Source organism: Acanthochromis polyacanthus, chromosome 8, assembly GCF_021347895.1.
Source record: "Acanthochromis polyacanthus isolate Apoly-LR-REF ecotype Palm Island chromosome 8, KAUST_Apoly_ChrSc, whole genome shotgun sequence".
Taxonomy (NCBI): Eukaryota; Metazoa; Chordata; class Actinopteri; family Pomacentridae; genus Acanthochromis; species Acanthochromis polyacanthus.
The window spans coordinates 36445072-36514971 of record NC_067120.1 but is presented as its reverse complement, the minus strand read 5'-3'; the positions used below and the strand labels follow the sequence as shown (position 1 = coordinate 36514971).

The 69900-nt window shown below is 37.1% G+C and overlaps 2 protein-coding genes across 2 annotated transcripts; one reads left to right on the top strand and one right to left on the bottom strand.

Moving 5' to 3' along the window:
* The first annotated feature begins 30927 nt into the window (after nucleotides 1-30927).
* Nucleotides 30928-40005, top strand: LOC110966202 (homeobox protein DBX1-B-like). The gene is made up of 4 exons (XM_022215497.2): nucleotides 30928-31396; nucleotides 32058-32141; nucleotides 37955-38157; nucleotides 39530-40005. Exons 1-4 carry the CDS (start codon nucleotides 31030-31032, stop codon nucleotides 39839-39841), a joined length of 966 nt encoding a protein of 321 aa, XP_022071189.1. The 5' UTR covers nucleotides 30928-31029; the 3' UTR covers nucleotides 39842-40005.
* A 6385-nt stretch (nucleotides 40006-46390) lies between these two features.
* On the bottom strand, nucleotides 46391-69125 carry LOC110966203 (aminopeptidase Ey-like). Its single transcript, XM_051951436.1, has 21 exons — nucleotides 68810-69125; nucleotides 67321-67624; nucleotides 64653-64795; nucleotides 64340-64476; nucleotides 62482-62608; nucleotides 60283-60437; nucleotides 59091-59204; nucleotides 58861-59004; nucleotides 56994-57059; nucleotides 56202-56267; nucleotides 55556-55728; nucleotides 53829-53905; nucleotides 52970-53103; nucleotides 52828-52883; nucleotides 51052-51199; nucleotides 50855-50946; nucleotides 50339-50446; nucleotides 48513-48680; nucleotides 48282-48422; nucleotides 47424-47505; nucleotides 46391-46561 (listed from the first exon to the last, which is right to left on the bottom strand). The coding sequence occupies exons 1-21, from the start codon at nucleotides 69123-69125 to the stop codon at nucleotides 46406-46408; spliced, it is 2907 nt and encodes a 968-aa protein (XP_051807396.1). The 3' UTR covers nucleotides 46391-46405.
* Nucleotides 69126-69900: the final 775 nt, after the last annotated feature.

The following is a 69900-nucleotide window of genomic DNA, read 5'->3' as shown; positions in this document are numbered from 1 at the left end:
TCATATGTTATTCTGGTAAGTCAGACATGGTTGTTCTAAGAAATCTGATGGAGTAAAACATGCAACTTGAGTGTCCTTTAAAGGTTTTCTGCAACTTTTTAATCACATTTTTTCTGCTTAAATGAACTTTTATGTTTTGCATGTGTCCAGCAGCAGAAACACTTAAAGAGCTCTTTGACGGTCTGATTTGTTCCTTCCTCTGCAGCTCTGTGGCCTCGTCTGCGTCTCAAAGCTCCCATGGCCTTTTAACCAGGAGTTAATTAGTCCTTTCATTATCCCTGAATGAGCTAATTGACTAACGAGGAACGGTAACGGGTTTATCTATAAACGGCCTCTCCTCATCGACTCCTCTCTGCGGCTCGGAGAAAAGCCAGAAGAGGCCTGTTTTGAATTCCTCCTTTAATTAAAACCTCCTCACTCTGAGCGCTCCTTCATGTGGCCACCGGAGAGGCGGCAGGAAGGGCCCGGCCGGTGCCTCCTCCAGGGCTCCCTTGTGTCCTGACTGCTCTCACAATAAGAGCCATTAAATACAATGAGGGAGAAAGACGGCGCTCTAATTCAAATCCCCTCCTCCTCGGCCTCTTTACATCATTACGGTGTTAGTCGTGATCCGGCAGAAAGAGATGGATGAATGTTGGGCCTTCAAAGAGCCGCGGCACTCCAGAGGAATAATCAGCTCGGCTCAGTTCGGCTTAGCGGGAATTCACAGAAAAAAAACCTTCATCAAACCTCAGCAGAGAATCACATCGGTACGAGGGGTTTATTGCAGGTTTAGTGGAAATCCTCTCACTTTATTCTGCTGTAAATGGACACAGCAGCGGCATAGAAGCTGTGCAATGCGAGATATCTTATGTGATGTTATTGTCAACGATGCCCTAAATAAAGCATGTCCATAAGTCTGGACATAGGAGATCTCAGTAACTATATTTTTTTTGTCTCCCCAGATTGAATATGGCTTTGTCGAAAGAAGAATGACTTGAACTGGTGCTTCTCAGTGGACATGATGGATGGACGCATAAAAAGACAAGGTTAGGGTTAAAGATGGCAGATGAATTTAATGCACATCATCCAAGACGGATTCCACTTGATTTTTTGGGGTCTAGTAGGAAATTTGACATGACCAGCTCTTTAGTTTGGGCTGATACCTTTGGTCGTCCACAACGGGGTTTGTCCATGACACTGCCCATTTCTTTAAACTTTTTAACCACCTTCACCACTGTGGAAAAGCCAAGTGGAATCCTCCTTGGATGACGTGCATTAAATTCATCTGCTATCTTTTGATAAATCCGTCCTTCACATCCACTGAGGAATGCCAGTTCAACTCTTTCTCCTTTCGACAGTCATATTTAACCTGTGGGGGCAAAGCAATTATAGTTAACGAGATTTTCTATGTGTCCAGACTTTAGGGACACCCTGTAGTAATTTTTTTTGAAGAATTTATTGTGTTTTAATGCATATTTTTCTTGTAATGAGTAAACTCGTAGAACAAAAGTATTATTTTACACTTCAATTTAAAAAAAACTAACATAAAAAGCAAGAAAAAACAAACCAAACTGTCTTTAATGCCCACATTTGGTAATTTGTAGCTGTACATCTTTTCACCATAAAACTAGATTATTTTTACTGTATTTAAAACAGTAAAAAATATTTTACAGATACTTGCTGTTATCTGAGAGAAAAATTTGTATGTTAATATATATATGCAAAATAGTTATTTTACATGTTTTACTTATTTTGTTAAGTTCCAGATAATATCTAGTTAAATAAGAGGGGGAAAGATAATAATTCACATTTATCGTATACAAAAAGAAAAGAAACAGGTCACAGTTGTAAATAATGTTATAAAAAATGCTCAAACCAATTAATCAATTGTGAAAAACAGTTGAAGATTAATTCTTGATCAGTTCTTGTCAATTTATCCATAAATCTTTCCAGTTTAACTTTACAGTGGACTTTCTGAGGTAAAAATGTAATTGAGACAAAAATAAGTTATCAAACTGAAGCCCTCACCTTCCTGCTGAAACCTGTCTACGTCCTGCTCACAGCTCTGAACTGATCAACCTGTTTACATGCAGTAAATGTATGTTTGAAAACTGCAACCTTTCCTTAAAGTTACCTTTGTGACATCAAACTGCACCTGAGTATCTCTTCTAGTTGCTTCTAGTTCTGTGTCTGACAGAATTAGCAGCTAACTCTGAGCTAAAAGGGCCTAGAAGCCAACTTTAAGCTTACTGATGCTTAAGATGTTAAGTGTGCACCAACTGAATGTAGAGGTGAATTGTAAGCTAACCAGCATGTGTAGAAGCGAACTATAAGCTAAACAAACTGGAAGCTAACTCTAAGATCCTGGAAGCTGACTTTAAAATTACTGGACATTGACATTAAGTGTGAGCTGAATAAACTGAATGTCAGCTACCAGATGTAGAGGCTTCTTGTAAGCTGACAGAACCTAGAAGCTAATTTAGGGTAACTGGAACTAGAAACTTCCACCGAGGTAACTCAAACTAGAAGCTAATTCTGATGTAAATGAACTCGGTGGACCTAGAAGGTAATTGTGAATGAACTGAACCTAGAAGCTAACTGTGACTCACCAAAACTTAGAAGCTAACTGTGAGCCAACAGAACTCAGAAGCTAATTGTGAGCTAATAGAACCTAGAAGCTAACTATGAGCCAACAGAACCTGGAAGCCAACAGAATCTAGAACCTAACTGTAAGCCAAAAGAACTTAGAAGCTAATTGTGAGCTAATAGAACCTAGAAGCTAACTGTGAGTCAACAGAACCTAGAAGCTAACTGTAAGCCAAAAGAACTTAGAAGCATTTGTGAGCCGACAGAATCTCGAAGCTAACTGTGAGCGAAGAGAACCTATAGGGGCTAACGGTGACTCATCAGAACTTAGAAGCTAACTGTGAGCCAACAGAACTTAGAAGCTAATTGTGAGCTTATAGAACCTCGAAGCTAATTGTGAGCGAATAGAACATAGAAGCTAACTATGAGCCAACAGAACCTAGAAGCCAACAGAATCTAGAAGCTAACTGTGACTCATCAGAACTTAGAAGCTAACTGTAAGCCAACAGAACTTAAAAGCTAATTGTGAGCTAATAGACCCTAGAAGCTAACTATGAGTCAACAGAACCTAGAAGCCAACAGAATCTAGAAGTTAACTGTAAGCCAACAGAACTTAAAAGCTAATTGTGAGCTAATAGATCCTAGAAGCTAACTGTGAGTCAACAGGACCTAGAAGCCAACAGAATCTAGAAGCTAACTGTAAGCCAGAAGAACTTAGAAGCGTTTGTGAGCTGACACAGCCCGATCTCACGAGGATTCGTGAAACTGTCACGTAAGTTTTAGTTTCGGTTTCGTGCGCACCAACACGATTTCGTCATGTTTTTCGTGCCGCTCACCACGAAATGCGCACCAATGTATTTTAAACGGCGGACTTTTCGTGCCACTCAGAACGTATTTCAAAAGAATGTGTATATTATATTTTTAATGTAAAACCGTGGTGAATCCAACGCTATATTTTGCATGACATCGTCCCTAAACATAACCCTAACCATAACCCTAACCATAACCTAACCATAAGCCGGTGGTACACTTACCAATTTGCATAGGAATTTCAAGAATGTCCGGCGGCCGGCGGCCGCAAACGCGATCACACAAGCAGTATACGCTGATGGACAGCTTAGATCGTCATGAATCCGCCGGTATAAACCACTTTCAGATGTGATTACCACAGCGAAAAACATGTCGTGGTGAGCGGCACGAAAAACATGATGAAATCGTGTTGGTGCGCACGAAACCGAAACTAAAACTTACGTGACAGTTTCACGAATCCCCGTGAGACCGGGTTGGCTGACAGAAGCTTAAAGCTAACTTGAGCGAACAGAACCTTTAGGGGCTAACTAACTGTGACTCAACCTAACCTAGAATCTAACTGTGTGACTCAACAGAATCTAGAAGCTAACTGTAAGCCAACAGAACATAGAAGCTAACAGAACCTAGAAGCTAACTGTCTTTTAGTGACTTTTGGTGCAGAAATACGGTTCAAATGTTTAATCTGATCCATTTTGCTTATGTTAAAGGTGGAGAAGAATCTCATCAGAGACATCAGAACAGAAGAAACAAAAGGTGAGTGTGAATCTGATAAAGAAGGTAATTTATTCAGCTTAAAGCAATCATGCAGTTTAAATTAATTTGCATATTGAATTCTCACTGACAAACTGTGTTGAATTTGCAGGTGGAATAATTAAATTTTTCGGCAGTAATGCCAGCCTGTAGGATGTTTAAAATACTAAAAAAGAAATAAAATCATTAAGTATATTTAAATGTATTGTACATTCAATGAAGCTGACACTGAGTTCAAGTTAATAAATGTAAGATACACACTAACAGATGAAATTATTGATGATATCATGGCGTGATCAAACGTGATCAGACTAAACCTAAACATGATTAGACTTAAGCCGTTTTAAAAAGCTCTGTGTGTGAGCTGTGAGTCTCTGAGGGCAAATGGAGATGAGGAATTATGTCAAAATGCTGTTGGTCACGTAGGATTGGCCTCCATCCCTTTCATGAGAACAGCAACAATTATCACAACACAAAAAGGCATGAATGGATGAATGGGTGGATGGATGGAGGGCTGGAGGCAGGGAGGGTGGAGGTGCTAGTTAAGTAAATGATGTGAATGATCATTGGAGGAGGGAACAGCTCCATGGGACATATGGCTGAGTGGAGCAGGACGGAGGAGTTTCATGATCTTCACTCTGTTACAGGGATTAGAGGTGCAGAGAGGCAGCACAAGAGCATAACAAACCTGTAGTCAGACTGACATAAACACTTATATTAGACTGAAACTGTTCAAAATGTGCAAAAACAAAGTGTGCTGGTTGTTTTCTAACGTCTCTGTTAAAAAGCAACTAATATTCTCAAAGAGACGCAAAAATACAAAGTAAAATAAGCTAATTGAATGTAGTAACTACTTGTAAACTATCTAGATGTAAAAGCTGACATTATCCTAACAGAATTTCAGAAGCTAACTGCAATGGAACTGGACCTAGAAACGTCCACCATGTTAACTAGATCTAGAGGCTACTTGTAAGCTGACTACTGTGAGCTAACAGAACCTGGAAACTACGTTTGAGCTAACATAACCTAGCCGCTAACTGTAAGCTATCAGAACCTAGAAGCTATCTGTGAGCCTACAAAACCTCTGCTAAGTGAGAGCAAACAGAATCTTGAAGCTAACTGTGAGCCAACACCTAGAAGTAAACTGTGAGCTAACAGAACCTGGAAAATAACTATGAGCTACTAGAAGCTAGATGTTAACTGTAAGCTTACAGAACCTAGAAGTTAAGTATGAGCTAATAGAACTTAGAAGCTAATGGTGAGCTAACAGACTCAAAGAGCAAACTGTGAGTCAACAGAACTTAGTAGCTAACTGTGAACTACTAGAACCTAGACGTTAACTGTGACCTAAAACCCTGTAGAAGCTAACAGTGAGGAAAGAGAACCTAGAACCTAGCTGTATGCCAACAGAACCAAGAAGCTAACTGTATGTCAACAGAACCTATAAGCTAGCTGTCAGCTACTAGAACCTAGACATCAACTATGAGCTAACAGAACCCAGAAGTTAACTGTGAGGCAACACAACCTCGAAACTGACTGTGAGCCAACAGAACCTAGAAGTTAAGTGTGAGCTAATAAATCCTAGAAGCTAATGGTGAGCTAACAGACTCAAGAAGTGAACTACCAGAACCTAGATGTTAACTGTGAGCTAAGAGAACATAAAAACTATCTGTGAGCAAACAGAACCTAGAAACTAAATGTGAGCCACTAGAACCTAGATGTTAACTGTAAGCTAACAGAACCTAGACGCTAACTGTAAGCTAGCAGAACCTAGTTCTTTTACTCGACTTTTTCTGCCGAAACAAACTTGTAATTTAAACATGGTTAGTGGTATTTCCAAAAGTCTTTATTTTTGGGGTCCTAAAACTCTGGAGTAGCATGGATGCTAAGAGGAAGCATTGCGAAAGTTCTATGTTTTAAAATAAAAATGTATTATTTATTCTAAATAATTAAATTGACGACTGTGCAACAGAGGTAGTTTAGTTCATGATGTTTTACAGGTTAAAATCCACCTCTTTCACCTCTGCAGCTGTCTGGATCTTAGAAACTAAACTTCTGGTAGGACAAGTTGAATGCTTAATCCAGAATGTTTTTGCTTATTATTTCATGTATTTCATGTTGAACGTCTGCTGTTCTACCTGCTCCTACCTTCAGAGGACCACAGTGGAAATCAGTGTTTATTTGTATCCCTCACACTTTAATTTTACAGCAGGACCGAGGACGACCTCGGTCTCGTGTTTCTTTTAAAGTTGTCCAATAAATCCTCTGTTCTGGTGGGGCAGTAAAAACAGACGGTCAGGTGGAAGCACAGAAATAACGTTAAAGTTTGACGGCCACTGGAGCATAGCAGCACCTGGACCTGGAGGGAGGCAGGGATTTACACATTAGCTGGCCTCCTTTCTCAGGACAGACCCCCATGAAATCACCCTTTAACTGAGGGATCACTCACTCAGAGTGTGTGTTCATGCTGGTAATGCCCATGGTAAATTGATACCATTACTGTCTGGTTGTGAAAAGGCAGAACTAAAGACCATCCTGTGTCCCACCACTCGCCGCTGACTTTCTAACACGACAGCTGTGGGCGTGGAGGAAGTACTCGCATCCTTTACTGCAGTAACAGTACGAATACCACACCGGACAAATACTGCACAGTCAATAAATACACCTCCCTATGACTGGAATAAATCTATGTATAAAGACATATGTTGTGAAATGGTTCCATAGTTTTAAAAATGATTTGAAATTAACTTGATGTATTGATGGTTTGTTATATATAATGAATGCAGGATTTTATGGTTGGGGCAGGTTGAGGTTGAGCTCATTTAACTTCTTTGCACAGAACTGCTGATTATTTTCACAACAGATCAATCTGCTGGTCATTTTACTGATTAGTTGTCACGGTTACTCAGAGTCCAAAGTGACACAGTCGTTATTCAAACATGAAAATTATTAACAATCAATTAAAACAATTCAAATGAAAAGTAGGAAATCATCCCTGTAGAGAAGGTGGAATGGAGAATCACAGAAATGTCATTTTATATTTTGTCCATAGACCAATAAAAACACCAAGCCCTGCTTTCAATATTCTGTCAATAGACTAATCAATATATTAGCCTTGGTTTCAATGTTCTGTCATTTATTTACTCAGATAATGACAAATATCTGTAAAATTATATTTTTGCTGATTTAAATGTGTGATGTTTTGGACAAACATTGTAAAAGAGTGAATAACTATTGATAAAAATGATTCTTTTTCTATAGTAATGTGGACATTATGTACAGTTTTGACCTGCATTTTCTACGGTCAGCGGATAAATAAATATTTTTTCTGTGATTTTATTAACTATTATCTGCAATTTAACAAACCAGGGGAAATATATAAAATAGCAGTCAGTGAAATTGTTGACCATTTCTAAATTCTTTAGTTATATATTTTTTATTTTAATTAAATGTAATAATTTAAAATGTCTTTAGAATACTGGAAAATATTTGTAAAAATATATATTTTATTTCTTCCTTGTTTAGATAGTTAAACAGTAAAAACATTTTGCGTCTTTATGGTCTAATATTATAAAAATAAGTTACCATTTATTAAAAATAAAAAAAATCAGATTTTTAATGTGGATGTTAATTACAATTTTGACCTGTTTTTTATGGTTAAAATTTTTACGTTATCTTTATTTTTAGAAAATATGGGAAAAGTAAAATAAAAACTAAAAGAAGAAGAAGCTAAAATCTGTTTTATTCCTGTCTGTATTCTGAGGGTTTCTACAGAATAGAATAGAATAGAATAGAATAGAATAGAATAGAATAGAATAGAATAGAATAGAATAGAGTTTATTGCCATTTGCACATCACAGCACAGGTACATTTGAATTCTTGTACGAGACTCCGATTTAAAAAAAAGTAATTTAGCAACACTTAAAAAGGAGCAAGAACCCTGAAGTAAATCACACTAAAGCACATTATCAGTGCAAATATTAGCATGAATAGATTTGTAAAAAACAATCAATTAATAAAATACAATAATTAGTAACTCACACCCTGATTTATGGAACACTTTATTCTTAAAAGCAGGGACAAAATGTTGTTGACATTATTTCACTTTAATTTGTCGACAAAATAAAACAAGAATATTCAAACTAGTTTCATCAAGTGTTCGGATTTCTGTCCTGGAAATTTATGCTAGCTGTAGGGTAAATGTAATGACATAATACTTCATTTTTAGATTGAAACATAATATAAGTAATAATAAGTATGATGTAAAGAATCAGCTGGGGACGTTTATTCTGTTCAGTTCAGACTAAAAATGACAGAACAGGAACATTTTTATCCTCTTCTACTTTATTTTCTCTTTAGATTTTGTCTTAACAAATAAACTCTGCTGTGTTTCCTGCCTCCCCCGTCCTCTCCCTCCTCCCTCCCGGGGTCTGGGACCAGCCATGTATGACAGATATGGTCGATTGTGAGTAGATCAGAGCAGATCATTGAGGTGAAAGGCTTCAGTGAAACCTCTCATTCAGCCCCGAGTCCAGCCTTTCAAAGGAGCCCTGATATGGAAGAAATGGGGAAATCCTCCTTTATTCTGCAGAGTGTGTGTGTGTGTGTGTGTGTGCTGACTTCAGTCCATGTGAAATCATCAGCCGATGCCGAAATAGGAAGCAGCCTGAATAGCCGTCACGCTGGGCCTCGTGCACGCTCGGTGTTTGAGAAAAATCGGCCGCTGGACACAGTTTTCAAACAGGAAATGAAAATGGTTTTTTTTCTTTCTGTCTTTATGCGGCTCTGAATTGAATTTTTCCTCAATGATAATGGACACGATGCTCCGCTTGTAGCATCAATGGCCGTCTTCTGTGAGACTGTCAGTCGGCTTGTAAGATGAAAAGTGTTTGTTTTTCTCAGAATGGACATTTAAATGAACCTATGAATATTTTCTCTTTAAGTTCGGCCTGTAATAAGACACAGAGGAAACTCCCACTGCTGAAAAACTGTACATTTATTAGCATTATCTCACTGACTGACTCCTTTAGTCTGGTTTACTTGCCTAGGTGTAGGTTTTATTTGAAGCGCTAGACCAGATGTGGAAATTCTGAGCACCAAATACCAAATTTTCTGCCTTCTGGAGAATTCTTATTCCCCAGTTTGTGCCTTTTCTTGTACAAATTTCTTTTTATTTAGCAGAAAATACAAAATGCAAAGTCTATTGTTACAGTACAATCAGTTTAAAGCTCTGAAGTCATCATTTATTTACATGACAACCGACCTACCTTCCTCCTAAGGTTGGTAGGAAAGCAGATTGGTAGGTAGGAAGATAGGAAGAAACAAAGGTAAGTGAGTAAGAAAGTTGATAGGTAGGTAGGTAAGTAGGTTGTAGTGAAGTAGGTAGGTAGGAAGTTAGATAAGAAGGTCGGTAGATACACGCCCTGTCAAAAGTTTTGAGACACTTTCTCATTCAAATAAATTAGAACCCGTCTCAAAACTTTTGACGGGGTGTAGGTCAGTTGGTAGGTAGGAAGAAAGGTCAGCACAAAGGTATGTAGGTAAGTCAGTAGGCAGGCTGATAGGAAGGCAGTAAGGTAAGTATGACGGTATGTATACATGCTGTCGGTAGAGGGGTGGGTAGGATGGTAGGGTGGAAAGTCCAGGTGGATAGGAAGGGAGGTAGATAATTGGTACACATGTTTGGAAATAAATGTCTAAAAATATAGTAAAATAACAGCATTAAAATAATGAAATGGAAAAATGCAAATATATGAATAGTAATAATATTTTGTGACATCATTTACAGTTTTGACCGGTTTTTATTTATTTTTTCAGTTTATGAGAGTAGTGTTATGTATACGTTTGTAAAATCTACATTTGACAAAACCCAAAAAAGTTTTAAAAAAAAAAATGGTGGAACACTGCAATGTTAAATAAAATATATAAATATAGAATAAAATATCAGCAAATATCTGTAAACATTGAAATAAGCAAGACTTTTACATAGTGGATTAAAACAACGACAAACATTCTACCTCAAATTATTCAGATTAAAAGAGCAGATTTAAACTTTTTAAAATTAAAAAAAATATAAAATAAAAACAAGTCGAGATAAATTTAGTGAAATTTCTACAGTTGGGACGTATCAAAGTTTTCAAATATATCATAAAATAAGAGCAGTGAAATCAAGAAATAACAGCAAATATCTGTAAAATAATGATATTTTGAGATATTATTTACAGTTTTGGCCTGATTTATTTATTTATTTAAATTTTACAGAGTAGGATTATGTATGGTTTTGTAAAATTAGGCAGAAACGGGCCAAAACAGTGTCAGCAGAGAGGAGTTTTTGCTCTGAAACATGTCATTTTGTACTAAAAATGCCAAACTTTCTGTTGCATATGAGAGTGATTCTCATAAATCTTCCTCCAGAAGGCCTCACCTGACCGACAAACACCACAACGGTTCGGTTTCTCTCCCCCCGACTTCACATGAACACTTGAATTTAAAGCCTCAGTGAGGAGACCCTCAGCAGAAGATAGATTTTTATTTCTATTTCCCATCGCGGAGCTCCTGCCAGTCAGATTATACGAGCAGCAGATCCCTGACTGGGCTGGATCTGACTGGATTAGCTGTTTCCTGCCCAGACACAATGGACTCCACCAGGAAACCAGATCAAACCACACACACGCATATAACGTGTGCAGACGGTGCATATCATAACATGTGTGCGCATGTAGGGAGCAAAGAATCAGGCTGGAGGGCCGAAAGCCAACAAAGAACAAGGAGGGAGAAGCAGCAGGAAGCTGACTAGTCACTTTATCCCCGCAGACGGAGGGATCAGGGCAGAAAGATGAAGTTAAAATCAAAGGTTGGAGCTCAGGATTAGTCCGGAGTGGAGGAGGGGGGGGGGTTCGGTTCAGGTTTAAAGAGAAACCAAGAGCTGCAGTGCTCAGATTAGATTGTCTGTCTGCTGCTCTGTGCTCCAAAGACACAAATAACTAGAGGAGATGCTGGAGTTTCTGTGAATTTCTGCTGATTTTACCAGAAACTCGCCTCAAAATGTCAGAAAAATCTGCTTTATTTAGCTCTAGTTCTGGCACTTCACTAGCTCAGTGTTTAGTTTTTACACCTCAGCAGCAGCATCCAGATTTATTTTTCTTTTCAGCAGAATAATGAAAGAGCAGCAAATATCTGTAAAAATTTTAAAAGTTAAAGCTAGTTTTTCTTTTTTTAAATGTAAAGTGACAGGATTATGTATAGGTTTGTAAAATCTGCTTTTTTACAATTTTTGAAATAGTAGAATTTTGTTTTAAACCTAAAAAAGCAGGCATACGTTTAGTGAATATTGCTACAGTTGGAACGTATCAGAGATTTAAAATATATAATAAATAACAGCAATGAAATAATGAAATAACAGCAAATATCTGTAAATTAAAGACCTTTTTGTTGATTTTTTTCTTTTTAAATTAAACTTAAGACGATAGGACTACGTATAGGTTTGTAAAACCTGCATTTTGAACAATTTAATTAAATTTTTATTTAGAAAAATACAGGTAACTTCAATAAAAATCTACAGTTGGAACATATCAAAGATTTATGATTTATAAAAATACAGAAATTTGATGTGACATTATGCACAATTTGATCTGGATGTTTTTTTTGCGGATAACGTAAATTAATAATTAATAATATTAAATATTAAATACACTGAGTGTTATAAATTATAATAATATATAAAATAACAATAAATTAAATTCATAATAATTCTATTATTATAAATACTATTATACTACATATAAAGTATTATAAATAGTGTTTCTTTCTTTGATATTACCAGTTATTTGTAATTTCACAAAACCGGGAAAATCTATAAAATAATTCTATAATAAATATATTAAATAAGACATTTAGTTAAATAACACAAAGTTTTTCTTTCAAATAACAAATATCTGAAAAATATCAATAATTTAAGCTGATCAAAAACAAAAATCAAAACAGAAATTTGTAATTTAATTGTCAAATGTTCTCAAAGAACAAATTATGATTTATAAAAAATACAGATATTTGTACATTATTTACAGTTTTGATATGGATGTTGTTTTTGCAGTTAACATTTAAATAAATAATTGATAATATTAATTATTAGTTAATATTACTATTATGCAAATAGAATAATATGTAAAATACTAGAATATATAAAATGAATAATTATATTATAAATATTTTTATAATTTAATAATAATACTATCATTATTAATTAATAGTACTATTATAAAATAATAATATTTTGTATAATACATATGAAATATATAATTGTACTATTATAAATACTAGCTTAATTTCATAATATTACTACTTGTTAATTAATAATGCTAAAATTATAATATTTAGACTCATACAAAAATGATGTATAATTGTATTATTATAAATATTATTATAATTTATAATTAATATGTCTAATGATTAATTAATAATACTATTATTGATTATAATACTATTATTATTTATTATTGTAAATATTATAATTTTATAATTGTAATATTAATTAATAGGTAGCAATATTATTATTAAAATTAGAATAATATTCATAATAACAGAATTATACATTTCATATATTCTATGATTGTATTATTATAAAATTATAATGTTTTCAATCATATCATATATAAAATGCATAATCCTATTGATATAAATACTATTTTATTTTATATAAATTATTACCAATAATACTTACTTCTTTGATATTTCCAGTTATTTTTGAATTCCACAAAACAGCGAAAAATCTTTAAAATAACAGTAAAATATTTTCATTAAGTCTATTGATCGCTACAGATTATTGAATAACTGAATTAATTTATCTGTGTGTTTCTGTTCCTCGTTTTGTTTTCTACGTCTCTAATTTAACCCACACCCTCTCAGTAATGATCTAACAGCGTCTCTACCTCTCTTTTCTCTCTGCTTTTTGATATTTAACTCCACCAGTGACCTGACTTTTGCTCGCTGAGGTTTTCTCAGGTTGCTTTTCTCACATCCTTTGACATCGTCTCTGTCGGGGATCTGAACCTCCAAACGCCTCCCTGGATGATAATCTGCCTCCTCGTCTCAGCGGGAAGCTCCGACTCTCTCTGAAGATTATTTCTCACGTTGGACGCTGAAATCTCTGCGGTTTGAAGACAATGAATGTTTTATTTCTGTTGTGTTTCTGCGCTCGTACAGGTCTGATGTAAAACAGCAGGTCGATGAAACTAATTCAATCTTTATCCTGAAAACACGTCCAGGTTTTTATTCCCCATCAGGACAGAGTTTTGTTGTTTATTGTGAGGCTGTGAGGAAAATGGTGGAATTAGGTTTATTCTCAGAGATTATAGAAGAGTTTATGTTGAATTTACTGCAGAAAAACTCAAACAATCACAGCGAAAAGTGGAGAAAACAGCAAATATCTGCACATTAATGACATTTTTAGCCGATTTGAATCCAGTAAAACTGTCATTTTGTGGTCACACAGTGTAAAAGGACAACTTAACATCTATAAAAATACAGATTTATGATGTGTTTGTTTTCTATAATTAACATATAAATGAATATTTTCTTCTCTGATTCTATTCAGAAAACAGGATAAAATAACAGTTCTGAATTATTGACCATTTTTAATCCTTCATATACATGTTCTTTTCTTTAAAATACCAGCAAATGTCTGTAGATGTCCAGTATTTTTAGCTAAGTTAAATAATATTTGGTGCATTTTGCATGTCACTGAATGACCAAAGCTCATAACGTAAAATAGTGGTGAAAGTATAGCAGCAACAGTGGCAAAAAAATGTTTAAAGAGATGGCAAAAATGTTCCTAAATGGTTAAAAAAACAGAAATGTCTGTAAATGTCCAATATTTGTAGCTACATTAAATATTAGGTGCATTTTGCATGTCAGTGATTAAAACAGTGAAGTGAAGTTTATTCTCATTCTCAGAGAATCGTAGAAGAGTTTGTTACAAAAAGAAAGAAAAATCTGTTTTAAAAAAGAAAGAAAAGAAACAAAAAACTGTAAAAATCTGGCAGCAAAAGGGCCAGAAAGATTACAGGGAAACACAGTGAAAAATAACGGCAAAATGTCTGTGAATGTCCAATATTTTTAGCCTAGTTAAACAATATTAAATGCATTTGACATGTCAGTGAGGAAAACTGTGAAATTAGGTTTATTGTCAGTGATGTGGATATTTTACAACTGCATTACAGAGGAATTTATGTTAAATGAACGGTAGAATAAAACCAAAACAATTCCACAGAGAAGTGGAGAAAATATGGCAGCAAGAGCGCAAAAAGAATATGTTCAAAAATAGTAAAAAATAACAAATAATGTCTGTACATTTTTGGAATTTAATTTTGAGGAATTTAAGTTGAACGTAGACTGACAAAAAAAAAGAAAACAATGTAAAAATGTCCAATTTTTTTGGCAAAATTTCACAATATTTGGTGAATTTTACATGTCAGTTAGGATGACAGTGAAATTAGGTTTAATCTTAGAGACGTTTAAAGTTTATCACTGTGCTGTGGAGGAATTAATGTTGAAAATAGACTGACAAAAAAGGAAAACAATGTAAAAATGTCTAATATTTTTAGCTAAATTAAATAATTTTAGATTCATTTTGCATGTCAGTGAAGAACACAGTGGAATTATGTTTGTTCTGAGGGATGTTTAAAGTTTACAACTGCATCATAGAGTATTTTAAGTTGAATGTATCCTGACAAAAGAGGAAAACAATGTCAAAATGTCCAATGTTTGGTGCATTTTACATGTCAGTGAGGAAAACAGTGGAATTATGTTTGTTCTGAGGGATGTTTAAAGCTTAGAACTGCCTCATAGAGTATTTTTAGTTGAACGTATCCTCTAACCAGGAGTGCTGCTGCGTCTAAATGCCATCACATGAGCGATGTGAACGTGTGGATAAGAACCAGCAACAGAAACCTGTCTGTGTGCTGATCCGTGTGAGAACGCTTGTCCCTCAGCGTATGCATATATAAGCCTACTATACACTTTCAATTACAACACTGCTGCTGTTGTCGCTCTCTCACACACTCTCACTTCAGGGACGCTGAAAAGGCAGAGTCCTTCTTTTTTCTTCGCCTCCTTCCCCTCCCTGTTATGCAAATAGCGCCGGCCCTTAAAACGGTTTGAGTGAGAATTAAACGTGAATTAAATGAGGCTTGGCTCTTTTCTCCCCGTCCTCCCTGAATGAGGCAAAGTCCCGTCACCATGGGAGATCCCCACGCCGTTGCCATGCCTGTTATGGGACTGACAAGACGAGAAGTGACATAAATACCGTGGCCGGCATTCAATCCAATTATGCGGCGTGGCCCGCCTCAATACCTGCTAGCCGTGCAGTGGCGCGCTGGCGTCCTTGTATTCAGCGGTGAGACTGGTGGCATTCATGGCGGCTAACCTCGGTCTGTTCACCTCAGCCGGCTCCGAGTCTCGGCCCTCAACCCAACGCTCAGCCCATCAGCCCGGCTTAGAGCGGCCCTTTGGACAAGGTGCTTCCCCAGGCTCCTTGAAAGCCCCGGGGCTAAAACAAAATCCCCTCTGAACTCCCCACAGGCCCCAAAACGCTCCCCACGGCAGAATGAACGCTACTTATATGATGATAATAATGATAATAGTATGCAGCCAGACAGGAAGTATACGAGCAGAAACGTTGGTTTCTGCTGAATCAGGGGATGGAAGAAGCATGTCAGCGAGGAAAACTGGGGAGTTAGGTTTATTCTGAGAGATGCTGATAGTTTAAAACTGCTGTTTAGAGGAATTTATGTAAAAAAAAAAAGTAAACAAATCTATAGAAAAGTGGTGAGTGCCAAAAACTATATATTTAAAAAAAATAGCAGCAAATCTGTAAGGAAAAAATCTGGAAAGAAAGAAAGAAAGAAAGAAAGAAAGAAAGAAAGAAAGAAAGAAAGAAAGAAAGAAAGAAAGAAATACAAATCTGGCAGCAACAGTGCCAGAAAAAATATGTAGAAAATAACAGCAAATATCTCTGAAATACCAAGATTTTTAGCTAAATGAACAAATATTTGATGCATTCTGCATGTCAGTGAGGAAAATGGTGAAACTAGATTCATTCTCAGAGATTTTGATAGTTTAAAACTGCATTATAAAAGAATTTATGGTGAATTTAAGCTGTGAAAATAATTAAATCAGTAAAAAAAAACAAGCAGTAAAAATCTGACAGCATTAGTGCCAGAAAAACTATGTTCAAAATTGTAAAATTGCAATGTTAAAAACTGTAAATATGTGAATATGTTTAGCTAAATTAAATACCATTAGGTGCATTTTGCATGTCAGTGAAGAAAACAGTGAAATTAGATTCATTCTCAGAGGTGTCGATAGTTCAGAAGAACATTATAGAGGAATTTATGTTAAATAAATGCTGAGAAAAGAATTAAATCAGTAAATAAAGAAAAAGCAATAAAAATCTGATGGCGATATCTGTCCAAAAATGTAAAATTGTAATCCGAGATACTGTAAAAAAAAACAACTGGTAAAAATATTGGGAAATATCTGTAAAAATGATGACAGTTTTAGCAGTCATGTATTGTAAAAGAATAAATTACTGTTTATTATCACACAGATTTTTTTTATTTGGACATTATGTAGAATTTTGTCCAGTTTTTAATCTATTCAATGTTTTGAATACTGGTGAAAATAACAGATGTTGTCTGTAAATGTCCAATATTTTAACTAAATTAAATAACATTTGATGTATTCCGCATGTCAGTGATGAAAAACTGCATTAGAGAAGAATTTATGTTGAATATATGGTGTGTAAATAATGAAATCAGCAAAAAAAGTGAAAATCTGACAGCCTAGATGCCAGAAAATATGAAGAAAAACTGTGAGAATTACTAGAAATATTTGAAAATATCAATATATTTTACAGATTGTTTAAGCTACATTTATAAAGACACATAGACAAGAATGATTTTGATTAAATATCACAATTTCTTATTCAGAATTTAATTTTCAGACAGAACTGTGTGTCCCATGATGGGTTCAAGGACCACTGGAAAGTTGGAAATGTGACAGTTCTTTCTAGTTTTGGAGATTTTTTAAAAATATCCTGCCTTTCAAACCCACATGCAGATTTTGCCACGGACGGTTAAACTTAAATAAATTATTTTTGCATTCAGACCAAAAACTCTGACTTTTCCTCACTGTTCTATAGACACATTAAAGGACCCTTGGACTTCTAACAAGCCTTAAAGAGCCTTTATTGTATTTTTTTAGTTACTTTGCTGCTTCAGTATGTTGTATATACCTGCTTTTTGGTGTATATGAAATGAAACTCGACAGAAAACATGGTCTAAAACGCCTCATTTGAAGTCCAGGTTTTCTTCTGTTACTTATTGACATCATCATGTAACACATTTACATAAATCCTGTCTAGCAGCTAGTTTGAGCTGCTGCTGCAAACATTATTTCTTCACGTCTCTCTGCCTTTACTCAGAGATCTGGTTTTACTAAACCAACCATACCTGGTTTTGGCCACCAGCTGACCAATCAGAGCAGACTGGGCGTTTAGGAGGCGGGACTTAAAGAGGTAGGCGCTAAGTGCCTCAGAAGTGTTTTCGCCATCCATCTTCCTTCCTTCCTTCCTTCCTTCCTTCCTTCCTTCCTTCCTTCCTTCCTTCCTCCATCCATCCATCCATCATCCATCTTCCTTCCTTCCTTCCTTCCTTCCTTCCATCCATCCATCCATCCATCCATCCACCACGTTATTCTTGTTCTTTGTCAAATCTACACTGTAGTTTGGAGGTCAGCAGCTGATGTCATTTATTAAATCCAACTGTATTTGTGTCCATTTTTTACCCATGATGCACCCTGGTTTCCTCTGCTTCTGAAGCCCTGAAGCAACAGGTTGGTGTAGACGCCGGGTCACTTTCTGTTTCCCCATTTCTCTTAAAAAAAAACAGCACAAAAACGTAAACTGGACTTGACAACCACATCGGTCCCCCTCCCCGTCTCCCCATCACTGCTTGGCTTGTGTTTGGGCCCCGGAGCCCATTTTAACCACAGGCATTTACAAGCTCCCCTCTAAACAACCTGCCAGGTGCTTTAAGCCTCCCACTGAAGGACTGCAGAACGTTATGAGCCTCCAATACGATTAGAGCAGAATGGGCGCTGAATGGAAGAATGGAAGCCGGTATAATGGGGAAGATTGTTAGCACAGCGATGTGCCGCTCTGAGCTCCCATGACCAATCCACCGCTAATGAGCATTCAATGAGCGTGCTCTGTGTCAGCAGTGCTACAGGCTGGGATGGGGACACCGAGGCGAGCAATTTCTCATATTTGTCAGCAACACGGGCTAATCGCTTCGGTCAAGTTTTACTTTTATTGTATGAATTCAATATGGCGAGGACGTTCTCACACTCTCACACTGCTTGATGAAAATTCATGGCGCTGCTCGCTGCCAAGCCACCGCTTCATAGTGAGATGTTCATCTCACGGGCTTGAGATTCTGCTGCACGCTTCAACTGCTGGAGAAGAGATTAAAAAATAGTTTTAGAACAAAACTCAGGGGTTCGTTCTTGGAAAAAAGACATGCGAAGTGACGCAAAAGTACAACACGGACATTCAATATGCCCCAAAACAGACACGTAAGGGCATAAACTGACTGCAAAGAGATGCAAAATGTACACAAGAAGACATGAAACAATGACATAGACATGCAAAATGACCACAAATAGACTGAAAATGACCTTAAAGAGATGCACGATGCCCACAAAGAGGCACAAAACAACCATAAATAGACTAAAAATGACCACAAATAGACTGAAAATGACCTTAAAGAGATGCACAATGACCACAAATAGACTGAAAATGACTTTAAAGAGATGCACGATGGCCACAATGAGGCATAAAACAACCATAAATAGACTAAAAATGACCACAAATAGACTGAAAATGACTTTAAAGAGATGCACGATGCCCACAAAGAGGCACAAAACAACCATAAATAGACTAAAAATGACCACAAATAGACTGAAAATGACCTTAAAGAGATGCACAATGACCACAAATAGACTGAAAATGACTTTAAAGAGATGCAAAATGACCACAAAGAAGCACAAAACAACCATAAATAGACTAAAAATGACCTAAAGACTTTAAAAATGACCCTAAATAGTCTACAAAATGACCACAAACGAAGGTAAAACAGCAGGGATTTGCTCTTGACAAAAAAGATACAATACAAACACAAAGTGACACAAAATCACTACAAAGCGATGCAAAATGTACACAAGAAGACATGACACAATGACATAGACATGCACAATGACCACAAATAGACTGAAAATGACTTTAAAGAGATGCACAATGACCACAAATAGACTGAAAATGACTTTAAAGAGATGCAAAATGACCACAAAGAAGCACAAAACAACCATAAATAGACTAAAAATGACCTAAAGACACTAAAAATGACCCTAAATAGTCTACAAAATGACCACAAACGAACGTAAAACAGCAGGGATTTGCTCTTGACAAAAAAGATACAAAACAAACACGAAGTGACACAAAATCACTACAAAGAGACGCAAAATGGCCAAAATAGACACATAAGGGCCTAAAAGAAGCATAAACCGACGACAAAGAGACACAAAATGACCCTAAAGAAATGCACAATGACCACAAATAGACAAAGAATGACCTTAAAGAGATCCAAAATTACCACGGCGACACAAAACAACTAAAAAGAGACAAAACATGACCACAAATAGACAAAAAATAACTTTTAAGACGTGCATGTTTTTTTGATTAGCTTGTTCTTATGTAGTTTTTATAGTTTCTATTCAGTGCGACGGTTAGTTTTGGTGGAATCAAGACATTCTTTTTATAAAAAAACTCTGCAAACACGAACCTGTAATATTGGAACGCCGTACAATAAATACTGTGACACGGACATACAGTATATTAAACATGACAGAAGCACAGAGGCTCCGAGTGTCAGATTTTACAGCGTGTCATTCACCCAGCATTGTTGTGTACGCTGGGGGAGAACAGGTGCATTGTGGGAGCTCGGCCTCTCTCTATAAGGAGCTTTATCCCTCGGCCTTGTGTCTCTCTCTGCCTCGACAGAGAGGTGATGTTTAATGGAAAGTTAATATGGCTTTAATGCTTGTCGACAGCGAAGGCCTCACTAATCCGCTCTGTTCCACCAAACAGAGGCGATGCTATAGAGCGCCGCTTTACTGAGCCGGGATTTAATCAGAGCATCTCCACCTTTATTCAAATATTCACATGTTTAACTGAAGGAAAAAACACTAAAACCACACAGTAAGCAGTCAGTGTAATAAGGAAGACATGCTTATAAATATTAACCCTCATGTTGTCCTCATTTACGGGCACCAAAAAATGTTGTTCCTTTCTCTGAAAAAAAATCTGCAAAAGAAAATTCCTCAAATTTACAAAAATCTGCAAAATCTGCAGAAAGAAAATTCAAAAAATTCCGTTAAAAGTTTTATTTAAAAACAAATCCCCAACTTTGTCAAAAAAATCATTTTAAAAAATGAATAAAAATTGTAAAAAAATGAATAAAAATATTCCAAAAAAATCCTTTAAAAATCTAAAGTGATTACATATTTATCAGTAAAACTTCTATTTTCTTTGAGAACATTCAGAAAAAAATCAACCAAAATCCATCGAAATTCGCTGGATTTTGGTTGATTTTTCTCTGAATGTTCTTTAATGAAACTGTTTTTTATTTCTTTTTTTTTTCACTAAAAATACTGTTCCTTTCTCTGAAAAAAAATCCAGAAATTCAGCAAAAGAAAATTGCCAGTTTACAAAAATCTGCAAAATCTGCAGAAAGAAAATTCCAAAAATTCTTGAAAAAGCTTTATTTAAAAACAAATCCCCAACTTTGTCAAAAAATAAATCAGTAAATAAATAAAAATGGTAAAAAAAAAAATGAATAAAAATATTCCAAAAAAACCTTTAAAAATCTAAAGTGATTACATATTTATCAGTCAAATTTCTAATATTTTCTTTAAGAACATTCAGAAAAAAATCAACCAAAATCCAGCGAAATTCGCTGGATTTTGGTTGATTTTTTTCTGAATGTTCTTAAAGAAACTTTTTTGTAACATTTCTTTTTTTCACCGAAAAATGTTCAAAAATTTCCCAAAAATGCTGAAAATGTGGAAGTTTTCATTGTAAAAAAAAAAAATAAAATTTCCCCACATTTTAAAACACAGGAGAACAACAAGGGTTAAAACCTGTTGTAGAGGACTGCTGCTAATTCTAACCTGTGGGCTGTTTTATTTAAATTAAGCAAATGGTTTGTAAAATTTTAAAAATGGCATTATTAATACTGAAGTTTATTTGTATAGCACTTATATAGCGATGGGAAACAGAATAAGTAACAAAAATAAATGTAAAAACAACTCTACAATTGATTAATTATAGAAATAAAAGGTTAAATTAGACTTAAAATTGAGCAATGCAAGAAATGAATGCAAACATCAACATTATTACAGTTAAATTAAAATCATCACATTGGAAGAGGTGCAATCATAAATAATGGGATTTTTTAGCAGAAAAACAATAATTTTGTAATGTTGTTGATCCAACCAATTTCGCTGAATTTTGGTTGTTTTTTCTCTGAATGCTCCTTAAAAACAGTTTTTTAACATTTCTTTTTTCCACCAAAAACATTTTGTAAAAATGTTGAAAATGTGGAAGTTTTCACTGTGAAATTATCATTTTTTTCCACATTTTCAAACTTTAAAATGGTTCAATTTGACCCGCAGGACGACACGAGGGTTAAAGTGACGCCACAAACCGTGAAGTACTTTCACAATCCAGCTGTGAATATCAGACAGCAGCTGTTTTAGACTTGGAACAGGGATAATGAATGGAAATCTGAGTTTCTGTGAAGCTCAGACAGTGTAAAGGACGCTTCAGAACGTCAGCCTCTATAGACAGAGGACAAGAAAAACAACCTTGCTGGCACTTTGGTCCAAAACACCAAGATGAAAGTTTAATAAGAAAAGAAAAAGAAGCCTTATGAATCATGAAAGCACATTATTTGGTCAGATGAAGATACATCTGTTGGGCTCTAACAGAGTCCAGTAGGTTTGATGTGAACCTGACCACAGTGAACCCATGATCCTGACAGTGAAGAACGGAGTAAAATGTGATTATATGAGGCTGTATTAGTGCAAAAGATGTGTGGATAAACCAAAATACAGGCTGACAAGATCACTCCCAGTCTGCAGAAGACTAGTCATCTCTTTGTGCTTGCTTTGTGTCTAATATATGGTCATTTTGTTTCCATTTGTAGTCATTTTCCATCTCTTTAAAGTCATTTTGCATCTTTGTGTGGCTATTTTGTATCTATTTTTAGATGTTTCATGTCCATTTGTGTTCATTTTGCACCTTTTTGTCGTTGTTTCGTGTCTCTTAGTAGTTTTTTTTCTGTGTCTTCATGGTCTTTTTGCATCTCTTTAAGGTAATTTTTGGTCTCTTTGTGGTAGTTTTCTGTCTGTTTTTAGCAGTTTTCCGGCCATTTGTAGTCATTTTGCATCTCTTTGTCATTGTTTTCTGTCTCTTTTTTGTTGTTTTGTGCATATTTATGTCATTTTGCGTGCCTTTTAGGTAATTTTGCATCTCTTTTCAGTTTTTTTTGTGCGTCCCTTTTTTTTAACAATTTTGCATTCATTTATGGTAATTTTGCCTCTCTTTAAGGTAGTTTTTGGTCTATTTGTGGTTGTTTTGTATCTCTTTTTAGATGTTTTATGTCCATTTGTGGTCATCTTGCACCTTTTTGTCGTTGTTTTGTGTCTCTTTTTAGTTGTTTTGTGTCTCTTTATGGTCATTTCGCATCTCTTTAAGGTAATTTTTGGTCTCTTTGTGGTAGTTTTCTGTCTGTTTTTAGCTGTTTTATGGCCATTTGTAGTCATTTTGCTTCTCTTTGTCATTGTTTGCTGTCTCTTTTTTTGTTGTTTTGTGTATATTTATGGTCATGTTGCATGTCTTTAAGGTAATTTCGCATCTCTTTAAAGTCATTTTGCATCTCTTTGTGGTTGTTTTGTATCTATTTTTAGATGTTTTATGTCCATTTGTCGTCATTTTGCACCTTTTTCTTGTTGTTTTGTGTCTCTTTATGGTCATTTCGCATCTCTTTAAGGTAATTTTTGGTCTCTTTGTGGTAGTTTTCTGTCTGTTTTTAGCTGTTTTACGGCCATTTGTAGTCATTTTGCATCTCTTTGTCATTGTTTTCTGTCTCTTTTTTGTTGTTTTGTGTCTATTTATGGTCATTTTGCGTGTCTTTAAGGTAATTTTGCATTTCTTTTCAGTTTTTTTGTGTGTCCCTTTTTGACAATTTTGCATCCAATTGTGGTCATTTTGCACCTCTTTGTCATTGTTTGTCTCCTTGTGTACCTTTCGTGTCTCTGTGGTCAGTTTGTGTTTCTTTTAGGGTTTTTGTGTCTGTTTTTGGTCATTTCCCGTCTGTTTTGTGGTAGTTTTGTATCACAGAGTGTTTGTTTTGCACCTCCTTGTAGTTGCTCTGATTGAAGGACTATTCCAGCACGAGAACCAATAAAAGCACAAAACCAGAAGAATTTCTAAACAAGAAAAAAAAAACAGTGAAAACTACGATCCGGGAAAGTGTGTCAGAATCTAACACAACAACCTGAGGGTGCTTTAAAGAGAAAAGTAAAGCAACACAATACAATTAAATTTGAAAACTAGCCAGCAGTAAATATTAGAACCACCTGCAATGATAAATAATTAGAATTCAATCATATAATTTACATTTTTCTGCAGAATAAGTAGCTTTACTTTTGGAACTTTAAGTACAATTTGATGCTTTTTGAAAGTGTAGGTGTTGTTTTTAGAGGTTTCCTGTGTATTTTCGAGCGATTAAAACCAAATTTACCCTGAAAAAGAGAGTTGATGGACCAATTTAATTCAATATTCATTAATCCAGATTAAATTAACAGGTAAAATGAATGCTCCTAGTTAAAATTACATGTACTGAAATCTCTTGATCCCTCTTGAATGAACAGTTTGCATTGCTGTGACTTAGTTTTAAGGAAAATCAACTATAAATTTTCTGTTTTTACCCAAATGTAAAATGTAAAACATGATTTTGCCACTAGACGTGACGTTTTCTTATTCTGTTATCCTATTTAAGTTGAATTGCAGCAGAAAACATCATAAATCATGGACATCATCATCGCTAACGGCGTAGTAAATCTAACTTTTCAGTGAATATTTAGCTGAAATTTGAATAACAGCACAGTTTTCTTGAATGCAGGAGTATTTCTATCACTCAATATTACATTATATCAATATCCCAGCTGTAAATAATCCATAATCTGGATGTTTTAGCTGCAGGAGACACAAGCTGCATTTCCATTACTCTTAGATATGTGCAAAATGTAAATAGCGCAATAACAAAAATCTGGTAATGGAAACCCCTGAATTTCGAAAAAGGACTAAAATATCGCTAAAAAGTTTTTACGGTCTCATGAGGTGATTTTTCAGACGTTTCGACATTGAAAAATATCGCAAAAGCACAATGGAAACACTTTTTCCGTAATTATACGTCACCGGCTGTGACGTACCTGGTCACATGACCAGTTCTCTCGGAGTAAACATGGCGCGGTACGTGTGGACAGAAGAGGAGACTGAGACTTTTCTTGCCATTATTCTTGAGAAAAACATCACTGCCATACTAGACAGCAAACAGCAGAGGAATGCAGAGTGTTAGAAGGAGATAGAAGTGGAAAATCTTCCTGCAGTGAAATCTCGCGGGATGATATTTTACAAGAGTTACGATGCTTCTGCCCAGAACAACCGTCAATGGAAACACGTTCAAAGCGCGAATATACTTTGTCGAAATTTTAGAAATATTGCTTTTATTTTGTGAAAAACTGTAATGGAAACCCAACTACTTTTATCAAAAATTTAGCAGTCGCCTCTGTCCTGGCTTCCTGTCAAAGCGTTTCCCGGCTCATATGTGTGTTTTGCAGCTTGTTCATTAAGACCTGCAGCTTAGAGCTCCGACATGAGTCTTAACTAGTTATCACCGGAGCTGCCTCGGTTGTTTTTCCCTCCTTTGCATGTGTAATCAGTTGGACGGGGAGGGTCGGCGTTGTAAGACTTCAAGAGGCTAATAGCTTTAAAATGAGTCTTAACTGGTGTTTAATTCGCCAACAGCTGTTGTGCTGGTTAAGAGCCGAAGCAGCAGGCCGGTCTGTCCGTCGGACCAGGAGGAGAAATTAGTTCTGCCGATGCCCGAGTTCCCTCCCGGAGAACCATCTGCTCCACTTCAGTACAATAGGGGGATTTTCTGAAGGAATAAAATGCTTTGAATGCGACAGTTTCTCTCTCTCTCTTCTTTCTTTCACAGGGGTTTTGGTTAAGGTGTCGAGTTTCCCGGCAGGCCTGCAGATCTGCTGCACAGTTAATGATCGGTTCCTTTTGTTGGATCGTTTCGTCGCGATGCCTTCGAAATGATTAAACCGCATTTAAATGCACATAGAGCTGATTCAGACTATGATTAAATTAGACCCACTCTTTACTACGGGTTTAAGCCTCGAGTTATTAATGTGATTTTGGCCTGTTTTGTTATTTCTAGAATTAAAAATGACAATAAGACTTAGAAGATACAATAAAAATTGCTTGCAAATTGCAGTTAAATACCTGTTTGTTGCTTGTTTTTTCTATTTTATGCCAGTAAATGTTAATTAGTTAAAGCTATTTTTATCTCTTTAAAGCTCTTTTTGTCAGTTTGGTGTTTCTATAAAGTCATTTTTCATCTCTTTAAGGCAATTTTTTGTCTATTTGTGGTTGTTTTGTGTCTCTTTTTAGTAGTTTTGTTTCTCTTCGTGGTCATTTTGCATCTCTTTGTCATTGTTTCATGTCTCCTTGCATACATTTTGGGTCCCTTTGTGATCTTTTTTGCTTTTTTGTGGTTGTTTTTGTCTATTTGTGGTTGTTTTGTGTCTCTTTTTAGTAGTTTTGTGTCTCTTCATGGTAGTTTTTGCTTTTTTGTGGTTGTTTTTGTCACTTTGTAGCTGTTTTACATCCATTTGCGCTCATTTTGAATCACTTTAAGGTCATTTTTTGTCTGTTTGTGGTTGTTTACTGTCTCTTTTAGAAGTTTTGTGTCTCTGCAGTCATTTTGCATCTCTTTGTTTCATGTCTCCTTGTATAGATTTTGGGTCCCTTTGTGGTTGCATTTGTCACTTGTCGCTGTTTTACGTCCATTTGTGGTCCATTTGAATCACTTTAGGGTATTTTTTTCTATTTGTCATTGTTTTCTGTCTCTCTTTAGCTCCTTTGCATCATTTGTGCTCGTTTTAAATCTCTTCAAGGTCAGTTTTGTCTATTTGTGATTGTTTTGTGCCTGTTTTAAGTTGTTTTGTCTCTCTGTCTGGTCATTTTGTCTATTTGTGGGCATTTTTTGTCTCTTTGTGGTAATTTTGAATCACTTTAAGGTCAGTTTTGTCTATTTGTGGTTGTTTTGTGCCTGTTTAAAGTCGTTTTGTCTCTCTGTCTGGTCATTTTGTCTATTTGTGGGCATTTTTTGTCTCTTTGTGGTAATTTTGAATCACTTTAAGGTCAGTTTTGTCTATTTGTGGTTGTTTTGTGCCTGTTTAAAGTCGTTTTGTCTCTCTGTCTGGTCATTTTGTCTATTTGTGGGCATTTTTTGTCTCTTTGTGGTAATTTTGAATCACTTTAAGGTCAGTTTTGTCTATTTGTGGTTGTTTTGTGTCTGTTTTAAGTAGTTTTTCTCTCTTTTTGGTCATTTTATCTGTTTGTGGGCATTTTTTTGGCTCTTTGTGGTAATTTTGGATCACTTTAAGGTCATTTTTTGTCTATTTGTGGTTGTTTTGTGCCTATTTGTGGTAATTTTGAATCTCTTTATGGTCATTTTTTGTCTATTTGTCATGGTTTTGTGTCTCTTTTAGATGTTTTTTTCTCTTTGTGTTCATTTTTTCTATTTATTTTAGTTTTATGTCTCTTTTCAGCCGTTTTACTTCCATTTGTGGTCATTTTGCATCCCTGTCATTGTTTCATGTCACCTTCTATACATTTTGTGTCTGTTTGTGGTGCGTTATGTCTCTTTTAGGCCCTTGTGTGGCTGTCTTTGGTCATTTCGTGTCTCTTTGTGGTAATTTTGTGTCACATCGTGTTTGTTTGTTTTGCATCTCCATGTAGTTGCTCTCATTTTGTGTTTGCTTTGTGTCTCTTTGTGATTGTTTTGCATCTTTTTGTGGTTCTTCTGTTTCACTTCATAGTGATTTTTGGTCATTATATGTGTATTTGTGTGTTTTTTTTATTCAATTTTCTTCCGTACATCCAGTTACATTGCTTTCTTCTCTTTTGTGCGGGGGCAGTAGAGAGAAAGATGTGCAAAGGTGAGCATAAGCCTACAATAAGGTGAATATATACTAGGAGTGGTAAGAGAGAATTTGTGTCTTTCTCTTGGTTTAGTTTAGTTAGTATTAGTTTTTATTTTATTGTATTCCTGAACCTGAATTAAAAGCTAAAGTCACCAGAGGTGGATATTGCACTACAAGATCATGTATTTTATCAGAATTATCCGGATTCAGACCTGTTCTCGGGTGTAACAGTAGAGTGCTTAGTGGGCCCTCCATCCGTCCCAAACACCTCCAGTGCAGCAGGTTAGTTAAGCTGGGTGTAAGATGATTAAAGAGGTCATTTAATGCACATTTACAGACTTAGAATCTTATTTTTGGGCTCTACTGGGACATGTTTACCTGCTTTAATGTTCACAAACACATTTTTTTTCACAAAAAGTAGAATGTGGGCTCTTTAACCAATCATCAAAACTGTCAAAAAAGTGTGCTCTTTGTTTCTGTAGAAATATGGAATCTGCTGTGTGTAGTGTAGGTCAGAGGGGTCAACAACTTTTTGTCTGAGAAATGATGCTTGTTTAAGATCGATATTGGGGGGGTTCAGCACGTGTTAAAGACCATTAGTCACAGGTCTTATCACGTCACTCCAGACTTCTTCAGAAGCTTCTTTGTTTGTGTGTCAACTTTTCTGAAGTCCGTCCACCACAACTGTTGTCAGAACATTGTGTGTCAGAACACACTTAAAACCTGTTCATTTGAGCCCAAAGAGACGATGAGCAACAAACTGGAAATAACCTGCAGATTCATGCCACTTTGTTTAGTGTGAAATGTTAATGATTGAACATAAAGAGACACAAAATGCCCATGAAAGATTGACAACGTGGGGGAAAATGACCACAGATAGAATCAAAACAAGCACAAAGTGACACAAAATGACCGGAAGAAGATGTACCAGGAACCCAGACACAACAAAATGCTGAAGAGATTAAAAAACAAAACACAATAGAGGGATGCAAAACAACCACAAAGTGAAAAAAATATCTTAAAGAGATGCAAAATTACCAAAAATGCACGTAAAACAGCTAAAAAGAGACACAAAACAACCACAAAGAGACAAAACATAAGCACAAGGAGACATGAAACAACTAAAAAAATAGACACAAAACAGCAACAGATATAAAAAATGACCATAAAGAGATGCAAAATAACCACAAATGGAAATAAAACAGCTAAAAAGAGCCACAAAACTATCACCAAGTGATAAAAAAAAATGCCTACAGAAACAAAACATAACCACAAATGGATGTAAAACTGCTAAAAATAGAGACAAACAAACACAAAAAGACTAAATGTGCCCACAAAGAGATACAAAACAACCAAAATAGATTTAAAAAAATGCTCACAAAGAGACAAAGGCTACTAAACAGAGATGCAAAATGATGCAAAAGTGGACACAAATTGAACATAAAGAGACACAAAACAACCAGGAAGAGATGAAAAACTATCAATAATAGACACAAAAAGACAACATAGATGGCAAAGTAGCCCCAAAGAGACACAAAACAACCATAAAAAGACAAAAAACTACCACAAGAGTTGCAAAACGATCACAGAAAGACAGAAAAATACCACAAAGAAAAACAAAACAAGCACAAAAAACACTAAACAACCACTAAATGTTCAAATCCAACTAAATTGCAACAGAAAATATGTTTAACTTTTGATCCTGACCTGTCACATTTCTCAGAGGAAATTATAAAAACATATAAACAACAAATAAACAACGTATAAACAACAAATAAACAACATATAAACAGCACAAACTGAGCTCAGCACCAAATGAAAGCCTCCATCCTGCTGCAGCTTTTCGGTTTTCTGAGTGGCGGTGAGCGTGGGGCGTTCAGGGACGGTGGGTGTTCTGTGTTTCTGAGCTCTTACACTCAGACGGTCGCTGTGATCAAAGCTGAGCAGAACAAAGCCAACTTTAAATCTGCGACTTGTCCAGTCGGTTTAAATGGAAAAGCTTCAGTCTGAGCTGAATGACAGGCGACTGCTGACATCACTGCATGAAATACTCATTTACTAGGAAAAGTCCTGATTATAAAAAGGAAATACGAGGTGAAATCAAGAAAATGTCATAAAAGAAGTAATAATGATGAATATAATGTATAGATATTATATTATTACTGATGCATCAGTGAGTCAGCAGCATTTTAATTTATTTTTATTTCAAACAGGACCACAAACAGCAATTATTTTCATATTGGATCAATCTGCTGATCATTATTTACACTTGACTGTTTATTTTGCAAAAAAATTCAGACAGCATTGGCATTTATGTGCTAAACTCACGACATATTAAAAAATTCTCATGTCTAATTGGTGTTCATTGGTGTTCTTATGAATGTTTTATATGGAAGGATTAACATGTTGTGTGTTTTTTAAATGCATATAAAAAACTGTCCTGACACAAAACAACCACAAAAGATACAAAACAACCACAAAGAGACAAAACAACCACAAAGACACGTAAAACAACCACAGAGTCATTAAACAGCCACATATAGACGTAAAACAACCACACAGAGACGTAAAACAACCACAAACAGACACAAAACAACCACAAACAGACACATAACAACCACAGACACAAAACAACCACAAACAGACATAAAACAACCACAAAGACACATAAAAAACCCACAAAGAGACACAAAACAACCACAAAGAGACACAATTTTTTTAAAAAGTTGATTACTCATAAAAAATCAAGTTACTCCAACCAGTATTTCAGGAAGATTTTCTGTACTAGGAAAGTTTTTAAATTTAGGAAATCAAATTGCTCCAAATTTAAGTAGGTGGGGGAGGAGGACTTGAAATTTTTACCTCAAGGTCAAGAAAATTGTCATTATCAAGGCAATTTCATTAAGTTACTTCAACTTAAATTCAGTTTAAATCAACTGTAATGCAAAAAAGAGTGATAATTTAAAAAAATACAATATTAAGTTGAGGCAACATCATTTAAACAATGTTTGCAACTTAAATCTAAATCAGTAAATTAGTATTCTTCTCTGGTAGCCATGTATTTATTGAAGTGGTGCTGATTTTGGACTTTTAATCTGAAAAACTCATTTCGGCATCAACCCAGACAAGAAACTCATCATTGGTCACCTGTTCAAGATCAAATACCTCAGTCTAAAAGTTTTATTGTAATGTTCTCATGTATAAAAACCTGTTACTCTCCGTTTTTTATTTGCTCAATATCTCCTGATGTGGTTAAAATACTCCTGCAGGACGAATTCATCTGGTTTCTTCTCCTCAGTAGAATAAAGACGTTTCAGCTCCGGGGCGGTCTGACTCTCAGCTTCGCTTCACGCGCAGAAGTTCAACTTTTGCGTGTGCATGTGGGCTCGTGCACGCTGCTGGGTGTGCGTGTCGGTGCGTGTTGGAGGGTCTGCGGTATAAAACGGGTCTAACAGGCCGCAGGGCTGCAGAGCTGCGGTCCGGACTGAAGCTTCTCCTCCAGACATGATGTTCCCCTGCAGCGCGCTGCCGCCGCCCCTCTACCCGGGCTTCCTCCGTCCCCCGGCGGGTCTTTCTTCTCCCATCAACCGGTCTCTGCCCTCCGGCTTCCTGGTGGAGGATCTGCTCCGGCTGCAGCCCGTCGGTTACATACATCGGACTTTCTCCTCCAGGAGTCCCGGCGACGTCCTCCCGCTCAGTCCCGGGCCGGGCTCCTCTCCCCGGGCGTCTGGACCCGGAACAGACCGGTCAGTGCTCCAGAGCTCCGGGCCTCCGAACCGCGGCAGCCCCGGACCTCCGCACACCGCCTGCGCCGACTCAGGGTACCTCAAGTTCGGCGTCAGTGCGATCCTGGCCCCGTCAACACGGAGCGGTGGGTCACAAAAATATATTTATTTACTTTATAATAAAATGTTGACTATATAATTTATTATTATTATTATTATTATTATTATTATTGTTATTATTGGGATATTTTTAGCATTATTTTTACTTTATAATTGTAATATTTTTTTATATTTGTCAATAAAGGATAAAAATATTCTAATTTAGTTTAAAGTACCATTTTTACACCTTACAAGTAAAAATTCTGCATCTAAAATCCAGTTTAAGTAAAATTTAAATGCATTTTACTCTAATTTATTCAACATTAATCACAGAAAATGTGAAGATTTATTGGATTTTTGTCTGATTTTTCATTTTGTACTGGATTTTTTGTCAATAACTGGTTATTTTAGGGGTTGTATGAGTTTAGATGGTAGTTCATTTTTTAGTACAACTGTCACAATATGCTAAAATATATAAATTCTACTGCTTTTTTCACAGATTTTTGCAATTTCTTGTATTTTCTATTCATATTATATGTTTTTATGCAAAATCTTCATGTTTTAATCTTAATTTGAAAAGAAATGTTTATCCTTAAAGTTAAAATAAATGCAGTTAGGTAAATAAAGAATATAAAATAGTGATTTTATGCGACAGAAGCAGTAATTCTTCAACCAGATTCCTGATTTTGAAGCGTTTGTGGTTTTCAGTTCAGAGTCTTCAGACCAAATCCTTCCCTCTGCCATTCTTTGACGGGACTCTTCATCCTTTCATCAGAGCCTCTTATTTCACAGGTAAGTTATTCATTTACAGCTCATTTTGTGATTTTTTTTTTGTTGTTAAAACCTTTTGACACTTTTTCATGTGCATTTTATTACATTTTCTGTATTCTGGGCTTCAGTCTCACTCTGATATCCGCCTCTAGTTGCAATAAGATGCATAAAATCTGCTTTATTCTGCCTCTAAATGTGAGCACAGGTTTGGATAAAAGACTAAAAAGGCCTGTAGAGGCCTGAAAGCACCAGCAGGCCTCAGGGCCTCTGAATGAAGTGATTATTATTATTTCTAGGAAGTCATAAAGTCGAGTTAAAGGTCTAAAGAGACACAACAACAATTATTTATAGCTGTTAGCTTTTAATACTAATCAAGTATTTAGATAATTAATCATTAATCTGTCAGTTTAGGTGTTTTTTTTTCATGAAAAGTCTAAATTCTCTGATTCCAGCTTCTTAAATGTGAATATTTTCTGCTTTCTTTCCTCCTTTATGACAGTAAACAAGACATTTTTCACAGTTTTCTGACATTTATAGACCAAAGAACTAAATGATTAATCAAGAAAATATTCAGCAGATGAATTGTAAATGTGCTGTCGTGCTCAGGGGGCCGTTAATCTCATTATCTGTAACACAAGATTTATCATTAACTAGTTTATTCATTCATTAATTGTTTCTTTTAAAGCAAAAAAAAACATCGAAATTTGCTGTTTTGTGAGGTTCTAATGTTTTTTCTTTATTACATGTGACAATAAACTGAACATATTTGATTTTTAGACGAAACAAGACGTCATTTTTCTCATTTTTCTGTGTCTATACAATCAATTAATGGCCATTTAATGAAAATAATAATAAAGTTATGATATTTCTACACAAATACTGTCCTGTAGGGAAGTAGAATTACAGATTTACCCGACTCATTTAAATTTAAAGGTACGTTTAGATTAATTAGGGTCTAAAGATGGTAAACTTTTACAGTTTTACTTAAAGAGAGGTTCATATTGAACATAATGCGATCAGTTATAGTTGACTAGTAGAAGATAATAAGATGGTTTAAATGTAAAAAATAAAAACAGAAAAATAACTAAAAAACCGGAGACCAAAGAACCCAAGACATTTTTAAAAATTAATAAAATAAAAATGATGAAAGCATAAAATTATATAAACTAAAAAATATAAAATATATCTTATTTTAAAAAAATATATTAATTAGTAATAAAAATACATAAAATAAAAGGATGACAGCGGGCTTTTAATTTCTGATTTGCTAAGAGGTGGTTTGATCATTTTTACACTTTGTTTTCAGAAAAATTAAAAAATAGAGTCAATTTTAATAAGTTTAAATGTTTTTTTAATAATTTCAAAATAAAACCAGCCAGAAAAATCAGCATTTATTATTTAATTCATACATCCACATAAAACTTTTAGTTTTTTTTGTCTGACATGACCTCATAAATGTAAATCAAATAATTTAGAAGCTGATTTGGTGTAATTTTAAGCATTTTTAATCCATTTTTTAAAAAATATAACAGAGTGAAAACAACTACAGCCGTAAAACCACATTAGATGTTTTAAATTTTAGCATAAATATGTTAAAATCTGAATAATAAAGCTCTTTCTGACTTTTAATGGTTACCATAAGTGAAGCGAAAAAGCTTTTTACAGGCAGTGAGCGTTTAAATCTCTTCTATATTATGCACTCAGCTGTAATTAAAGAAGAAGGGAGACACTTCTCTTAATTTTACAGCTTTTAATTTCACATATTTGTAGCTCAGAAGTTGCTGATAATTCCCAGACCTCAGTTTAAAAGCAACTAGTTTCACATTAAAACTCACTTTAGATGCATAAATTGGAACATTTTCTTAATTAGCTCCAATAGCATGGAATAAATCACTCTCTTAAGTCTAGTGTAATTAGATTTTTATTGTACATCTTTCTGTCCTCTGAGGATCCGTCTGTCTGAAGGCCTCTTTAGGCGTCTTGCTGACTGCTGACATTAGCACCAGTTGTCCTAATCTACAAATTAGTCCGGTTTGTTCCGCTTTAAATATATTAGTGCCGTTTGTCATGGTCTAAATGCGAGGCGGGTATCTTCCCAGCTCAGGAGCCCGGCACGTCGTTTTCCCACCGAGCCCCTCCACCGGCCCACAAAGCCCCCGGAGCCGTGACCAATCGGAGGCAAAACCACACACATTTCAGCCGCTTTCAGCCCACTTAGTCAGAGTCTGACACCCACTAGATCTCTGTTCGCCCCTTCAGACGCTCTGACTCCTCAGCTTTATCAGTTTACCGCAAAAACGAAGCAGCCAAGAGCTTTAAAGAACAAGAAAAATGCCACATAGATGTTTCCCTGCTGATTTTCTGCACACTTTCCTACAAGTTACATATGTTTTCATTAAAATTTTGTAGATTTTGCTACAAATTCTAAAGGAAATTGAGAAATTTTTAGCTGCTGCAGTTTTAAAGTTGAGCTTTTTTGGAATAAAGTGTAAGTTAAAACAAACAGACAAAAAACACCTCATAATGGTGATTTCTTTCTTGACTCTGAGCTCTGTAAGTTATACACTTGCATCAGTAAATCTGCATTTAACCCTCCTGTTGTCCTCATTTACAGGCACCAAAAAAAATGTTTTCTTGTCTGAAAAAAATCCAAAAGTTCTGCAAAAAAATTCCCCAAATTTCAGAAAATTTGCAAAAACCTTCAAGAAGAAAATTCCAATAATTTCTTAAAAGTTTCCCTTAAAAAATATTTTAAAAAAAATTCCCCAAATTTGGTAAGAAAATTCTCGTAAATATTTTCAAAAAAAGAGTAAAAAACTCCCCAAAAATACTAAAAATAAATTGCCAACAAATACAAAAATTAAAATGTTTAAATCCAGAAATGTAATGAATTCTTCACCTTATTTCCATCAGTTTGTGGTGATTTTCTGTCGTTTCAGCTGTTTCTGTAGGATTTTGGTTATTTTGGTGATGCTTTGGTTGTTTATGTCTCATTTTAGTCGTTTTGTGTCATTTTTAGTGTAATTTTGATCATTTTTAGTGTAATTTTGATCATTTTTAGTGTCATTTTGTGTTTCAGTTTGGTCATTTTTAGTGTCATTTTGGTAATTTTTAGTGTCATTTTGATCATTTTTAGTGTCATTTTGGTCAGTTTTAGTGTCATTCTGGTAATTTTTAGTGTCATTCTGGTCATTTTTAGTGTCATTTTGGTCTTTTTGTGTTTCAGTTTGGTCATTTTTAGTGTCATTTTGTCTCATTTTGTGTCTCATTCTTGTAAGTTTTTGAGTCATTTTAGTCAAATGTTTGTCGTTTTTGTCTGTTTTGATGTTTGTGTCTAATTGTAGTCATTTTGTGTGTCATGTTGGTCATTTTCAGTGTTGTTCTGGTCACATTTTTAGTCCTTTTTGTATCATTTTTCTCATTTTGCATCAGTTTGTCACCACTTTCTGTGTTGTTTCAGCTGTTTCTGTGTGATTGTGGTCATTTCGTGTCTCATTTTGTCCATTTTTAGCGTCATTTGCAGCTGTTAATAACTCACGAATATCAAGAATTCACATGAAATCCTATTAAATTACCAACAAATACACAAATAAAAAATGTTTAACATGCAGAAATGTAATGGATTCTTGGCCTTCTTTCCAGTGTTTTTGGTGCTAACATCTGTAATCATGCGGCTGAGGAGGCCGGAGCTCCACAGCCTTTAATGGGGCTGTAATAGAGCGGCCTGTCCACGGCCTTTTCCACTCAATTCATTAGGACACAATCGGCGCTCTCTGTGCATTTGCAGCCCATACAAGCCTCCTTCATGCTTCATTAGAGGCGGTGTGAGCCGAGCTCCGGAGGGCCGCCTCATTAGCATCGGCCTCTGTCTCCAGCGCTCGACAAATTGGCCTCTTCAGCGTCAGATTTCAGGCAGAACGGGGACGAAAACGGGGAGCCGGTGGGTTCGTTACGGAGGCGAAAAACGATGGACGAGCACAGAAAAACTAATATTCATCAGTGAAATTTAAATATGGGATAATAACACAGAAGAAAAGGGATCTTTGGGAGCCTTTCTTGGAGTTAAAACAAATGTTTTAGTCACATTTGTTGTCCTTTTTGTGTCATTTTTCTCATTTTGCGTCTGTTTGCAGCCATTTTCTGAGTTGTTACAGCTGTTTCTGTATGATTTTGGTCATTTTAGCGATACTTTGATAATTTTGTGTCTCAATTTAGTCATTTTAGTCAAATGTTTTGTACTTTTGTGTCATATTTTGTCCTTTTTGTGTCACTTTACATCTGTTTGTGATATTTTTCTGCATTGTTTCAGCTGTTTCTCTATGATTTTGTTCATTTTAGTGATACTTTGGTTGTTTATGTCTCATTTTTGGTCATTTTGTGTCTCATTTCGGTGATTTTTAGTGTCGTTTTAGTCATATTTCTTGTCTCTTTTGTCATTTCCTTAGTCATTTTAGTGTCATTTTGTGTTGTTTTAGTCACATTTTGCATGTTCTGTGTCATTTCAGCTGTTTCTGTATTCTTTTGGTGATTTTGTGTCTCATTTTAGTCATTTTTAGTCTTATTTTGGTAGTTTACAGTGTCATTTTGGTCATTTGGTGTCTCATTTTGCTCATGTGTCACATTTTTGTCCTTTTTGTGTCATTTTGCGTCTGTTTGCGACCAATCTTTGTGTAATTTCTGCTGTTTCTGTATGATTTTGGTCATTTTAGCGATACTTTGGTCATTTTTTGTCTCAATTTAGTCATTTTAGTCCAATTTTTTTGTCATTTTTGTGTCATATTTTGTAATTTTTGCGTCATTTTACATCTGTTTGTGACAGTTTTTTGCATCATTTCAGCTGTTTCTGTGTGATTGTGGTCATTTTGTGTATTATTTTAGTGCAATTTTATTCATTTTTTATGTCATTTTGGTAATTTTCTATCTCATTTTAGTCATCTTAAATGTAATTTTAGTCTTTTTTTTATGCCATTTTTGTATTATTTTAGTCACGTTTTTTACTTTTTATGACATTTTGGTACGTTGTAGTGTCATTTTGGTCATGATATGTTTGCTTTTGGTCATGTTGCATCACATATTTGTCCTTTTTGTGTCTATTTGCGACCATGTTTCTGTATGATTTTGGTCATTTCAGTGAGGCTTTGGTTGTTTATGTCTCATTTTGATCACTTTGCGTCTAATTTTGGCAGGTTTTAGTGTCATTTTGTGTCTCGTTTTAGTCATTTTTAGGGTCATTTTGGTCCTGGTTTTTACAGTTTGACTGATAAATGATGTGATTTTAATGATTTTACTGATGAGTCATTTTTTGCACAGGGGCTAAACTGAAATAATTACACAAATATGCAGGAAAAAAACTTTCTCTTACTTTCAGAGCGACACACAACTGAGTCTGTCGTCGAAAAATCTTCAGTTTGTTCCAGATTCTGGTTCAAATGCTTAAAGTTTGTCCAATAAGACTAGAAGAATATGATGTTTTTGACAAAATATCACAATTCAGAGCCTGTTTCTGGTTCCTTTTCCTGGTGGAATCACAATTCACACAATCTGACGACTGATAAATGGTGTTTTGTTTTTTCTTTGCTTATTTTGTGGTTCTGAGGGTTTAACTGGATCTTTAAAGGTCTCTTGACATCCTGATCACTTCCTGTTTAATCTGTTGCTGACTCTTAAATACACCCTTATCCATTATATTTAGCTGAAATCTGACTATTTTTTAAACAGTTTTCTTACTTTTAGATGATTTTGCTTTGCTAAATTCCCATATTTTTTAACTATTGGTCAGGAACGCCCTTAAACTGAATAATTGACTTTAAGTGTTTCCTGTTTGGTTCCTGCAGCTTCCTCCTCGGTGGTTCCGGTTCCGGGGACGTTTTCGTGGCCCCTGGCCCCCAGAGGGAAGCCCAGGAGGGGGATGCTGAGGCGGGCCGTGTTCTCCGACCTGCAGAGGAAGGCGCTGGAGAGAACCTTCCAGAAACAGAAGTACATCAGCAAACCAGACAGGAAGAAGCTGGCCGGGAAGCTGGGACTCAAAGACTCACAGGTAGAAAACAAAAAGACAAAAGAGATGCACACAAACAGCTGAGTGAATACAGAAAGTGTTTTATCTCTTCATATATTCTACATTTAACCCTTTGAATCAAAGAAAACGACAGAGAACCAGCTGTTTACAGTCAGACTCGTGTTTTCTGCCCTCTAGTGGATCATCAGTGAAGTGCAGAAAAACACATTTTTGGAATAAAACTGAGCAAATTCTTCATTTTTTTCTTATATACTGAAAAAGCAAAATACTATAGTGATAATGTATGTGTAAATCAAAATATTAACTCTACATTTTTGCATTTTTATCAGCTATATATTCTTTAAATTATCAGAATTAATCCAGTTACAGTTTTTTTAGGACTTTATATGACATTTGGAGCAGCAGTTGTTATATCTGTGCAAAAACAGATTTTTTTCATTTTGTATGTATTAATAAGTGTAATAAAAGATATAAATATGTGCATATGTATAAAATAGAGCACATGAAGATGTAGAAACAATAAAAGAAATTTAATAGCCATCAAGTAATTAAAAAATACAGTTTAATGAATAATAATGTAGGATTTTAGTCCTAATGTTAGAATTACTTGTGGAAGTTTGTAGGGTTTTAGTATTAATATTTAATTTTGTCAGGTACATTTATATGATTATTGATATAATAGGACCTTAACTGTAATATTTAAAGTGGTGAGTTAAATTTATAAAATACATAACATTGTAGGACTTTAACTTAATATTTACTTTAGTCACATAAATAACATGCAGCACTGTTGGGTCTTAACTTTAATATTTAAACTTGTTAGGTAAATACATTTTATCAAACAAAATTTTTACCGTCCTTTCGGCCGTTTTTAGTGCAATTTTGGTCATTTTGCATCTTATGTTGGTTAATTTTACTGTCATTTTGATTTTTTTAGTGTCATTTTGGTCGTTTTTGGTGTCATTTTGATCATTTTTAGTGTCATTCTGGCCATTTTTAGTGTAATTTTGGTCATTTTGTGTCTCATTTTAGTCATTTTGTGTTTCAGTTTGGTCATTTTTAGTGTCATTTTGGTCGGTTTTAGTGTCATTTTGGTCAATTTTAGTTTTGTTTTGGTCATTTTCAGTGTCATTTTGACCACTTTGTGTCATTTTGTTTCTCATTTTGGTGATTTGTTTTGTCTCAATTGGTCATTTTGTTTCTCATTTTGGTCATTTTTTTCATTTTGGTCATTAGGACTTCAACTTAATATTTACTTCAGTCACATTTTTTTCACAGATTAGAGATTTGTTTGTTTTGTGTCTGTTTATATGGACAAAGGATGATTTACAAGCTGCAAATTAGAAAACCGGGTTAATATCTGACGTGCTGCTGCTCGTTTTGTCCCGTCCAGGTGAAGATCTGGTTCCAGAACCGGAGGATGAAGTGGAGGAACTCAAAGGAACGCGAGCTGCTGTCGACCGGAGGCTGCCGCCAGCAGACCCTCCCCACCAAGACCAACCCCCACCCGGACCTCACCGACGTGGGCTCCGACTTCTGCAGCCGGCTGGGTAGGACGACGGCTGAGAGCCAGGAGCAGAGCCACCTCCACCACCAGAACCTTCACCACCACCATCATCTCCATCATCACCATCAGAGCCCTTCCTCTCCGTCAGAGTCGAGCAAACAGTCGGAGTCCGAGGGCGAAGAAATCACCGTTTCCTGAAGCAGCGGCTGAAGCTGCTCTGTACATAGATGTATGTTCTGTTTATATCCTCGCAGTAAATAAACACAGCTTTAGATTTAATATTTGTAGAGCGAAATGTTTAAATATACAAAATGTTTCTCACTTCTTTATATTTTCTCAAATAAACCTCAAAAGTCTGGAAACCAGTGTTTGTCCTGTTTTTGCTCCTCGGTGACCCTAGACAGCCAGTCGTAATGTTTTTTTAGCAACACACCATACTATGACATTTTTACAGTGAAAGTTCTACTATGGAACCAGTTTGACATGTTCAGGTGTTCTTTGTGTGAAAACTCAGAGATTTCAGGGATCAGAAGGTGGTTTTCAACTTTCTTTGTTTACTTTCTGCTTCAACTTTAAACTAAATTTCCTTCACTAAGCCAGCCCACTGGACTTCCAGTAAGCTGTGTTCCTATTGGCAGTCCAGGTGGCTGCTTGGTGTTATCAGGAACACCAGCTCAGTGTCTTCCTGCTTTATGTCTGCAGCTCAAACATTTCCTCTGCTTCTCTTCACTGAACCGGGTTTGGCTCCGTTGCTTTAGTTTGTTATTTAGGTGTTGGCTTGCAGCTTCCAGCAGTAAAATCCTCTTTAATGTGTGGCTTTGTACTGGATAGTTGTCTTGGTAAATGTGGTTCTTTAGGCACAGTTAGCACATGGTGCTAATGTGTGCAGTGATTAGTGGATTTGAGGCAGCTGAGTTGTGTCTTTATCTTGGCTGTAGTGAGTCTTTAGAGGTTTTTGGTCAGACACATTCTGTGTTCTTGTTTGTGAACCAACGTTGGTTGTCCAGAAGGTAAGAGTTCCTGTCCTGATTCTCTGTTTAAAGAGCTTCTCTGGTAGGCTGCAGGAGACTTTAGCATTTGGGTTATGTTAGTTTGGTTTTTGTACGGTTTCATTTGGACGACTATCTTGAGGCCCCTCCAAGTGGTTTAGTGAGGTTTTCTGTAACAGTTCTACAAAACAACAAGGCAGAAGAGACTTTGAGAGTTTTTAGGAAGTTCTGGAGACCACACTTTAGAGCAGCAGAAACATTTGTCAGCAGTTTGAGCAGAAGAAGGAGAGCTTCAGAGTAGAAATGAGAAGGAAACCTTCTTGACCCGTGTGGTGAGGTCCTGTACCAAGAGTTTGAGCAGTGTTCTGTTCTAGTTTAAAATGCTAAAACACTGAGGTGCATATTAATATTTTGAAACTTTTTTTTGTCAGTTTATTTAAACATTTGTGGCTATTTTATGTATATGAACAGTTAGGAGAGCTTGCACTGCCATCTAGTGGTTGTTTAGGGCGTTTGCCTAAACCGTTTGTCAATTCAAACTGAAAACTTTATCCAGGAAGTAGAACACGCTGATAGACCTTTTCGCAATGACATCAGAATCTGGGACACGTGACCACACCTTCCTTAGCAACGCACGCTGCCATTAAAAGAGGGGGACACAAAGTCCTTAGCAACCGTGATTTGACCGCCGAAACTACGTGGTTTTGACCCGGAGAAAAATGTCTGGTGATTATTTCGGAAATCTTGAGCCAAAAGCCAAGCTACGGTATAAAGAAAAAATAGAACTGGTTGGTTTGCAGTCATGTCCGTACCAAATTGCACTGGGATCATGGGAAAACGACCCTACTACGTGGTCAGATCTTCAATGGTACTTCATTCACAAGTACCTTATCAACAGCCCAGGCATCCACACAATGGAGAAGATGAAGACTTATAAAAGCCTGGACTCATACGTTTTCTTTGAGGTATGCTTATATTTATATGTTTTTGTGCATACAGGTCAATGTCAGAATGATAAATGCCTTGTAAGATACGGCTACACCAGCTCTGCTAAGCTAATGTTAAGCTAATGGGGTGAGCCATTACACCTTTTAATTTCAAGTGGAAGTAGTGTATGTATATTAGTTAGATGTGCATTATCAAAACTAAGAGTCAGATACCTGTAAATGAGCTCTACCCACCCTAGGCCCAAGGGTATGAGGTGCTAACAATAATGAGGACAATGCTGCTGATTACAGCATAGTAGTTAGCAGAACGAAAGGGAGGAGAGAAGGGAGACTTGTTTGTTCAGTATTGAGTCAGCCATGTCTTCCTGTTGTACATATTTCAAGACTTCCTTTGATTCTAAGCCAGAAGATTGAAGCCTAGAAATCAGTTGCAATTGAGTCTCTTCAGAGAGGTTTGGCAATGCCCTGACAATGATGCCTTTGATTTCTTCACCTAAAGCAGACATTACCTACAATGAGAGCAAAGAATGGTGGAGAACTATTACTGCCATGTCAGCCACAATGTATTAAGGCAAGGGATAGTAATCAAGTAGGTTCTCTTGGTTAACACAGCAGTAGCAATTTGTTACAGTGTATTCTTACCTATGAAAAGTCATTCCAAATTTCCTTGTCTCAATCATATGACGTAGTGTGTAATTGCATGCAGCACAGTGAGACGGCATACTTGTTATGCTCTGAATCTTTGCCCCCACTAGCTTAGCCTCGCTGTAGCACGCAGCTTAAAGGGGCGTGGCCTATCTACTGATTCATATCTATGCACACTAGTCTGGTCTGCAGTCTCAATGATGACGTTTCACGAGTATGTGTGAACGGAAGTACAGACAGACACAGACACTGAGAAACGGCCATAATCTTCTTACCGCAAAGGTACAAAGCTGCTCGTCTTCTCCTCCGGAATCAGGAAATGTCTTCAAAGCTTCTTCAAATCCAAACGAAATACAATCAAAAGATCAAACGAACGTCACTGGTGCATTCAGGTGCAGTCGGACAACGAAGTCGCGTTCAGGAGCGTCGGAAATCGGAATATCAGTAAATTTCCAACGAAAATTTTGGGTGGGCACACGGGGTGGCCAATCAGATCACGGTAGATCCGCCATTGTGTTTGGTGGTTTTCTGACATATTATTGACATCTAAAAAAATGAGCGTTGGAAAGTAACCAAGTACATTCACATTTACTTTTGAGGTATTTTTTAAACTTTAGATGAATATTTTCTGTGTATTTTTTCACCACTTCAGTTCAGAGAGAAGAAAAACTGAAAACTAAATATAATAAATTCAAACAAAAGAGGATTAAATCAACTGTACTGTAGCTTTACTTTAATATTTGCCTTATATTTAAATTTTTCCTTTTTTAGAATTGAGATTTAAACAAAAAAAATGCATGAAAAGCTTCTAAAATAAAATAATTTAGATGACTGGACAATTAGAGCTGAATCCATTGGTACTGAGAAGAAATTAACTTAAATGATGAGTTTTAATTATTATTAGTTGTTTTTCAATTGTATTTTATTGATTTAGTGTTTTAAAACAACCAGATATGCTGCAAAGTGCTGCACATTTTATAAGACAGGTGATTGATTAAACCAACTCAAATCAGCCGTTGAGAAACCGAAAACTCAGTTTTCTATCTCAGAGTAGAGAGTCGAGGAGTTTGTTAAACCTGCTTCATGAAACAGGCCCCAGGTCAACCGCAAGACCACCAGATCCCAACTCCTAAATCAAGACCAACAAGTCCCCAGCAAGACCTATGAGGCCCTAGCCTAGCCATGCTACACCCATGTTTCTGACGGCACAAGGGTCTAGGGAAGCTCGACAGGGAGGGAGGCGGGCTAAAAGGTTGTCAATCAAATCCCTCTGCAGCAATTGGGTAGGTATACAACCAATCAACGCAACGAATAGGCTGACGTAGTTCCGAGAGCACCGGCGGATTGTGCTAAGTCCCATTAGCTTCCCAACCAGCGGAGCCAACTGGTATATTAAGGATTTGCCATATCCCGTCGGCATAAGTCCAAATACGTCTTTCTTCTCAATGAAACACTTCAGTGCCGTCCTTTGTTTATCTTTCAAGTTGAATTTTAGCTTCAAATCTTTAAGGGCTGTGGCCAAAGCCGAGTCGAAAGATAACTGTTTATTGTGCGCCGGTTGTTTCTGTCAGAATCGTCGCGCCTCTGTCGTCACTTCGCTATGCCCGCCTTCTGACTCTACACTTCATGGTGATTGGTCCGGCCAGTTTTAGGAGAATCCAGCCTCGAGCCTTATGGAGGGTAACCATAGACTGTATATATAGTGGACGTAGCATCTGGCTCCAGAATTGAAGCCAACCCGGAAGTGTCAAAAACTTGCAATATCACGCCGTGGGTTGTCTAGCGCGGCTAGGCTAATGAGGCCCTGCTCAATCCCCCAAATCCCCAAATTTCTGAAAACTTGCAAAACCTTCAGGAAGAAAATTCCTTAAAAGTTTCTCTTGAAAGTTTTAATTTAAAAAAATCCTCCAAATTTGGCAAGAAAATTCTTGTAAATATTTTCAAAAAAGTTGTAAAAATCTTCCAAAGAATCCTAAAAATATCTAAAGTGATTGCATTTATATATCAGTAAAACTTCTGATATTTTCTTCAAGAACATTCACTCAAAATATTGAAAATGAGAACATCAGACGTTTCACCGTGAAAATATATATTTTATTCCACATTTTCAAACTGTTAAACGGGGCAGTTTTGATCCGACAAGAGGGTTAAAGAAAATATTACAAGTTATACTGATAAATATGGAATCATTTTAGATGTTTTTAGGATTTTTTTGGACGATTTTTACTATTTTTAAAAAAAATATTTACAAGAATTTTTTTTGCCAAGATTAAATCAATGTAATGTAATTCAACATAATTGTCTTTATTTAATCAACCGGGTTATTTTTATATTTTCGAAGAAATGTTGTTTTTCTTTTTTACCCTGTTCACCTGAAGAGTTTCTCCATAGCATAAAAAAATTATGGAATAATAATCATCTCCTTTAAACTACCAGGACTGAAAACTAGCTAGCTAACCCAGAAGTGTGTTTTTCTGAATATCTTTCTCATTCAAGCTGATTAACTCGTCTTTAATTATTCAGTTATTCAAAATAGTTTCGATCTGGACCTGGTCTAATGTGGTCTAGATGAAGCCACTCTTCAGATCTGGTAGCATTACAGGTAACAAAGTGATATAAATAAAAGACGTAACCCTAACAGACGGTAAAAGATGACCACAGTCTGTGCTGCTGTTTGATAACTTTACCTTCAGGTATTCGTCCGTACAAACTATGTCCACTTTCACGGCTTTAGCCCCCTTTAGCGGCACGTTAATGTGAACGGTGGAGTCGTTCTGGGTCCAGGAATAGTCCGACACGAGTAGCGGCATGTTGGGTTCAGTCTCCTTCCGGTGGCCCGCTGGACGGAGAAGCAGCAGCAGCTTGTGGTTAAATGAAATATCGACGTTTTCAGGTGAAAAACTTTACGACAAACGGTCAACACCAGCGGAGCGTCCCGTTGCTATGGTAACTACAGACAGAGTGGTGCTTTCATGTGTAGCAGGAAAATCCGAGTTCAGAGTTTTCTCCAAATCCACAGTTTAAAAAAAAATCATTTCTGAACTCTGTACCAACAGCAGCGGTACAGTGGCATACAGAACAACATCCTGGATTAAGTAACTATAACATATCAGTAATACTGCACATTCAGAAAAGCAGAGCACAACAGTAAATTCTTAAAGAACAGTTTTATTTACTTTATCAGAATAGAGTTAAACTGTTGCATTGAAACATCTGGAAAATCCTGAGTCAGCATTTATGTACAATTTTATAGTTAAATAGACTTCACTTCTTACATTTTTGCACAGCAGTATCTCATAGACATAGAATACTTACAAAATTAAGTATTTTAATTTTCAAAGTGCACAGGTATTCCTTCATCACAACCAGAGCTAGTGTAAACAATAAATAAAGGAACGTCCTCATTAACAATCCAGTTTTATCATAAATTATTTTGCAGCGGGACATGAAATACAGTAAACCTTAATTCTTAAATCTGAGACCCTGAAGCTGCTAACTCAGGAGTTCAGTATTTACCATGCAGAAACAGAAACAATAGAAGCTCATATATTTAGAGGCCTGAGAGGATTTTTGTTTCCCCGCACATCACTAAATCATCATCCAAATATTTTATGAAAACATTAAAAAAATCCCCGTTTACAAGGAACGCTTTTCATATAACCACAAGACTGTAAAACTCTATTAAAAACTGGATTTTTAAAAGTATAAAAGAACAGAAATGTGTCTTCTCTAGGCCTCTGTTTGACTGAAAGTGTCAAATTTTAATGTTATATTTCTGCTTTCAAAGATTCAAAAAATATTGTAATTTTCAGTTCAGTTTCAATAAATTGCAGCACAAGTAAAGCTCAGCAGCTAATTTTGGTCCCAATTTATGCTAAAAGTGAACAGGCTGAGAGTACAGCTTCCTTCAGCACGTGATATGTTGGTTTACTGTATCTGCTTCAGTCCTTTAAGGTGACTCAGGTGTCAAAGTTTTTTTTCCGAATTACTGTCCTATTTGCCCCAAGGAGCTGTGACATCATCACCATCATGTCTTGTCAGGGCAAGAGTCCACAAGGTGACGATGGTTGCCACGGAAACCAAGGATGAGACCAACACAAACACTCATGAGTAAAATCTAAGTACTTGCATTCATGAAAAAAGAACATTTTAAATTACACAAAGAACAAGTAAACTCCTTATTAGGGCGTAGATTCAGTTGTGAACCAGTTCAGAACATTGTTCTTGTTCTCTGTGACCCATTTTATGTTGCCCGTTGTTCTCTCGATGGACTGATCCAGTGCCAGAGTCCCAGAGCCAAAGCCAATGTTGGCATAATCGGCCTTGAACTGCTTCAGCTGAAAAACAAAACATACGATCAGGTGAGTGGTCTGAAAATGTACAGGTTGTTTTTTTTAAATTATTTTTACAAACATGTGCTCTCTACACACAAATATATTCTATTCCATATCTGTTGCTCAGAAACTCTGTTTGTTCTATCTGGATGAGTATTAGAGCAGACTGATATTTTCATGTTTCTACTTTCTTATTGGTTGTTGCAGCCAGGGTATTTCATTGTATATGAAAGTGTGCAATGACAATAAAGGTTTGATTGATTGATTGATTGAAGTTGAGATTCTAAACTTTTGGAGCCTCAATCTGCTTTAGAAAGTCCCTTTACTGGAGATTTTCTGGTTTCACAAACTACAAAGTTGTCCTGAAAAACTGTTGGTGTGTGGTCAAAGCAGCTGTGGAACTATAACTGAATAACTGGATGTCATCTACATGCTCTGGTTCTGCTTTTAATTTATTTACATCATGAAAACTAACATCTTCATCTGCAGAGTTTTATCATCAAAACCCTTCAAAGACCTGACAATCAGGTGCTGCAGCATCAAGTGACAATGATGAGACAAACTTCTGTATCATTGTGTCTCGATTTAGGCAGTGGGACAACACTGCCACCATCAGGTCAGACTGTGAATTACAACACTCAACAGTCATGATTGGTGTAGCAAACAGTCAAATATGTGAGGTTTTCTTGAGTTTAAACTAAATTTATGTTGCGTTAAATGTATGAAAAGTAAGAAAACTTGCTTCAGTTCGTAAGTTCAACTGGTTCTAATGTGTTGGGTCTGGAAATGTGGTCACAGCTTCAGTTTCGACAACTTAGAAGCAAAACAAAATAAACCATTGGAAAAAAACAAAGAAATATCAAACCTGTTGAAGCTCGAATTCTGTGGAAAAGCGTTCAGTGACTCCGTTGATGAGGTTGGGGAAGGAGTTTGATTCACTACCGTACCTGAGAGGAAATAAAGCAAGAGATAATCATCAGTGAACAGTAACTAAAAACTGAAGAATCCTCTATGATTTTAAAATTAACCATTTCTGACGAGTTCATTTCACTTTTTTACTGTGAGTGTAATACAGATGTATATTTTTTTTTTCATAGATGAACTTATTTAGGATAAGATAAGTTTTAATGACTCCCACAGTAAGGAAATGTGTGGTGTTACATCAGTGAAGGGGATAGGGTTAAATGTGTTGGAATAGGTAGAAAAGCAAAAAATAAACAAGAAATATACGTAGATCCTGTTGAAATTCTTCTATGTGCAGAAATGCAGATATTGCAGAGATTTCACTGAATGTGGAAAACAATATTCTGCATGTAAAAAAAACTCTTTTATGACACAGATTCTTCCACTAGTAGAAACTACTAATATTAAAAGCAGCGATATTGAACAGAGTTTCCGACATATAGAAAAACATCCCTTGTAACCCAGTTGGTGTATGACATCCCATGCTGCTATAAGTCTTTCCTGACCTGTCTACCAGCTATTTTAATCTCAGGCTTTAATATAATACTGTTTTTAATTGTCAAAATCACAAAACAATCACTCAAACATCAAACCAAGTTCTGATCTGATCAGGTGTTTATGGTTTGAGGACCAAAGGTCACCTGGGTTGCTCTGAGCACACTGGGTCAATAAAATCTGTTGTTGATGGAAACTGTTGAAGTCCTTATCTGCTTCCAGTTTGAGATGTGCTGCATTACCTACGAATCTTTGTTGTACTCACTGGCTGAAGATGTAAGACCATCGAGCCCTGACAAAGTCCCATGCCAGAGACTGACCAACCACATTGTTGGCGATGTAGACGATGGTGGACATGGCATCCTGCTTCCTGATCATGTCTGGGTTCAGGGCATATTCCAGATACCTGCACAGGTATGAGCAGACGTGCTGGTCAGTAGCTGTAAGTTAAGCGTTGTGATGTCATAAATATTAATAACTCTGTTTGTGGACTGACCTGTTCAGCAGCCAGGCCTGTTCGGTGCAGGACAATGCAATGCGTAGTTTGTCAACTTCAGAGGCAATGCTAATACTTTTGAATTTATCCCAGGCAAACTGCCACTCAGCAACACCTCCTGCTGCGATGGCGTTACAGTACACGGTGGAGCGGAGGTTGGGGTGGATCCTGAAGGAAGAAAACATTGATAAAGTGCATCAGATGACAGAGGGTCTCTTCATGTAGAGTTAGGCTGTAACTGTAGACTTGAAACGTGGGGACTCAAGACTTCAGGGCAAAAATATGAGGAATCTTAATTTGGGGACTTGAATGAGCACTTTGAACAGTTGAGACGTGAGTTGGACGAGTCTTGTTAAGGCTTGAGACCTGACTTGGACTACTTCTTAAAACACTTGCTTGACTTAAACAAGGTCTCCAAAGACTTGAGACTTAACTTGGACTTGAGATTTGACGTAGAGTAGCCCCCTAAATATTTTGGACCTGACTAAGGATTTGACTCGAAGTAGTTCTCTAAAGACTTGGGAACTGAATTGAACTTGACCTCTGAAGACTTGAGACTTGACTTGAACTATCTCTCTAAAGATTTAACACTTGGCCTGGATTTGACTTCCAAAGACATGATTCTTAAATTGGACATGACTTGAGGACCCAAGGCTTGAAGTGATACTCGACTGAAAATAGCTGTCTCGAAAGTCTTAAACCCTGGTTTAAACATTAGACTTGGCTTGCACTATCCCTCTAAAGTCTTGAGACTTGACTAGGAATAACTCTCTCTAGAAACTGAAGACCTGACTTAAACTATAGATGTAACTTACACTAACTCTCTAAAGATGTGAGACTTGGCTTGGACTAGTTCTCTAAAGACCTTTGATGTCACTTGGACTAGCCTTATAAAAACTTTAGACTTGACATGGACATGACTTGAACTAGCCCACTCAAGGCCCAAGATTTGGCCTGAGACTGGGAGTAGTTCTCTCTAAAAACCTAAAACCTGGCTTAAACTTTGGACTTGAATTGCACTAGTCCTCCGAAGACTGGTCACTTGACTTGGACTTGCCCCATAAAGACTTGAGACCTGACTCTGACTTAAGATTTGACTAGGACTAGCTCTCTAAAGACTGAAGACCTCATTAAGACTTGAGACTTGACTTGAACTTGCCTTTTCTAAGAACCTAAGACCTGACAAAAAACTTGAGACTTGACTTGCACTAGGCTTTGAATGATTTGAGACCTGACTTTGACTATCCCCCTCAAGACATGAGATTTCCCTTGGACTAGGTCTCTAAAGACTTGAGACTTAGACTAAACCGCTAAAGACTTGAGACTTGACAGGGTTTGATTTGAGCTAGCTCACTGTCAAAACTTAAAACCTGACCTGAACTTTAGACTTCACTTACACTAGCCCTCTAAAGACTGTGACTTGACTCAGACTAACCCTCTATCAACTTGAGAGTTTAATTGGACTTGAGACTTTAACTAGCCCTCTCAACACTTGAGACTTGCCTTGGGTTAGTCCTATCTGAAGACTTGAAACCTAGCTTGGACTTGACCTGCACTAGTCCTCAAAAGACAGGACAAAGACTCCCTCACTGACAACTTTGGACCTGACTTGAAATTTGGATTTTTATTAGCCCTCTAAAGACTTGAATTGAGATTTGAATTGGACCACTCATATATTAAGATTAGAGATTTGACTTGGACTAGTCATATGGAAAGAGTGGAGATTGACTTGGACTTAAAGACTTGACTTCTACAAGCTCTATAAAGACTACAGTCTTGACTTGGACTTGATCAAAGACTGCAGTGATGCTAAACTGTCGACTCACTTGTTGATGCCGGTGTTCATCCAGTCTCTGAACCAAGATGAGGTCAGCTCCTGACACTCCTGCAGGCCGGTCCTACAGGCCAGGCTGATGGCGTTCACCTGGTTATACCTGAGGAAGGAGGAGTGTGAACACGAGAAAGCAAAGAAAGTATCATCATAATAAACCTGCAGCAACCGTAAAAGCAGCAACCACGGAGCAATTCTTTTACTCCTCACGGCAAACCACAAATTCTGAACCACTGTTTCCATGTTTTTTCACTTCAGGGCAGTTCTACCAACACAAAACCAGTTTTGTTGCTTTTCGTGAACCTACACTTGAACTGTTACCTGTGCTTCCACCAATACAAAACAATTCATTATGGAGGATCTTCCAATTTTTAAAAATGAGCATCGAGAAGACAGGAAGCTTTAGGAGTAGGGTAGGATGAGAAAACACAAGTGGAAACTGTCTAACCGGCATCAGCACAGTCTAGACTGATCTAATATAGCCGTACATACAGTATTCATCTTTACTTACTGGTCCATGTGTCCTGTAGGAACATCAGCCCAGTTCCCTGTCAGGTTTTCGTAGTAGTTGAAGAGAGGGGTCACCTGTTTCCTCAGATAATCCTGTAAAAAGTGAAAAGACAGATTCAAGAATCCAGACGAATCATAAAATCTGAATCCCAATGACTATTTATTCATGTTTTTATTAGTCTAGAAGAAGAATCTCACCTGCATGGGCCCATAGACCTCACTGCGGTCGAACATCAGGTAGAAGTAGTCCAGGTTGTTGATGGCCGACGCCCACGGCATGTAGGCTCTCTCTTTGCTCAGGTACGTGGTGGTTTTTAGGGCCTCCACTGTCTGGATGATCTTTGCTCTTCAGGATACAGGATTGTGAAATTTAATCTGACATCCTTAATGTCCACATCATCAGCATCATTTATTATTTCTGCAGATTCACCAGATTAAATGTATCACTTCTTAAGACTGTAACACTTTGTGATGGGAAACCAAAAATAAACCCCACAAATATTTATCAAGTCTATTATTTATTTCTTCAATTATATTTTCATCTCACTTGTTGTAACTCATAGTAATATAACTCATCAATGTTTCTGACCTGCACCCAGATATTGATGAACAAACTGGTCTACTGTTTGAAAGTCATAAACCTGAGTTTATTTCAGTCTCATTAATGTGTTTATCACATCTCTGAATTATGCTAATGCATTATGAGCATCAAACGCTTCATTTCCTGCATTCTTCTGAATTCTTTTTGTGCATCAGTATACAGCGAAAATGTCTAATAATGTAAGGACATCAATAAATTCAGGTGACAGGTGATGGTTCAAAATATAATGGAATATTTATGAACATGATTACATTTTTCACCACAGATTGAGTGTTTTTTTGATGTCATAATTCATAATTTTCAAGAAATCTACACCAAATTCTGCCCTTTACCTGTGTGTGAAAATGAAAGGGTTTTTTTTTTACTGTTTTTGAGCAATTTCAGCAATTTGTTGCTGAAATTCAGACAATAATTAATAAAATCACAGAAACAAAAACATAGATTTATATGTTTATTGTGAAAAAAGGTCATTCTCTTGACGGTAAAATTACACTATTTTTTACTGTATTTAAATTATCAAGAAATAATTATTTGCCATTCTTTGCAAAAAGAAAATATGTATATTAAGAATTTAAAAATGTTTCAAAGCTGTTATACACATTTTAAAGATTTTGATGAATCCGATATCTTGTAAAGTCACGTAAACCACTATTTTACACGTTGAATGTAAAAAAGAAAAACTCTAAATCATGTCCACATCAAAAATCTGTATTTTTACAAATGGAAATTTGCTCTTTTATGATATCTGCCTATAAAATTATGTTTTACTGCATTTAAATCAACTAAAAATATCATTATTTTACAGATATCTGCTGTTTTTTTTCACCATTTTTACTTTATTCATGGCCCAGTTTCGGGTCACCCAGACAATTCCATGTTTTCCATGAAAACTCATTTTTATTCATGTGCTAACATAACTGCACAAGGGTTTTCTAGTCATCAATGAGCCTTTCAACACCATTAGCTAACACAATGTAGCATTAGAACACAGGAGTGATGGTTGCTGGAAATGTTCCTCTGTACCCCTATGGAGATATTCCATTAAAAATCAGTCATTTCCAGATAGAATAGTCATTTACCACATGAACAATGTCTAGACTGGTTTTATGATTCATTTAATGTTATCTTCATTGGAAAAAAATGCTTTTCTGTCAAAAATAAGGACATTTCTAAGTGACCCTAAACTTTTTAACAGTACTGTATGTTTTCTGACATCCTTGCAGCCACATGTTGACGATTTATTTACATATTTTTAGACATTTTGTGCATCTTCAGTACAGTCTTTTGGTTCTACTTAAGTCATCAGTTTGTCTACATCTCCTCATCATGACCACCATCGTCTGTTTGTGTGATGCTAAATGTGTAGGACTTACCTGGCCAGGTTGAAGGCGTCGTCCACCAGCTGGGCTCTGTTGATCACTGGAATGAGCTTTAATAACAAAAGCAGCAGTTCAGATCAAGAAGTCCGTCAGTAATCAGAGTAACGTCACCGTGTGAACGGCGACTGGATCCTACCTCATGGTCGGTGTTCAGAACATTGAGGAGTTTGTCCCAGTTGGCCTGGTCGTAGTTGACCCTGTAGTATCCCACCACGTCGATGTTAGCCAGCACCCACTCATTCCCCGTTACCTTCATCGCCGGGATTGAAGCTAAATAAAAAAAACACTATTATTGTTGTGTTACATGAAAATATAAGACAGAGACTTCAGTTTATTATTATTAGTCTTTGGGTTTCATTGTCTCAACTGAGCAGATTTGTCATGGATATGTTGGAATCTAAACCTCATTTAAGGGTTTTAACACCATATTTTCTACAATGCAAACCCATCTGAAGACATAATAATGTAGTGAGGAGAATGTATTGTTGGATATTCTATGTATTGATACGGGCTTTCTGTTCTTTGAGGCATCTGATTGTTTTAAATATTTCAGGGGTCATTTCTCTTAAAGTGAACTCATATTTGTTTTTCAGAGTTTCTGTTCATCTTTAAAGGAAACTCTGATGGAGAGTGATACCAAATTAAAAAAAATTCTTTAATAGGTCACTAGTTTTTACTTTAAACTCAAATACAAAGAACAGTGTGTTTTATAATTAGAACCACTATTTTTTTTTTACAAAATATTCTGTCATTTGCAGCTAAACAGCAGCGAGTTTTCACAAGATTACCTGGAAAAAATGAAGGCTCTATTATTGAGTTACCACACATAACTCTGTATGTTTTTCAGCACTATTGAGACTTACATTTGATACTGATTTATACCCTGAAGAGTTAAAATGCTTTGACACATGCTTGCCAGCAAGAAGCAAGCAAATAAATCACTGTGAACCCATTTTATCTCTACTTGTGACCCTTGTTGTGTCTGCATGATTTACCTGATTTCGTCTCCAGCCACGTCAGATTCTGCACAGCTCCGGTCTTCATCCACCGCATTGGAACGATCCACTCATAGCTGCAGCAGAAAAATAATAATAATTCTAATAATAATAATAATAATAATAATAATAATAACTTTATTTATAAAGCACCGTTTATACAAGAATGCACCTCACAGTGCTTCACAATCATAAAATACAAACGTTAAAATCAACTAAAACATCGCTATCATAGTGAATAAATATAAAAGGAGGAAATGCAATAATAAAAACAACAAACAACAATAAAATAAACAGTTTAAAAAGAAAAAGTATTTAAGAAGAAATAAAACAAAATAAAATAATAAAAGACCTAACTATAAGCCTTAACAAATAAAAAGGTTTTAAGCCCGGTCTCAAAAAGAGAGAGGTTATCTGCCTCTCGAACTGAAGGTGGGAGCTGGTTCCACAAGAAAGGAGCCTGTTAGCTGAAGGCTCTGCCTCCCATTTCTATTTTTTAAAATTCTAGGAACCTCCAATAAGCCAGAATGCTGGGAACGAAGTGTTCTGGAGGGATGGGGGTTATCAGGTCTTTCATGTATGATGGGGCTAGGTCATTAAGCGCTTTGTATGTGAGAAGAAGAATTTTGAATTCAACTCTGGATTTTACAGGGAGCCAATGAAGAGAAGCCAATACGGGAGAAACATGATGTCTTCTGCTAGTTCTTGTCAGTACACGTGCTGCAGCATTTTGAATTAGCTGGAGGCTTTTCCAAAATGCCTCCAGCATTTTACGGCATTTAAATCAACTAAATGCCATATTTAAGGAGTGTGATTCCCAGCAGGAATCAAAAATTCAGGGACATCCTGAAAATAGAGAGTTACAATAGTCCAGTCTCGAAGTGATAAATGCATGGACAAGCTTCTCAGCATCTCTCTGAGCCAACATGTTCCTAATTTTAGTAATATTACGTAGATGAAAAAAGGCAGTCTTGGTGACATTTTTAATATGTGAATTAATGGACAAATCCTGATCAAAAATAACTCCAAGATTCCTCACAGTGGTACTTGAGGCCAGAGTAATCCCGTCTAAGGTAACTATGTGGTCGGATAATCTATTTCTAAGGTGTTTAGGACTGAATATAATAATTTCAGTTTTGTTTGGATTGAGGAGTAAATAATTAGAAGTCATCCAAGCATTAATGTCATTAAGACATGCTTGGATTTTGAGTACGTGATTGGTTCTGTCTGGCTTCATAGATAAACAGATATGAGTGGCATCTGCATAGCAATGAAAATTAATGTCATGCCTCCTAATGACGTTGCTGAAAGGAAGCATGTATAAAGTAAAGAGTAAGGGTCCTAACACAGAGCCCTGTGGAACTCCATGATTAACTGTGGCATACGTTGAAGAGGAATCATTAACATGGACAAATTGTTGTCGGTTTGATAAATATGACCTAAACCAGCCAAGGGCTGTTCCTTTAATGCCAAAGGCATGTTCCAGTCTCTGTAATAGGATCTGATGATCAATAGTATCAAATGCAGCGCTGAGATCTAACAGTTTGTTGTTTATTCTGCTTCTTATGAACTGGAAAATGAGCCTTTACTAGTGGCTGTCATTAAAGTTAAAAGGATTGTAAACTAATAGAAGAGTTATAGGTGATAGTAGAACTGATAGTAATAAAGAGAACAACAGCAAACAGTGGGAGGAAAGGATGATGGATGAGATAATGCAGCATAATTACTTGTAGGGGGAAGGAGTGGTGACTACAGATTCTGGATCCAGCAGGAAGTGCTTCTGGGAAACGTTTCCAGTCGCGGTGTTGATGGTGACCACAGGGAAGCCCATCTGCAGCACCCAGGTGTTCATGATGTTACTGATCGGCTGAGGTAGGGCAGTACTGGTGGTGTCAACAGCCTGTGGAAGCAGGAAACAAGAAAACACAATGTAAATGCTGCAAAATCAGTCAGAATGGATCAGTTTTGGTTTTAAGAAACACTATCCTAATTTATTCCTGGTTAATTGAACACTTGTTTGCTGACCTGAGGTCAGTCAGCTTAATATCAGTCTTTGTCATGGTGCCCCTTGACAAGCTAGGAACTGCCCACCTCCTCTGGTAGCTACAGTGTTAAACAGTAAAAGGCTTCACCTGCTGGAACAATCAGGTACTACAGCTGATCTGCTGTACTTGAAGTGTATATTATCTAGGAAAATTGTACATAATAAATGATTCTGATTTTCAATTTTTACAAAAAAAAACTCTCAAAGAAATTCAACTTGTCTTCTAGTGATTTATGGTATGTGAGTGTTAAGATGATCAAATCACTAAAATGAGAGGAGAGGAACTAAGAAGAGCAGTAAATGTTCTTTGTCTGCAGTGGAGAACGTACCATCTGCAGATGTGTCCAGAGGTCTGTGTAGACGGTGTTTTCAAAAGCAAACTCCTTCAGGTAGGTCTGCAGGATGGACAAAAAACAGTAAGATCACTTCAGAGACAAAACTTTGAATGAAATTCTGCAAGTGTGATGCAGCTGGTCGCAATATCCTTCAACTGTGACGTGTGTTTGATCTCAAGTGTTCAAAACTTGGGTCATTTTTCCAGTTGTCCATTCACTAGTTTGTTCAGTTTGTAAACTTCAGTATGAAAGTAGTCTGATTTTGATGTAATGTTTGATTAGTGGTGGAGCCATTGTTAAAGATAAGATAAGATAAGATAGACTTTATTAATCTCACAAAGGAGAAATTTACCGTTACAGGGCTCTTAGAAACAAAAAACAGAGGAGTGCAAAAGTCACGAAAGGCTACAAGACAGGCGCTATGGGACAGTTGGAGTGCACAGATATGGAAACACTGATTAGTTCAGGTGTGGCACACAAAAGATTCATTGTTTTTGACCACAGGCTGGCAGTGTTCTTTTTTAGTTGTATTTGTTGGACATTCGATTTGTGGTTGAATCAAATAAATGGATCGGCATATCCAACCAAAGTAAGTGACCTGATGTCTTGTTTGTGGAAGCAAAGAACTAAGAAGCACGCCAATGAAGTCGCAAGTACAAAACCGGGAATGGTGCATCATCAATTGGTTCTTCCGTGTAGGGAGCAATGAATAATGTATGTCAAAGGCTTAATTGGCCAAAAACCCAAAGTACAACACTCGAAGATAATGCGAACTGGTGTCTTTACCTGGAACCCCTTTTTAAAGACGTCTTCGGTTAGGAAGTCTGACATCATCCTGACAATAGAAGCTCCCTGAGGGCAAGAAAACACATTTTAAGATGTTATTAACACTTTCTTAATCAAGCTACAAAGGGTTTAACAAAAATAAAAAGAACATCAAACTGATGAAAATGCTAGAGTTTTCTTAAAGTGTGGCTCTGACTCATTTATGGTATATGTTTATAAGACACCACCCTCAAATAATGGAATTTAAATATTAAATGATATAAAGATGCATGTTGTTTTGTGGGTTTTTTGTGTCTCTGTAGCTGTTTTTCATCTTTGTGTCTCTTTGTGGTCATTTTGTGTCTTGATCATTGTTTTTGTCTGTTTCAGTTGGTTTGTGTCTCTAACCCCCAAATTCCACATAAGGCGAAAGCGCGGCGCCGCGCTCTTGAATCGTACTGCACAGCACTTAGAACCCATTCTCTTCTATCAGACAATTTCCACTGCACACGCTGTGAGACACCAGCGCCGTGTCCCTAAAGCGCCGGCATGCGCCATGGCGCTGGAGATTCGCTTCAGTTCTATTTTCTGCGCCACCGCTTCCATACCTCATAAATTCACTGTCGTTGAGAAAGCACCAGACAGGAAGTTAAACCGGAACTTTCAAAATAAACCACAATGCACGACCTCTCGGGCGTGAATTTTTTCCGATATGTTGTTATTACACCTCCGGAGGCACGAGCATCAGGTTAACAGGGTCCCAGATACAACACGACGCCATGGGCGAAGAGAAATTACCTTTTTTTTAATATAGAATAAACCATACAAAATTAACTATTGGTAAAGAAAAGCACTCATTTGAGATCAAAACATAAATCATGTACTCACCCATGCTAGAAGTACTATAAATCACAGAGCAATGTGGCTGGGTCAAGCAGAGCGACCTTGTAGAAGCAAAATAAGGTGTGGTTTATTTATTTTCTGTTTATATCATGTGTTGTTATCGTGTCATATCGCTATTCACACGAGAGCCTCTCCGAGGAGCAGCCCTCCCCATCCGGACGGCGCGCCGCTGTGCTGCGCTTACAGTGTGCTTTGACTTTCGGAGCAAGACGGCGGCGCTTCGCTCTGCTGGCACAACCCGGTCTCACGGGGATTCGTGAAACTGTGACGTAAGTTTTTGTTTCGGTTTCGTGCGCACCAACACGATGTCGTCATGTTTTTCGTGCAGCTCACCACGAACGAAACCGGCTGTGGTAATCACATCTGAAAGTGGTTTATACCGGCGGATTCATGACGATCTAAGCTGTCCATCGGCGTTTGCGGCTGCCGCCGCGGCCGCCTACGCGGCCGCCACCACGGCCACCAGACATTCTTTAAATTCCTATGCGAATTCGTCGGATTCATGACGATCTAAGCTGACCATCGGCATTTGCGGCCGCCGCTGCGGCCGGATGTCCGGCGGTTTCGTTCGTGGTGAGCTGCACGAAAAACATGACGACATCGTGTTGGTGCGCACGAAACCGAAACAAAAACTTACGTCACAGTTTCACGAATCCCCGTGAGAACGGGTTGGCTGGCAGCACGGCGCTGTCGCGTTATGTGGAACTTCGGGGTTAGTGGTTGTGTATCCTAACGGTCATTTTCTGTCGCTTTGTGGTACCTGTGTGTCTCATTCTGGTCATTATGTTTCATTATGGTTGTTTTGGCTCTCTTTGTGGTCATTTTATGTCTCTTTGTGGTCATTTTGTGTCTCCTTGTGGTTGTTTTGTGTCTCCACATGGTCAGTTTGTGTCTCTCTGGTTCTGTTGTCATTTATTAATCTGAAAGCAAATGGAGCTGTACCAATCTATTTTCTACCCGTGCAGGTCTGACTGTGTGTGGTTACCTTGCTGTATGCGATGGTGTCGAACAGCTCATTGATCTGGGCTGGTTTCTGGATGTCTTCTTCTTTAGAGGTCAGAGGGTGAGAAGAGGCCAAGGCGTCGACGGCGAACACTTTGTGGACATCATTAAGGACAATGAGGTCTTTCTGTTGGGAGACAAAGGAGACACTCAGAACTCCAATGATCTTTGGTATCGATCACGGAGGCCGTGAGGTGGCGTGTAAATCCTTACAATGTTCCAGGTGGGCTCAGCTTGGTGTGCTCCCAGGTACTCGCCGTAGGTCGCGAAACCTTCGTTCAGCCACAAGTCATTCCACCATCGCATGGTCACAAGAGCGCTAAACCACTAAAGGGACAGCACAGAGAAAACATGGAAATGCGATGCTGCCAAACACAAAGTCACCAAGATACAGGCAGTTTTAATAAAAACAATGTGGACTCAATGCCATGAAAACTACAATGCTTTCAGAGGTGAAATTTGAAGAAATTTAAGTCTCAAGATGCACCATATTGGATATTTAATTTTTATGCATTAACAGGACTTGGTCTCAAAGGTTTGAAATTTGAGATGGTAATTTCACAGTTTTTTGGTGGTTTTAGGATGTGAGAATCGCAGAGAATCAGAGTTAAAATTCCATTTAATTTGTCTTTTTAGGACTTGTGACTCGATTTTAACTTGTTTTTGAGGAACTGAAGCTCATCTTGATCATATTTTCCAAGAATAAAAAGACGATTAAGACTTGATTTAATTTGTTTCCTAGAACTTGAGTGTACTTTGAACTTGTTTTCTTGAACTTTAAACTGAAACTGAGCTACTTTCCAGGACTTGAACCTGTCTTGTTGAACCAGAGACTCAAACTGAACTTGTTTTCTAGGATGAAAAACTTGACTCATACTTATTTTGAGACTCAGTTTGAAGTTGTTTTTCAGCACTAAAGACTTGCTTGAGATTCACCGTTATCTTGTTTTCTCGGACTTGAGATTTAACTAGAACCTATTTTGTAGGACTTCAGAATTGATTTGAACTTGTTGAACTTGTCAAGAACCTGAGACTCCATTTAAACTTAGTTCCAAAAGGTAAGACTCAATTTGAACTTGCTTTCTAGGACTTGAGGCTTGATTTAAGCAACTTTCCAAAGAATTGAGATTTAATTTGAACTTGAGATATGACTTTGTTTTGTTTTTTATGACTTTGACTTGAACTTTCTTTGTAGGACTTTAGACTCAGATTGAACAGGTTTTTTGGATGTGAAATTTGACGTAAACTTGTTTTATAGGGCTTCAGACTCAATCTGAACTTGATTTTCCAGACTTGTTTTTAACTTATTTTGTAGAACTTGATCCTCAATTTGAATTTATTTAAGGAGTGTGATTCCTTGCAGGAGTTACAGAAGTTTCCCTCCACTGCTGGCTTCATTCCTCACCATGTGAGCCAGCTCATGGGCGATAACGGTGGCGATCCTCTCCTTGTCGGAGTTGGACGAGTATTCCTCATCGTACAGCAGCGACGTCTCCCTGTAGGTGATCAGACCCCAGTTCTCCATGGCTCCAAAAGGGAAGTCTGGCAGACCTACCTGATCTGATATCAGAAAAATGATCTGTGAGTGTTACACACGTGGACAAAATTGTTGGTACCCCTCAGTTAAAGAAGGAAAAACCCACAATTCTCACTGAAATCACTTGAAACTCACAAAAGTAACAATAAATAAAAATTTATTGAAAATTAAATAATCACAAACAGCCATCACTTTTGAATTGTTGATTAACATAATTATTTAAAAAAACAAACTAATGAAAAAGGCCTGGACAAAAATGATGGTACCTCTATAAAAGATTGAAAACTATTTGACCAGAGTGACATGATTAACTCAGGTGTGTCATTTAATTGACATCACAGGTGTTTCCAAACTCATAATCAGTCAGTCTGCCTATTTAAAGGGAGACAAGTAGTCACCCTGCTGTTTGGTGAAAAGGTGTGTACCACACTGAACATGGACAACAGAAAGCGAAGGAGAGAATTGTCCCAGGACATCCGAAAAAAATGATAGACAAACATCTTAAAGGTAAAGGCTATAAGACCATCTCTAAACAGCTTGAAGTTCCTGTGACAACAGTGGCTCATATTATTCAGAAGTTCAAGACCCATGGGACAGTAGCCAACCTCCCTGGACGTGGCCGCAAGAGGAAAATTGATGACAAATTGAAGAGACGGATCGTTGGAATTGTATCCAAAGAGCCCAGAGCAACCTCCAAAGAAATTAAAGGTGAACTCCAAGGCCAAGGTACATCAGTGTCAGATCGCACCATTCGTCGTTGTTTGAGCCAAAGTGGACTTCATGGGAGACGACCAAGGAGGACACCACTGCTGAAAAAAACTCATAAAAAAGCCAGACTGGAATTTGCAAAAATGCATGTTGACAAGCCACAAAGCTTCTGGGAGAATGTCCTTTGGACAGATGAGACCAAACTGGAGCTTTTTGGTAAGGCACATCAACTCTATGTTCATAGACTCAAAAACCAAGCATAGGAAGAAAAGAACACTGTCCCTACGGTGAAACATGGAGGAGGCTCAGTAATGTTTTGGGGCTGCTTTGCTGCATCTGGCACAGGGTGTCTTGAAAGTGTGCAAGGTACCATGAAATGTGAAGACTATCAAGGCATTCTGGAGAGAAATGTGCTGCCGAGTGTCAGAAAGCTTGGTCTCAGTCGCAGGTCATGGGTCTTCCAACAGGACAACGATCCAAAACACACAGCCAAAAACACCCAAGAATGGCTGAGAGAAAAGCGTTGGACTATTCTAAAGTGGCCTTCTATGAGCCCAGATCTGAATCCCATTGAACATATGTGGAAGGAGCTGAAACATGCCATTTGGAGAAGACACCCATCAAACCTGAGACAACTGGAGCTGTTTGCTCATGAGGAGTGGGCCAAAATACCTGTTGACAGCTGCAGAACGCTCATTGACAAATACAGAAATCGTTTAATTGCAGTGATTGCCTCAAAAGGTTGTGCAACAAAATATTAAGTTATGGGTACCATCATTTTTGTCCAGCCCTATTTCATTAGTTTGTTTTTTTAAATAATTATGTTAATCAACAATTCAAAAGTGATGGCTGATTTTGATTATTTAATTTTCAATAAATTTTTATTTATTGTTACTTTTGTGAGTTTCAAGTGACTTCAGTGAGAATTGTGGGTTTTTCCTTCTTTAACTGAGGGGTACCAACAATTTTGTCCACGTGTGTAGTCCAGTCTCTTTACCAGCATTTAACAGCAGTGGAAGAAGTACTCACAACTAAACTTAGTAACTAAAGCTGCCCGATGAATGTACAGTAAAAAGTACAGTAGACATGTAGACAAATAAAAGTTTAAGTTGGCTAAAACTTTCAAACTCAAGCAGAGGTCCATAAAAATATGGCACTGCTTAAAGATAGAAACAACAAAGTTATCAAGGTTGCTGTCATTTTATGTCTCTTTGTGGTCATTTCATAGTGATTTCCTGTCTTGTTGTAGTTGTTTTGTGTCTTTCAGGTCATTTTGAATCTCCTCTGGCCCTCTGGTCTATTAACTACGCTCTGTGACTTTCCAACAAGAAATAGAAAAAGTCACTGTGCCTAACTTACCAGACTTGGGCAGAGGGTAGCTGACATTGTAATACTGCTCAAAGTATTGTAGCATGGGTCCAGTTTTGTTGAGAGCGTAGTCTCCTTGGCCGGCATCGATAGCAGGCTTCCGGGCAAAGATGCGGATCTGAACACCCACACAAAACACACAATTAAACATTCAAATTCAATATCAACTTGTAGCTTTAGACATTATTTATTTTGGGATAAATTTATTCCTCTTTCTAAGCATACTCAGAAGTTACAAACACAAGATGGACATTTAGTTTTTACCTATCCACTAGCACTTTCACAGCCTTTCTGTTTTTGTCGTTGTCTGTGCAGTCTCGTTTATTCACTGTGTCCACAGAAACAACGATGAGCGCAGCCTTAAACGTCTCCTTACGCTGGGTTTCCTTACTATTTACATACATCACTGTGTGGCACAGTGTGTTTAATGAGACATCAAAATAGTAACCCCCCTTTTTTATTTTATTTTTGAACTGAGTGAAAACTAAGGACTCTAAACATAAGAGCACTACTTTGTCACTTACTTGCATTGTTTTGTGATTTTCAGTGAATTCTCATACTAACCTCAGCTTTTTCAGCAGAGGGCGCTCTGGGCCCTGTACTACACTGACTATCAGTAGCTGAAGTCGAGTAATGTCATTGTCAGAACTTGATAAGTTTAAGGGTACAAGCTAAAGAAAGCGCTCCTAATCTGAACTGTACATCTCTGTTTCTAACGGAAAATCAATGTGTTGCACCAGAGTGACCAGCTCATCATTCAAATAAGTGGAACAACTTCATCACTCATAAATGTTTAGACTGCTTAAATATTACGTTTTTTACAATATGAAAGGTGTTACTAATTTGAATGTTATATTTTTGTCTCTTCTTTTATTCTGAATTTGAATGTTTTCTCTTTTCCTGGATTATGCCAAGTTCTATTTCATTCTTTTTGTATTGTTTGTGTTGTTCTACGTGGATTTTTTAGTGGTCATTTTGTGTCCCGAGCAGTTTTGCGTGTATTCATTTTAAGTCTCTTTGTCGTTGTTTTTTGTAGGTCTGCAGTCCTTTTGCATCTGTTTGTGGTCATTTTTGAGTTTAGTAGTCATTTTGTGTTTCTTTCTAGTCATTTTGTTTCTCTTTGCTGTTATTTTGTGTTTCTGTCGCCATTTTGCATCAGTTCGTAGTCATTTTGTGATAATTTAGGGGCCTTTGTAGTTATCTGTTTCTGTGTAGTGATTCTGTCTTTCTTTGTATTCATTTTGTGTCTTGTTGGGGTTGTTTTGTGTCTTTGCATTCATTTTGCATCTCCTGTCACCTTCTAGTCTTTCAACTGAATTCTGTGAGCTTTCAAAGAAGAGATATATGATTACTTTTGTGTTCTGTATGAAATTTGTGAAACAACTTGTCTTGCCAACATGTTTTGACCAGAACATCTGATCTTGCCCAAAATTCTCTACCTGTAGTGGCTGCAGCTTTATGAAACTGTTTCCTGTTTTTATTTGGTGGCAGTTCTTGGGTACAGTTTTGGAAACACGGTGGTCTGCTTTTATACAGAAAAAAACCACAGCTTGTTCACATTTAATCAAAACAACCATCTGTCCTGAACCTTCTTAAAGCCTGGAGTCTGGATGTGAACCACAGTCACAACATTTTGTACGCCCTCCACCCACCCCAATTTCCTGTTTTCTCTGACACAGCTCATAAATGTTCCACTTCATCGCATTTTGAAAATATTGCTGCATTCCCTTCCAACCTGACTTGCTGGCAGATGTCTGCATTTGTTATGAGTCAAAGCTGGTTTGTTTGCATTGGGACGCACTTGAACACTTACACTTGTTAAAAACAGTTGAAATCTTTGAATAATTACCAAAACATCACTGCTGTTGTCCTGGATGAAATCAAATTCGCTGACGATAAACGCCAGCAGGTAGGTGGACATTCTCTCAGTTCTCTCAAATTTTGTCACCAGCACATTTTCACCATCCATGGTGACGTTTGTTGTTTCTGTAGACGAGAAAATAAAATTCTTAGTTATACTTTGAACCCCCCCCCCCACACACACACACACAAGTGTGTAAAAAAAAAGAAAAAAAAAGAAGAAGTTCTGGCATTAACTTTCTCACAGATTCAACTCATTTTACCTGAAACTCAAAATTACCCCATCAAGTCCCCAAACTCACCTATTTCCTTGCCATTGGACAGGGCTACAGTCCCCAGGTCGTGGATCAGAGTGATGTCGAAAGTAGCCTTCATCGCCGGCTCGTCAAAGCAGGGGAAAGCCTTCCTGGCATCCGTCGCCTCCATCTGAGTGGTCGCAATAACCCTGACAGGAAACAGAGAAATGAAGCTTCAAGAATGACATTTGTAACAAAAAACAAGAACCACATGACAGAATTTATATCAAAATGAATAACAGAAGTAAGCCCAGGGTTTCTTTAGCCTACAGTGAGGATGAAAGTTTGGGGACCCCAGGTAAAAATTTGTATTAATGTGAATAAAGAAGCCAAGGAAAGAGGGAAAAATCTCCAAAAGGCATCAAATTACAGATGAGACATTCTTATCATATGTCAAAAAAAGTTAGATTTTATTTCCATCATTTACACTTTCAAAATAACAGAAAACACAATAATGGCGAACTTCTGATCTCCGCTGTAGCTTAGCATAAAGACTGAAAGTAAATCAGCTAGCTTAGCTTCCTAAAAAGGCTCCAGAAACTCAGCAGCTATATAGTAGAGTGGCTGCAAAAAGAACCAGCCGTGCACATGAACAAAAAAATCAGTTTGATTTCTATCCAACTAGTTTGAAACAGCAGACGTGTTGAAGGTAAAGCTCTTCCAGAAAAAAAATCTAATTTTCCCACAATGTTATGTGACTGACCTCAAGAAACTAGTTCAACATCAGTGCAAAGATGAACCTCTGTGACAGAAAACATTTCTTTGAATGTACAAGACTGCGTACATTAAAGAGTGTTTGTAGTTGCATTCTTGAGACACATTATATTTCTCACACTGTACATTGATTTTATTTATATGAAGTACTCGTAATTTTTTTGTGTGTTTCTGTAGTTGTTTTGTGTCTGCTTGTAGCATATTTGGAGTCATTTTCCTTTCCTGAGTTAGCCTAGCCGCGCTAGACAACCCACGGCAACGAATTTAATTCTCTGCCAGGGTGGGTCTAGTTACCCTCCATAAGCCTCGAGGCTGGATTCTCCTAAAACTGGCCGGACGAATCACCATGAAGTGTAGAGTCAGAAGGCGGGCGTAACTAAGTGACGACAGAGGCACGACGATTCTGACAGAAACAACCAGAAACAACTAGCCTAGCCGCGCTAGACAACCTACGGCAACGAATTTAATTCTCTGCCAGGGTCGACAACAAAAACGACAACAGTCGTTGAGCTCCATTAGCACCGACTGTGAATAATCTTTCTGTTAACATGTCTGTAATATACTTGAGCTTCACACATTGACTGTATAAATAAGGTTTCACCAAACGCCCGCATCCTCTGATTTCCGGCGCTCTAGGAACTCCGTCAGCCTATTTGTTGCGCTGATTGGTTGTGTACCTACCCAACTGCTGCAGAGGGATTTGATAGACAACCTTTTAGCCCGCCTCCCTCCCTGTCGAGCGTGCCTAGACCCTTGCGTCTTCAGACCTGGGTCTAGCGTGGCTAGGCTATCCCTGAGTTGTAATTTTATGCAAATTCTAGGTCACTTTCTTGGCTGTTGTAGTCAATTAGTGTCTCTTTGGGTTCATTTTGAGGCTCTACATGATAATTCTGTGTCTCTTAATGGTCATTTTCTGACTCTTTGTGGTCATTTTGTGTGTTGTCATGGTTGATTTGCGTCTTTGTGGGCAGTTTGCACTTGCACGATTTCTTTAGATACAGCATGGAGAAAAACACGTGGGGTTTGTCCCACATTACATTTCTCAAGGAAATGTTGTTAATTAATGAATTGTTATCACGTTGCAAATACATTGATGATGAAATATTCACTGAAAATGCTTTCACTGCCTCTAATTATTGTGAAACTTGTACGTACTTCATAATTTCTTCTTTAAATTTGTTTGTAGTTTCATTTATATTGCAGATAATCCGTTGTTTTTTATTAATACTTTGAAATTGAATGTTTTTACGCTAAATTTCTGTCTTTTTAAATATTTCATTACATTGCTATTTAAATGTGCTATACAAATGAATCTGTTGAGTCGAGACAGGATATTTTTTCATCTGAAATATCTAAATTTATAACACAATATTTGTACTTGTAGGGACTGCAGTGGTAATAAACTGTTTCCTGGTTCTGTCATAGTTCTTGGTTAGGGTTCAGGAAATATGGTGGTCTGCTTTGATACAGAAATAATCCACATCTGAATTAAAAATAATCAAAAAGACCACCTTTCTTGAACCTCATCAGTCTTTTTCTTTGGTGTCACAGTCGTTCTCTTTGTAGGCCTTCCATCCACCCCGACCTCCTCCTAATTCTCATTAATGTAGTACTTCATCGCAGAGCTGCAACCACTGACCAATTAATGAGTTGGCAACTATTTTGATATTGAAATTCTAATTGTGATACTAACATTTGATGGTTCCAGCTTCTCAGATGCAAAGATATAATGGGTTTTTTTTGTCTTGTACCACAGTAAACTGAATATTGTTAGAGGGAAGTATCGCCTTGGGGCATTTGAACTGTCTCTTGGCTTTGGTTATTAAAAGAAATAATATGCAGAAAATTTAGTAAGGAAAATAACCATGTAAGTACACAGAGGTCTAATTTGGCCATTTGGAATATTACTGATTGCTCTGCAGGTACTTTTCAGTTGTTTCATATGACAAATAACACATACTTCAGTTCTCCGTTCTCAATGTACTCGCTCCTGTAGAAGCCTCCGAGGTCGTCAGAGAGTTCTCCTTCAAAGGTGGTTTCCAAGATGTAGTAGTTGCCCTTCGTCAGGTCACCCTTCAGCTGCACGACCAGGTACTGAGTCTCATTCTGCAGCCACACGGACTCGATGCCGGGGACTGTGCCGCCGTTGACTGCTGTGAGCCTCGCCGAGGGGCCATTGCTAACTGGACTGTAGCTCAGCTTGTTTGAGTGGATGAGGATCAGGTTGGTAGTCTCATTCACCAAAAATTCCACAGAAGATTCACCTGGAACAACATTTAGAAAATGCACACTGCAATTAGAAACCTTGCTGAGTGGAGTTGAAGTTTGAGATCCCAGAAGCAGCCATTAAAGAAAGACACCGGTACTAAATGAGCAGAAAAAGAGACTGTATGTTAGGAAGTACTGTAACCCAATGATTGTATGCTTAACTTTGAGCTGATTATTGTAATATTAAAAGTTGATTTGGGATAATTCTATGTAACCAAGTGATTTCTAACTGCATATTTGGTAAAGGAATGTGGTAACGATGACTGAGAGGACTCGTCCAGTCTGTCCTGGCAGTCAGCACAGCTGCACAAAAGGAGTTCTTTTTCAAGTTAGACATTGAAGCAAACGATTATTGGAAATTATTAGTCATCTTACTGAGCTTACAGAACAGTGTGTGCTAATAATAAGAGTAAAAGCTGACAGAGACAAGTGTGTCCATGGGGATGTCCAAAACGTACATAAATGAAGAGAAAGGACATTTTAGATGGAGTTCTTCGCTGGACCTCGTTACAGTTGGACCTTATCTGATAACCTCCAGGAAGAAGGATTATACTTTGTGAAAAGTTTGATCTGCAGTTCTACTCAGAAGGAATAATGGAATATTTTCTTTACCCTGTCTGATGGAAACAGAGGAATACCAACCTTGCATTACTGAGAAGTGATGATGGAGTGTTCCATAAATTTTGTTCATAGGGATGAAGAGAATATTTAGGATATCTTAATCTATTTTAGTGGATTTATAAAGATGGAGTATGCCCAAATGGATAACGGATTATTGCAGACTTGATTGGAGTCTAGCCTTTCTATTCCCCCTGAACGAAGAGGAACCTCTATAGGGGATTTGGACCTTGTACCAGGTTTTCCTACCCTACTAGGAGGATTCCCCAGTAGTCAAGTCAGGACAGAGTTAGCCAGCTCTGGCCAAGCTGTCTACTCCCTTCCTCTCAATTACTCTATTAGGTGATGCTATTAGAAAATCTCAGTTCTGTATTATTAACCAAATCTATTAACTGTAATCATATATCAAAGTATTTGTAATCAAGAGCTGTTTCTGTGCCCATGCAAATATAAACTATTTACCTGCATTTGAAAAAACTAGTTTGCACTTTTGATTAACCACTAATTAAAATCTGATGGTAGTAAAAAGTGGGGGGAAAAGTGTCACCCATAGAAAGCCATACCAGTAAAGATGTATTTTCCGGTTGCATCTGGAGTCAGTCGTGGCCTCAGGGTGACGTTATAGTGGATTGGCACCAGGTTAGTGGGCAGCCGATACTTGTCCCAAAGCTCATTGGATGGTTCAGCTGTCGTTGGGCCGGGCGGTTTAGCTGTCGTCGAGCTGGGCGGTGCAGTCACTGGGGGTGGGTTACTGTCATTGTTTTTCGCCTGTTCCTGCGAGTAAACAACAGACAGAGCTATGATAGTGGCCACAGCACCCACGGCCACCACGCCACACACTATCCCAACAACTTTACTGATGTAGAAACCCTTCGCCATGATGTCCGTCTGCACTGGAGCCCCACAACGAGTCACTTCAGGTGAAGATGAGAGGGAAGCTTTTATTGGGCTCCAGCTCCCCTCCCATCCACTGCAACAGGTGACACATTAACAGTGAGACTGTAAACACCCACACCACCTGGTGAACGGAAAACCACTCCCTCATGCGCAAGAAGGGAGATTCTAGGAAGCTGCAATGTCTAACTCTAATCTTGCATTTTGTCTCACTTTCAATCTTGAGAGCAAAAAAGCAGCTTGTATGTTTTGATTAGGTTAAAAAAAGTAAAATGACAAATAGTTTACAGTTACAGTAGTATTTGTGTAATTTAAAGCTTTAATACGTTTGCTTAAAGTTTTGGTAGTGGACTTTCTGATTTTAGTTTGTTTTTGTTTTGTTATTATAGTTAATTATTTCATCACGTTAGCGCACTTGTGCTGAAAAACAATGATCTAAACTATCCCAACTTTCTAAATCTTTATGTTTTGGACAGAACTGAATTAAATCGTCTCAGGTCTGTACAAGCTAAAGTTTCATCTCCTTCCAGACAGTGATTCATCAAATTCTACCAGTAATAATCTATCTCTGGTCTTGTTCTTATCTCTGCAGCTCTCTGATAAAAACGTCCATCAGCTCAAAGGAAGCACGAGACGGCCAAAGTCAAAGCTTTATTATTATTTATTACGGTGACGTTTGGGGACGTGGTGTTATGATGTTCACATTTAGCTCCCATTCTCTTCCAGAACATTTAAAAACAGCAACGGTTAATTTAATCGT

Excerpts from the sequence above, each read along its gene's own strand:
- LOC110966202 (XM_022215497.2), top strand. The coding sequence starts at position 31,030 with ATGATGTTCCCCTGCAGCGCGCTGCCGCCGCCCCTCTACCCGGGCTTC. Across the intron at positions 31,397-32,057 it reads GGCCCCGTCAACACGGAGCG|TTCAGAGTCTTCAGACCAAA; the intron begins GTGGGTCACAAA and ends TGTGGTTTTCAG. Across the intron at positions 38,158-39,529 it reads TGGGACTCAAAGACTCACAG|GTGAAGATCTGGTTCCAGAA; the intron begins GTAGAAAACAAA and ends TGTCCCGTCCAG.
- LOC110966203 (XM_051951436.1), bottom strand. The coding sequence starts at position 69,125 with ATGGCGAAGGGTTTCTACATCAGTAAAGTTGTTGGGATAGTGTGTGGC. Across the intron at positions 62,609-64,339 it reads ACAACAGCAGTGATGTTTTG|ATCCGCATCTTTGCCCGGAA; the intron begins GTAATTATTCAA and ends GTGGGTGTTCAG. Across the intron at positions 52,884-52,969 it reads TTCTGAACACCGACCATGAG|CTCATTCCAGTGATCAACAG; the intron begins GTAGGATCCAGT and ends TTGTTATTAAAG.